Source organism: Muntiacus reevesi, chromosome 9, assembly GCF_963930625.1.
Source record: "Muntiacus reevesi chromosome 9, mMunRee1.1, whole genome shotgun sequence".
Taxonomy (NCBI): domain Eukaryota; kingdom Metazoa; phylum Chordata; class Mammalia; order Artiodactyla; family Cervidae; genus Muntiacus; species Muntiacus reevesi.
In genome coordinates, this window is record NC_089257.1 from 17,007,478 (window position 1) to 17,070,143 (window position 62,666).

The 62,666-nt window shown below is 48.5% G+C and overlaps 1 protein-coding gene across 1 annotated transcript; it reads left to right on the forward strand.

Annotated features, from left to right (window-relative positions):
* Window positions 1–16,412: 16,412 nt before the first annotated feature.
* SYT13 (synaptotagmin 13) lies at window positions 16,413–55,058 on the forward strand. The gene is made up of 6 exons (XM_065945618.1): window positions 16,413–16,595; window positions 43,623–43,848; window positions 46,556–46,690; window positions 48,151–48,452; window positions 52,766–52,895; window positions 54,754–55,058. Exons 1-6 carry the CDS (start codon window positions 16,413–16,415, stop codon window positions 55,056–55,058), a joined length of 1,281 nt encoding a protein of 426 aa, XP_065801690.1.
* The last annotated feature ends 7,608 nt before the right edge of the window (window positions 55,059–62,666 follow it).

Consider the following 62,666-nt stretch of genomic DNA (forward strand, 5'->3'; position numbering starts at 1 on the left):
GCTAACAAACACATGAAAAGATGCTCAACATCACTCATCATCAGAGAAATGCAAATCAAAACCACAATGAGGTACCATTACACGCCAGTCAGGATGGCTGCTATCCAAAAGTCTACAAGCAATAAATGCTGGAGAGGGTGTGGAGAAAAGGGAACCCTCTTGCACTGTTGGTGGGAATGCAAACTAGTACAGCCACTATGGAAAACAGTGTGGAGATTTCTTAAAAAAACTGGAAATAGAACTGCCATATGACCCAGCAATACCACTTCTAGGCATACACACTGAGGAATCCAGATCTGAAAGAGACACGTGCACCCCAATGTTCATTGCAGCACTGTTTATAATAGCCAGGACATGGAAGCAACCCAGATGCCCATCAGCAGATGAATGGATAAGGAAGCTGTGGTACATATACACCATGGAATATTACTCAGCCGTTAAAAAGAATTCATTTGAATCAGTTCTAATGAGATGGATGAAACTGGAGCCCATTATACAGAGTGAAGTAAGCCAGAAAGATAAAGATCATTACAGTATACTAACACATATATACGGAATTTAGATAGATGGTGGCGATAACCCTATATGCAAAACAGAAAAAGAGACACAGAAGTACAGAACAGACTTTTGAACTCTGGGGGAGAACGTGAGGGTGGGATGTTTTGAAAGAACAGCATGTATATTATCTATGGTGAAACGGACCACCAGCCCAGGTGGGATACATGAGTCAGGTGCTCGGGCCTGGTGCACTGGGAGGACCCTGAGGAGTCGGGTGGGGAGGGAGGTGGGAGGGGGGATCGGGATGGGGAATACGTGTAACTATATGGCTGATTCATGTCAATGTATGACAAAACCCACTGAAATGTTGTAAAGTGATTGGCCTCCAACTAATAAAATAATATTTAAAAAAAAAAAATAAAATAAAAATAAAAAAAATAAAAAAAAAAAAAAAAAAAAAAAGAAAGTGTTAGTCGCTCAGTCATGTCTGACTCTTTGTGACCCCTTGGACTGTAGCCTGCCAGGCTCCTCTACCGATGGAATTCTCCAGGCAAGAATGCTGGAGTGGGTTGCCATGCCCGTCTCCAGGGGATCTTCCCGACCCATGGGTCAAACCCAGGTCTCCAGCATTGCAGGCAGATTCTTTACCGTCTGTGCTAGGACATATGCGCGTTGACATTTTACCAGATGATTTTTTGTCGGGGAATGGGTACAGTCCTATGCCTTGTGAGGTGTTTCGCAACATTCTTATCCTTTACGCAGTAGCCACTCCCCTTTTCCCAACAGTGACCACCAAAAATGTCTCCAGACATTGCCAAGAGTCTCCGGGAAGGCAAAATTGCTCCCAGTTGGGAACCACTGAATTGGAGACGCATACACATGCACACACGCACACATGCACACACGCACACACATGCACACGCACACATGCACACGCGCACACATGCACACGCATACACACACACGCACATGCACATATGCACACACGCACACACATGCACACACACATAACACATGCACACACACATGCACACACATGCACACACGCACACATGCACACGCGCACACATGCACGCACACATGCACACACACATGCACACACACACGCACACACGCACACACACATGCACACACGCACACATGCACACACGCGCATACGCACACATGCACACACGCACACAAGCACACACGCACACACACACATGCACACACACGCACACACACACACATGCACACAAGCACACACGCACACATGCACACACGCACACACACACACACCCCTAACAATACATCTAACACAAGGTTCACCACAGAAAGGCTCTTAAACAGCTTCTAAATCCCGGGATTTGCCTTCAGGACACCAACTAGCCAGAGCTAACGCTGTTTTGTCGCCAGGCACTGTGGTGCAGTTACCTGACTCATTCCTTACAACACGACAGCTCCAATATGAACCATCCTCACCCCACATTACAGATGAGAAAATTGAGGCTTAAAAGAAGGGAAGCAACCCACCACAGCTATTAGTAGAGTAGCTGAGATGTGAGCCCAAGCCGTCTGACTCCGGACGTGGCCCTGCTAACCATACACACTCTGTAAACAGCAGTGCATTGGCCCAAACTGCAGCTCAGGGCGTCAAGGAGCTGCGGCCAGATCATGACAATAAAGCACAGGGCAAACTAGAGGGGGCGATGAGCAATTTAAAGGTGAGTGTTCCCCATTCCTGTGCTGGCCAGCAATGACAGAAGCCATAGAAGAAATCTGGAACTGATTTTTGTTTCATCTCCTGGGCTCATTTAAAACACATTATTTCAAGGCTAGTAAAAAGTCTATGGTGAATAAGAATGCAAAATCACATAATTTCTTAAGTTAAAACTATAGAGACTTCCAAGAAAGTCCACGTTTACTGCTATCTTAAGAGAAGCTCTGATTAATAATAATGACAACAACAGTACAAATAACTGGTATTCCCCAGATGCTTCAAATGCAATGACTGCTGTTTTAAGCCCTTTGCTTGCGTTAATTCATTTAACTTTACAAAGGCCCATTAAATATGTGTGGTTTTTAAATACCAATTATATCCTAGAAAACAATTTAAAAAAAAAGAAAGAAGGAAAATGAGGGCACTGTGAGCAGATACACATTTGTCATTACTGAGTAATCCTATTTATTTAACTATAAATATCACTTTTCTTTTTTAAAAATAAAGCCCTGTGGGTTTGATTAAGGCAATTAGGGGCTGAGCAAGGGAAGTGACTTTGCTGCCATTTCCTGCTGTGATAGCCACAGAGAGGGTGCCAGCTCACCCACGCTGGGTACCTCTCAGCCTCTGAGGTCAGCGGATGGAGCTCCCGAGGGGCAGGTGGCTATAGGTGGAGGGCACAGTGAGATGCCCAGAACCAAGCCACGGGCAGTAGCAGCAGCAGGCAGGGGAGTGGGCAAGGGTGAAGTTTCTGGCCAGAGTGTGTGAGGCGGGACCCCCAGGAGAGCAGAGAGAATCTGGTTCTCGATTCCTGAAAACAGGTGATTTTCCTTCAGGGCAGGTAGGAAACGGCTGGAGACAGACGCAGGCGGGGATAGAGGCAGCGCGCACTGATGGAGCTAGAGAGCTGGTTGAGCGTATGCGGGAAAGCAAGAAAGAAGAAGCCAGGGCCCTGCTCTGCTCCCCTCCCCAGGCACAGCCAGCACTCTGATGCTTCTCCAACTGTGGTCCGTGGACCACCCCCACCAACGCCCCCTGAGGAGTTCACTGGAAAACATGCATCACCCGTGTTAATTTAAATGACAGGCTATTTATTTATTGAAATAAGAAATCTACCAGAGTCACGGGCTTGTATTTCTGTCCCATTATATAAGTGGGAGAAGAAAGTCCAAGAGTCCTGTCCTGAATTGACAGAGCATCTTACAAGTGTTTATGCTCTTTATGAATACAGAGATGTCCATTGCAGCATTATCATCAGGAGAATGGTTGTGCCAAATTACAGGTTTCCCTTTGAAGATTATTTTCACAAGACCTGGAGAGAAAAGCTCTGAAGTCTCAGGAGGTTTTTTTAAAAATCTTTTTGTTTGAATTATACTTCTGCAGAAAGGTTTATGTCAACAGGAGACAGAATACACTGGCAGTAGGTTCACAAATATTGACATGTTCAGATTATCTATTGTGATGTGACAAAGAGTCCCAGATCTCAGAGGCCTGAAACGGTACTTTATAATTATCTCTCATGTCTCAGGGGTTGGTTGGACTCAGATGAGCAGATCTCACTTAGGGTCTTTCAGACAGTTGCGTTCATTCAGAACGTGGCTGGGGCTTCTGTCATCCGAAGGCCCAAATGAGCTGCACGTCCCACGTGGCTCACTCATCACAGCCTGTGTGAGCTGCGGGCTGGGAGCTCAGCTAGGCTGTTGACTGGAGCTCCTGTGTACTTGGCTTTCCCATGTACTTGGCCTTCCCGGAATTTGGAAGCTGGGCTCCTAGAGGGAGCATCTCTAGTGAGCATCCAAGAGGCCCCGGCAGAAGCCAGGAGGTTTCCGATGACTTGGTCTTAGAAGTCTCAGAGCATCACTTCTGTGGATTCCTTGTTCAGAAAATCACCAAGGTCAGCCCACATCAAAGGTGAGGGAAGCAGGTTCTCCATCTCCATACAGGGAAGCAAGGAGTTACAGAGAGGGAAGAAACTGATGGTCATCTTTGGAGATTATCAGTCACATTCACCAGTTGCCAGAGTACACAGAAACCAAGGCTGATATTTTCAAGAATGATCTTAACTTTACATTGTATCAAGTGAGATTATTTACAAAAGGAAGAGATGCCATTCTCACTGCACTTACAGAAAAGAGTGAATGTCACCTTCATTCATTCCTGAGATATATTTGCTAATTATGAACACTTCAAATTTTGAAGGTAAGGCATCTAATGTAATTAGTGATGTAAGCAATCAATAAATAACTCTCAATTCTGTGAGCAGAAGAGAATGAGGGATTTTCTTTATAAGCAGTGATGGAAGGTAGAGATCTCATTCATCTTTAACACAGGGAGACACCAGTGACCCTGGATCAGCCTCTCTGGTAGAAATGGGGCCCGGAAATTCTCATCTTGTTATTTTCATTTGTGGTGTTTTAATCACAGCATCAATTCCTCACCTAATTAGGATCCCTTCCAGGCCTATTGATTAATATAAAGTGTCATGATAACATTGATGATAATAAGTATCTTGTTTGTTTAGCACTCAGCCACCTTCAAAGTACTTTTCACTGGTGATTTGGTTTTGTTTCACAATAATTCCCTAAATCCCCTCTGGGGTTTTTCCCTTGACACCAGATTGACCCTGGCTTTGCCTACAGAGCTCCTCAAATTCACTTGACTTTGCCTCTGAGATTTCTTCTCCAATACAGTGTGAAGTCTTCTCCAAAATACTTCCACCTGGAAGCCCACCAAGATTTGAATGAGGGGAAAGGAGATCATTCTTTGAGAGGGCCCCTTAGGCCCTTCACGCATCACCCAAGAAACAAATCTGTGAATGGTCTGTGGGGTCAGCAGAGAGCCTGAGGGGGACACTGGATGTGGAGTCACAAGGTCTGGAGGCTCAGCCAACCTCAGTTACAAAGTCTGGCGACTCGAATGAGCCGCTTCTCTTCTCTGGACCTGGGTGTCCCCAGCTGTGAAATGAGGGTGTCAGCCAACATCAGTGGCTTCATGGGTGCCTTTGAACCACTTTGAAGCTCCTCAGAGGTGCTTCTGTGTGATGTGGGGGTGGGGGAACCCACACGATTCTTCTCTCTGCTCCTTCTTCTTCCAGAGCATCTTGTGTTTTGTGTACAAGTTGAATTTCTACATAAAGCTTCGTGCGGGGAAATGTTTTTCTTTCTTTTTAAAATGCATTTATTTGGGGCCGTGCTGGGGCTTTGTGGCTGCATGCGGTCCTTCTCTAGTGGCAGGAAGCAAGGGCTGCTCGCTGCTTGTGGAGTGCGGGCTTCTCACTGCTGTGGCTTCTCTTGTTGGGGAACTCGGGCTCCCGAGTGCAGGCTGAGTAGTTGCGGCGCCGGGCTCAGGTGCCCTGAGGCACGTGGAATCTTCCTGCAGTAGGGATCGAACCCGTGTCCCTGCATTGGCAGGGAGAGTTTTAACCACTGGGTAAATCCAGGAAATGTTTTTCAGTAACAATAAGCAGTGCTTCTCCTGAACCACATGACCTCTAGTTTTCCTTTTGGCCCTAGCATCTCAGCATGCTGCTGCTGCTTCTGCTGCTGCTAAGTCGCGTCAGTCATGCCCCACTCCTCGCGACCCCATGCACTGTAGCCTACCAGGCTCCTCCGTCCATGGGATTTTCCAGGCAAGAGTACTGGAGTGGGGTGCCATTGCCTTCTCCTATCTCAGTATGAGAGTCATAATTTCCAACAGTTTTATGCTAACCACGAACCAGGCTTGGGGCCAAGCACTTCCTACCCATTATATTACCTAATTCTCTCCATGTATAGATGTCAAAAACAGAGGCTCACCAAGATATGGCTCTAGGGGTAAAGAACCCGCTTACCAATGCAGGAGACACAAGAGACACAAGTTCGATCCTTGGTTTGGGAAGGTCTCCCTGGAGGAGGAAATGGTAACCCACTCCACTGTTCTTGCCTGGAGAATCCCATGAACAGAGGAACCGGGAGATAGGGTCGCAGAGTCGGATAGGACTGAAGCGATTTGGCACACACAAGATAAAGTGCTTTGCCACAGCCCGCTCAGCTGGTTCCCTGGTGGGACCAGAATCATTCTAGGGTAGCTGGTACCACCCTCTGACTTGACCACCACACAGTCCTACCTTCTAGTCTGACCACTGATCCAGACCATCACAGAGGACTGTCTGGCCACAGTTCCTCCCACAGGCAGTGAAGACGTGGAGGGAAGAGTCCATTTCCTCCTGTCTCCTCTAGGTGGCAGCATCCTCCCATCGGTGGACAGCACAGACACGCCCTCTTCCTAGGTCCAGCATGGTATTCCCCTGGAAACTTGTTCTCAGACTATGGGAACCGGGACTGCTATGTCCATCTAAAAATGCTGGTTAAAAATGGGAAATTTTAGACAACAATGCATAAAGAATTCCTGGGAGGTAAATATTGTTCTGTTTTTTGATCTGGGTACTAGATAGAACGCATGTGTCCATTTTGCAAGATGAACTAAATTATAATTATAATCTGTGCACTTCTTGCCCATAGGTTCAGTTCAGTTCAGTCGCTCGTTTGCATCTGACTCTTTGTGACCCCATGGACTGCAGCATGCCACGCTTCCCTGTCCATCAACAACTCCCGGAGTTTACTCAAACTCATGTCCATGGCGTCACGATGCCATCCAACCATCTAATCCTCTGTCGTCCCCTTCTCCTTCTGCCTTCAATATATCCCAGCATCAGGGTCTTTTCCAAAGAGTCGGTTTTTCGCATCAGGTGGCCAAAGTATTGGAGTTTCAGCTTCAGCATCAGTCCTTCCAATGAATATTCAGGATTGATTTCCTCTAGGATTGACTGATTGGATCTCCTTGCTGTCCAAGGGACTCTCAAGAGCCTTCTCCAACACCACAGTTCAAAAGCATCAATTCTTCGGCACGCAGCTTTCTTTATAGTCCAACTCTCACACTCATACATGACTACTGGAAAAACCATAGCTTTGACTAGATGGACCTTTGTTGGTAAATAATGTCTCTGCCTTTTAATATACTGTCTAGGTCTAGGTTGGTCATACCTTTTCTTCCAAGGTGCAAGCATCTTTTAATTTCATGGCTACAGTCACCATCTGCAGTGATTCTGGATCTCTAGTGATTTGATTACTATGAAGAAAGCTAATGGAGGTGATGAAATTCCAGTTGAGCTATTTCAAATCATAAAAAATGATGCTGTGAAAGTGCTACACTCAGTATTCCAACAAATCTGGAAAACTCAGCAGTGGCCACAGGACTAGAAAAGGTCAATTTTCATTCCAAGCCCATAGGTTATACTTCAATAAAAAGTTAAAAATGACACACATCCCTTAAGGATTCTGTTTTAGTGTAAATCATAGTTTTCATTATTTTTTGCATATCTTACTGATTAGAGCTTTGTGCCATCTTTCTTAAAGTTTCTGAAATGTGTTAGTACAGAAAAAATGCTCAGAGCCCTGCCTGACATACAGGAAGTACTTTATAAATGTTATCACTGTTTCCTTTTGTACATACCACAATGCATCGCCTGTGACATCTAGGCTCACTTTCTTTACAGCAGAGGAAGAGCTTAAATACACTTGCCTAACAATTTGATGGCAGAATCCTAGAATTTTATAATTTCCCTCAGCCCTTTGCAGGTAATTTGCTAGTACTTATTTTAATGGAAGTCCTGAAAGCAACTTATCTTTATGGGTCTTTTCAAAGTACTCACTTTTTATAGAACTCTCTTCATGCTTCTATCTCATTATTGTTTAGTCGCTAAGTCATTTCCAACTCTTTGTGACCCCATGGACTGTAGCCCATCAGGCTCCCCTGTCCATGGGATTTTTCCAGGCAAGAACACTGGAGTGGGTTGCCATTTTCTTCTCCAGGGGATCTTCCAGACCCAGGGATTGAACCCACATCTCCTGTGTCTCCTGCATTGGCAGGCAGATTCTTTACCAATGAGCCACCCGGAAAGCCCCTCTATCTCGTTAGCTGACACATTATATACATACATAGGAGAACAACTGGCATAAAAGGATTTGGAGATGAACACAGCAGTTGGACTGGAGATGCTGGACTAATCTGGAAAGTTGGTTCTGTGGAGGCTGGATCAGGAAGCTATTACCATTTTAAGTGTTAAGGTCCCCAGGATTGTTTTTTATATGATTTTAACGGCGAGTGCACTCACCAGGCATTACTGAAAGTTCTCGGTGAGGATGTCTTGGGGAGGAGGAATCATGATGGAAACCACTCGTGTGACTTCTGTGCACCAGGCTCTGAAGTAGGTACTGTCCATGCCCTCCCGGCCATTCTGTGAGTAGAGAAGATCATTTACACTTGAGGCTCTGGGTGTGTAGCAAGCTCCCCAAAAGTCAGTGGCTTAAACTGACTCAGAACCTCCCTTCAACTCTTAGTTCTGTGGGCTGGCACTTTGACTGGGCTCGGTTGGCTGGCTCTTCCAGCGTTAGCTGGGCCCCGCCATGTGTCTGTGATGAGCTGCCGGTCAGCGACACAGCTCAGCTTCCGGGTGGGCTGTGGTCATGCAGACCCCTGGGCCACTTGGTCTCTCGTCCTCCAACAGATCAGCCTGGGCGTCTTCACCTGCTGGCTGGTCAGGATCCTATGACAAAGAGCAGAAGCATGCAAGGTCTCCTTAGGCCTAGGCTCAGAATCGGCGCATGTTTCCACCAGTCTGTCAGTCAAATTAGGTCACAAGGCCAGCCCAGATGAAGAAGTGAGCCAAGAGACCTCCAGTTTTTGGAAAGCCATAACATTGCAAAGAATGATGAGCACAGGAAAGGGAATAATTGCAGCCACCTTTGCAAATATACCACACTCATTATACAAAAGAAAAAAAGTAAAGTTCAAGAAAGTTAAGCTCACTAATCTATCTAGGGTCTCTCAGCTCATAAGCAGCCAAGATAGAACAATACATACCTGTGTGACTTCAATAGCTACCCTTTCACTAAGCTAAGCTGCTTTATTGATAAAGGGTTTAGAGCAAATAGAATCATTTTAATTCTTAATATTCATTGAGTATCCTCTATTATTTATACAGCACTATGCTTTAGATCCTCATGACATCTTCATGAAGTGGAGAGGATTGTGCCCATTCTACAGATATGGAAATCAAGGCTCAGAAAGCTTGAAGTTTTAAAAACTATCTGCCATTGGATCACTGCTGTCTAGTGTCCATAAAGACAAAGGATTAGAATCTATTTCTTCTGATTTCAAGTCCACTATTTTTTCAGTCATACTAAAGATTCCTCTGGGGTTCTGGGGTCCATAAACTTTCAGAAGGTGTCACATGGATTTTGAACCATTTGGTGTTACATACAAAATTCGTATGCATTGCACTCAATCACTTTTCTGAAGAACAAAACAGCTTTTGTTTAATTCTGAATGGGATCTATGTCCCCTGCACAAGCTAAAGCACCACATTTCTGGGTAAGTGCTGATCTTCCTCCCAACCAGGCAGGAAAAGCCCTCTAGACAAAGCCCCATAATCTTCATTTATTCCAGAAGCCTAGGGAGAAGAGAAGCCGTTAGGCCAGCTTGAGAAATAGCATGGAGTTGAGGAGCTCTACCTCTGCGAACTGGAATTAAGCTGCCTCATCTTCTGCCGCGGTAGAATCAGAGGTTTAGAAGAGCACAGGGGTGTTGAAGGTGATCTGCCAGGGCAGGTGGCATCATTTCAGTTCAGTTCAGTCGCTCAGTCGTGTCCAACTCTTTGCGACCCTGTGGACTGCCACACGCCAGGCCTTCCTGTCCTTCACCAGCTCCCAGAACTTGCTCAAACTCATGTCCATCGAGTCGGTGATGCCATCCAACTGCCTCATCCTCTGCCGTCCCCTTTTGCTGACTTGGATCTCTGTATCAGGGCCCCCCCTACCCAACCCCTTTCTCCTTCCTGCTTTACGACCTGGCCCCAGAATTGCTCAGCTCCTGCAACAGGAGTCCTGGGAGTGGGCCTAGATGGAGCACCTGGCTCCAGAATTGCTCAGCTCCTGCAACAGGAGTCCTGGGAGTGGGCCTAGATGGAGCGCCTCACCTCCTGGCCCCTCTGCCCGTGTCTGGCCTCTGGGATATGCATGCATCACTCAGTTGGGGACCCGGGATCTCCACTCTCTCATCAGCTTCCTTCTGCACGTCCTGCCTTCAGTGGGGCCCAGGGCTTAGGGAACCTCCAGTTAGCAGTGGTCCAGCTTAGAGAACCACAAGGTCACCCAATGAGTGAGCTAACAACGCAGAACTGAAAAGTGGGGGCCGGCACAGAGGGAAAATGAAAGTGCCCCATCGCCGCCCCCTCCTTAGGCGATTGACAGTGCCAGCCCATCACATGAGTATACGTGTCATGACGGAAGCTTGGCAGCCCTCGCCTGCGTGCCCGCTGTGGCCCCGTCTCCAGTTCGCCAGCGTCCACTTTGTCCCCCTCCGGTCTGTTTGCAATACGGCGACCAGAGGAGCTTTCTTCAAGCACAGAGCGGACCATATCCTGCTGCCCCTGCCTGGGAACACGGAGTACCCCTCCGCCATGGCCCACAGCCCATGGGCCAGCCCCCGTCTCTCCCTCAGTCTCACCTCACACTGAGCTTCGGCCAGTTGTGTGCTGGAACCGCTCCTACTGGTGAACGCTCAGGAGTTTGTTGGCAGCTGGAGACTGACCATGATAGGAGTATTTACACCAGAGAAATCAACAAACGCGAAAAATCAGTTTTCCCCTCCCCCAGAGCTGGTTGACCAGCACACTGCTGACTCTCGCCCAGCATGTAGCTCCATCACAGGGTCCTTGGATGAGCTCTTTCTCTGCCCAGAACTCTCTTCTCCCTCCTTTGCTGCTCCCTCCTAGTCTTTTAGACCACTGCTTCCTCTGCTTAGCCACTCAGTCGTGTCCGACTCTTTGCATCCCCATGGACTGTAGCCCACCAGGTTCCTCTGGCCTTGGGGATTCTCCAGGCAAGAATACTGGAGTGGGTTGCCCTCCTCCAAGGTACCTTCCCAACTCAGGGATCGAACCCAGGTCTCCCGCATTGCAGGCGAATTCTTTACTGTCTGAGTCTGCTTCCTCTGGGAAGTTGTCACTGGTATCTCAGAATAAGTCAGATCTAGACCTTGAACCTTTCCGTCTTAGCTTGTATCACAGTTGTCATTTCACATGTACTTGTGTGAGGAATGATTACTGTCTGTCTTCCCTGGGGGAATGTAAACTCCATGGTGAGAAGGACCATGCCAAAATTAGGTTTTGCCCCCTAACTTTGCTCTTCCATGGGCTTCCCAGGTGGTGCTAGTGGTAAAGAATCTGCCTGCCAGTACAGGAGATGCAAGAGGCATGGGTCTGATACCTGGGCTGGGAAGATCCCCTGAATCTTCAAGCTGGCTTGAAACTCAATACTTAAAAAACTAACATCATGACATCTGGTCCCATCACTTTATGGCAAATAGAAGGGGGAAAAGCATGAACGGCGACACGTTTTATTTCCTTTGACTCCAAAATCACTGTGGATGGTGATTGCAGCCATGAAATTAAAAGACGCTTGTTCCTTGGAAGGAAAGCGTTGACAAATCTAGACACCATGTTAAAAAGCAGAGACATCATTTTGTCGACAAAGGTCCATATAGTCAAAGCTATGGTTTTTCCAGTAGTCATGTAAGGATATGAGATTTGGACTATAAAGAAGGCTGAGTGCCAAAAAATTAAATACTTTTGAATTACAGCGCTGGTTAAGACTCTTGAGAGTTCCTTGAACTGAAAGGAAATCAAACCAGTCAATCCTAGAGGAAATCAGTCCTGAATATTCATTGGAAGGACTGATGCTAAAACTGAAGCTCCGTACTTTGGCCACTTGATGCGAAGAGCCAGTTTATTGGAAAAAACTCTGATGCTGGAAAAGATTGAAGGCAAAAGGAGAAGGGGACGGCAGAGGATGAGATGGTTAAATTGCATCACCAACTCAATGGACGTGAGTTTGAGCAAACTCTGGGAGATAGTGAAGGTCAGGGAAGCCTGGCGTGCTGCAGTTCATGGGGTTGCAAAGAGTTGGACACAATTTAGCAACTAAACAGTGAAAATAGCTCTTTCACTGAGCACAGTGCCTGGCACGTGGTAGAAACTCAAAAGCTTTCTTGAGAGAATGAAAGTACTGGAGAGGAAGTCCTAAGCTCTGGCTCCTGTGGCAAAGACTACTTTTGTTTATGCTTCTCCTCTGTATTTCTCAATCTCCTCTATCATATTATGAGATGTCATGTAATCAAATTCTGACTAATCAATGGGGTGAAAGGTATATACTGTTTTCATCCATGGCCTCAGAAATGCCACAAATGGTCTTCAATCCCCTCTCTTTCCTCTGTCTCCATGGCTGAAAGCAAAGGAGTCTCAAGACAGAAAAAGCCCAGATTCCTGATTAGAGATGAGCTGCCCACCCAGGTTCTCTGACCCTCCTTGAACTATAATAGAAGCAAGATATACTTTTATTGAGTTAATCTCAAAGGTTTGAAGTTACTTGTTACTGCAGCAAAACTTTATTCTGATAGAAAACACCTTCCCATCTCTGCCGTTAACTCCTTCTAGCCTGCAGCCAGCCACAATCTCTCCAGTCTCCAGGCTTCCTCTTGGTAAAATAAAGGAATTCCACACAGCCATCTCTGAAATCCTTCTGATGCTAAAATTCAGTTGTTCTGCTTGTAAGTTTCCTCCCTCCTGCCAACCACTATAGGCAGACATCATAAATGCTTGCTAAATAAGAGTACCTCCTATATTTGAAATCCTTCCCCCAAGTTAAAAGCATTTTAATATCTTAAAAATTCAAAGCAGTTACTCAGAATACTTAAACAAAAAAATTCAACATCCAACTTGTAAAATATGCATCAGAATAGCAACAATGGCATTTCATCAAGAGGCTGGGGAATCTTCAGAGATCTACTCCTCAGCCTTCCAGAAGTACTCCCCCTCCCCCAGCACCGCTTCCAAACCCAAACATCCTGGTCTGTCTGCCCTTGGCATTCTGGTGGCCCCAGCAATCCAATTATTTGCAAACCTCATCCTCAGACTGTCTTAGTGTTCCACGCTGTCAACTGCCTTTCTCAATAGATGATCTCATTTTTCAAAGGATCCCACTAATACCTTTTCTTAGACAGTTGTCATTAAAGGCTGCTGCCTGGGTATCAGTAACCAAGAAGCAAAGTCACATCTTTGATGAGATGTAGCCACGGTGACCCAGGGCCCTAATGACTTAACTGGGTTTCAAATCTCCAGAGGTCTAGCCGAGCTCTACGATGGTTTCACTGTGTGTGAAAGAGGCAAAAGGCACTCTGTTCTTCTTGGACTGGAGTCCCTCTTCTTGCTAAAAGTGAAGGTCACTGCAGCTGCTAACATCTCAGTAACCATAGTAACAAGGGACCACATGACAGATGTCTGATCCCCATCAGAAAATGTCTGATAGTAAGTGCTCTTCATCCTTTTCCTCACCCCCACCCCAGATCTTGTTAGGTGGCATTGAGGGTCTCCCAGGGGAGCAGCTCAGGCATGGGAAATCCAGACTGACAGCATTAATTAAACCTCTTATTTCCCCAGGACATTTTGCATTGCCAGGCTTGGGAGCCAAGAAAGCCTCCCAGGGAAGCTCTTGTGAGAGAGAATGCTAAGTCTATCACCAGGGACTAAGGCACTTCAGCTCCACAGATGGCAGCAAATGAAGCTCTGTAGGAAAAAGCACCCAGGCATACAGCAGGCACAAAATAAATACTTACAGAAGAGTCCATTTAATCAAATGGACCTCATTTAGCAAATGGGATTCCTTTCAAGCCACTGGAAGTTCCACATGAGGTGAGGAACCATTCACCCTTTCAACAGTTACTGAGGGCCTCCTATACATACTCATGGGTGACAGTATGGAAGCCCTAAAGATACCCACTTGCTGACTGAATCCAATTGTCCCCGGGAGTGTCTGGGGCTCGAGGGAAGGTTGGGAAGTGTGTAGAGGACCGGGATCACATCACAAAGGGCTCTGGATTCAACCGGAGTCTCTCGGGTTTATTACTGGAGAAACTGTGAAAGCTTTTATATGTGCGAGTGACAAGATCAGCTTTCCATTTCAGAAACATCCCTTTTGATGCCCTGCAGAGAAATGAGATGGTTGGATGGCATCACTGACTCAATGGACATGAGTTTGAGTGAACTCCAGGCCTGGAGTGCTGCAGTCCATGGGGTCACAAAGAGTTGGACATGACTGAGTGACTGAACTGAACTGAGAGAAAGGATTAGAAGGAGACGATTGCTTTGACCAAAGAAATGATGTTCTAGGACTGATGAACGCAGGCCTTAAGAGAACTGGCAGCTTCTGCTTCTTTCCTCGGAACCTGGCTGCGGTGCTGTGAGAAGCTCTGGTCACATGAGGAAGAACCCAAGTGCTCCGTACACAGCCCAGGTGTGCTCTGAGCAATAGCCAGCACCAACCACTTGCCTTGAGGTATGCCATCTTGGATGTTCCAGCCCAGCTGACCATTGTCCCAGGAGATACCATGCTGAGCAGGAAAACTGCCCAGCTGAGCCCAGTCAACCCACAAACCACATGAGAAGTCACAAAAGAATTGTTCTAAGCCACTGCATGCTGAGTGGCTTCAGTCATGTCTGATTGTTTGTGACCCATGGGCTGTAGCTCACAAGAATCATGGGATTCTCCAAGCAAGAATAGTGGAGTGTGTTGCCATTTCCTTCTCCTTCCCAGTCCAGAAATTGAACTTATGTCTTCCACGTCTCCTGCATTGCAGGCAGATTCTTTACCCACTGAGCCACCTGGGAAGCCCTCTAATACACTAGGTTACGGGTTTATTATGCAGAAATGGATAACAAACACTGGGAGGTATCAGATGTTGGTCATATCTGCATCACGACAGAAAAGGTCTGGCTAGAATGAGCATAGATTTGGGAGTCATCAGCCTCATGGGAAGTTTAGAGCCCTGTTTGGAACAAAATCACCTCCACGCCTCACATGTGTCCAGCGTGCTTAGAGCACCGCCAACTCACAGCAAATGCTTGCTGAATTAAATGAAACATTCCACATAATGAAAATCACTGGAAAGCCCTGTTTGCGATCTGAGACAACCCTCCTCATGCCTGGAATTCTAATTTTCCCTCACTCTAAGCACACTAAATTTCTTTCTCTCTCTCTGGATCAAAGTGTGGACTCCCAGCTGCTGCATTTGATACTCTTTATCCCTCTAAGGTAAGTCCTTTCCTTTGGGCATGTGGACTTGAAACCTGCAAACTTGAGTTTGGATTTTTCAACCTGCCCCACGTCCCCTCTGAGTCTAGGCTTCCTCATCTGTAAATGGAGATGAGAATACATGCCAATCTCACTGCTAAGGAAGTGCAGGTGTGAAAAGAATCATTGCAATCATACTCTCCAGGACAAGATAGGTATAGTCTCAACCCCAGACATGCCATCAATGCCCTCTCCCTGGCTGCCAGTCCCTCTCCCTGGTGGTAAATACATGGCAATTTCGGGAGATAGGAAATCTTCAGCTGTTTGTGTTTGAAAAAGCTCTTGCAGGCCTCGATTTTCCAGCCTCCTTGGCCAGAGGGTGAACAAAGCTTTTTTGTTCAGTCCTTAAGTCGTATCAGACTCTGCAAACCCATGGACTGCAGCATACCAGGTTTCCCTGTCCTTCCCAATCTCCCAGATTTTGCTCAAATTCATGTCCATTGAGTTGATGATGCTATCTAACCGTGTCATCCGCTGCTGCCCCCTGCTCCTTTTGCCTTCAATCTTTCCCAGCAGCATCAGGGTCTTTTCCAAGAAGAGCGCTCTCTGCACCAGAGTTGGTAGTCTGATAAACGACCCCCTATCCAGACAGAGCCGCAGGCCAAGGTTTGAGCCCTGGTTTGCCGGTTAACCTAACGCACAGTGTGACCTTGGCGAGCTCCTGCTCTGCTTGAACCCAAGTGTCCTACGTAAAGCGTGAAGGATGGCTCGAGACGGGAGGATGATGAGCTCAGGTTGCTTCCACCTGAGCGGATCCGCCTTGGGCCGGGGTTGGGGGTCGGGTCCGTGCTGGGCTGACGCGGTGCCGAGTGCGGGCGCACCGGCCAGCTCCCGGTCCAGCCTCCCGCTCTGACGTCCTCAAGCCGCCCTCCCTCCCCGCCCCTCCGCCCCTCCGGCGGCGGCGGCGGCGGGAGAGCGGCGGGAGCGCCTGGATCCCAGGCCGGGGAGGCGCGCGGCGGCGGGACTGAGCCCGGTGCGGGGAAACAGGCACCATGGTGCTGTCGGTGCCGGTGATAGCGCTGGGCGCCACGCTGGGCACGGCCACCAGCATCCTCGCGCTCTGCGGGGTCACCTGCCTATGCCGGCACATGCACCCCAAGAAGGGAGTGTTGCAGCGAGACCTGGAGCCCGACCCGGAGAAGGCGAAGCCCAGCGTGCTCCGGTCCGCCCAACAGGTGAGCGGCGGCGGGCCTCGGCCTCCCGGGGCTCGGGTGGGGGTCTCCCGGGCGGCTGCGGCGGGGGGGAGTGGGTGGGAAGGAATGGTTGGCGTTCTTCTTTGCGCGACAGAGCCCGGCTGGGAGTGGGGACAGCGGACGTGTTTGGACAGCGGATGTGTTCAGAGACCCTGGGGCGGGTCCCAAAGGCCTGGGTCGGGGGGTGGGTGGCGGCGGCTAGGGTGCAGGAGGAAAGGGGACAGCAAGCCTCAAGGTGCGGGCATGGGAGTGAGTGGCAAAGGGGGCTTGGATAGGAGTCGGAGCTGGGAGGAGAGCTGGGGGCCGCGGGGGAGTAATAAGACAGGGGAGCTGTGAGGATTTGGGGAGGGGGGCTGCGAGGCTTAGGGGAGACGAAGAGGGCAATGACCGAGAAGGAGAAGCCCCAGGAACGGGGGAGAAGAGAAGGGGTGACGGGGAGCAGAGTGGGGCCGCTGTGCCGCTGGCGCAGGGGAACCCACTGACCGAGCTGAGAGGGGAGCATGGACATGGACAGAGGCCGCGGCAGCTGGGGGCTGCAGTGGGCGCGGGGGAGGGGGCGGTTGGGCTGGGGGTGCTGGGGTCTGGAGAGGCCGGTGAGTATGGAGGGCCTGGGCGACCCTCACACCCTCCCAGCGGCCCGCAGCTCCAGCCAGCCTGAGGGGGTAGCTCTGAGCCCCCCTCCCACCCCCACTCCCCAAGGATGTGGCTGCAGATGTCTCTGGAGACAGCAGGACTTTTATGGCCATATGAGCTGGTCCCCCCGGGGCTCTCTGGGCAGAAAATGGGTGGGGTCCCCATTGTACAGTGCAGCTGAAGGGGGTCTGAGAAAGGTTTGGGAGGACTGCCCTAGGTGGGCTGTGAACTCCAGGACGTATCCCCGAAGTGGCAGAGGTGAAATGTCCCCTGTAGACCCAGGAGGAAGGGTCTGGACGGAGAAACTGGAGGAAGGCAGGCACCCGGGGGAAGAGGGAGGTGACTTAACGACTTCCCTGGGCCCCCTCGGTTCCTTACCGGGCTGAGAGTTCAGGAGTGGCCCTACAGAGCCGTGCCTCCACCTTCCTTTTGCCAATCAATTATTCAAAAGCCCAGGCCCAGCTGCGGGGCCCTGTGTCAGTCACTGTGAGAGGGGAAGGAAATGGCTGCTGTCCTTGAGGCACTGAGGATCCCAGCAAAGTGACACTGATGCCGGCAGGATCCGGGGTCAGCTGGGCAGGGGCATGTGGGATCCAGAGCCGTCTGAAATGGGAGCAGCAGGCTCCCCACGGGGCCTGGGTGGGAGGCAAGGGCAGGGGGCTCTTGTACAAGCTCTTCTCCTAACACGGAGGCCTCAACCTCCTCTCCCCCTCGGCACACTTGAGGGACAGCCATTCTTCTGCCTTTCACCGTGGCAGCTCTTCAGGCATTGTCCCCTCTCCCCTTCCCAGAAAGAATCACTGGGGCCCCGGTTGGTGCAAATGACCTCGGGGATCACTTCCAGCCCTTTGTCTTCTTGAGGACCAGTAGCCCAAGCAGCAGCCAATGATCTGTTAAAGACAAACCAGATCCTGCATCTCCCGAGCTTAAAATCCTCCCCAGCTTCTCACGGAGCTTTGGAGCAGACCACAGCATACCTTAGCCTGGCACGTGCCCAGGGCCAGGCTCTGCCCTAAGTGCTTTACACTTAATGCATTTAGCCACTCAGTGACAGACCTAGGTGATGATCCCAACTTAAAGATGAAGCAGCTAAGGTTCAGAGAAGGCGAGTGATTTCCCCAAGGCCACACAGCCCGAGAAGCTTCCGAGCCTAATTCTAAGCTGGTCTGGTTCTGGAGTCCGTGCTGCGAGCCGCTCCACCGCATGGCCTTGCCCGTCTGATGTGGCCAGTGTTCACCTCTCCAGCCAAGCTCATGTGAGTGCCTTGCATCACGGGTGGTCTCAGCTCCCCTGGGTTTTTATCCTTCTTGAAGACACCAACCTCTCCCATTTTCCTCTGACTTTTCACAGAGATGGCTCCTCCTCATCCTGTGGGTCTCTTTCTGTTTGCAGTTTACCTCTTCAGGGAGAGGATTTTGACCATGGCCACATATAACAAAGCCCCTTTCCCCCATTATACCCTCCATACTATTCCTTCTTATTCTGTTTGTATCATTTGTGACAGTTGGATGTGATTTTTCATATCTGCTGACTTACAATATTCATTCCCAGCACCTTCTCAGTGTCTGAAACCTAGTAGGTGCCCAAGGAGAAATTATTGATTAATATTAAGGCATCCCCAGGCCCAGTCGTTGGGGATTATTGTCTGAGTTGTTTCTTCAAATGCAGATGTATTTTGCAACCAGTTTGCAACCCAGAGCTGGCTCATAGGGTCACAATAAATGCTTGTTGATATGTGCATGCTCAGTCACTCAATCATATCTGATTCTTTGTGACCCCATGGACAGGCGAATTCTGTCCATGGGATGGTTTAGGGAAGAATACTAGAGTGGGTTGCCATTTGTTTCTCCAGGGCATCTTCCCGACCCAGGGATGGAAACAGCGTCTCCTGCCTTGCAGGAGGATTCTTTGATACTGAGCCAACAGGGAAACCCCTGTTGATCCGTGAGACTCATCCATTCACATCCCTCACTTGGTTCCCTCAGTGACAAGGATTTGGGCACCTGGATGTGAATCTGTAGGTGTGAACGTGATGAAGTTGAGCTCTCTCAGTGTTTGGCTGTCATTGTGCTCAGACTGATTCAGCCGCTGACCCAGATAAAGTACGCAGAGAAAAAAGACAATGTGTTGACATTTCAAAAAAAGTCAAGGGAGGTGGTGTTAGGGCAGATGGCAGCAGGGCGATGGGCTTGGCACATTGACAAAGCGAAGGAGTCTGGTAAGGAAGGTTCTAGGAAGATGCTTCTTAAACAGAGAGGGCGTCGGGGCTGGGGAAGAGGGTTCTAGATTCCTGTAACCAGGAGAACTGGGGCGTCTGTGGGAGACAGAGTGACTGCTCATGTCTCTGTACGTTGCTGATTGTGGTTGCTGGAAAAATTCCTTGGATTTGTTAGCTGTGCCTGGGGAATCTAATTTCTGGCCATGAACAGTCAGCTGAAGTTAAAGTTTATAGTGATTTTGAAAAGAACTTGAAGTTTTCCTTGAGGGTTCTTCACCCGAGATCCACAGATCCCAACAAGGAGTCTGTAGCTAAAATGGAAGGGGTTCATGGTCTTGGAGAGGAAAAAACTCTCTCTTCATTTTCATGAACCTCTATGTGAAACTTAGCATTTTCTGTAAATAGGAGTATAAACAACACATCACCGGAGTATGAACAATATCTGTGACTTGGTCCTCAAGGGAAATCACAGGTAGTTAAAGAGTACCTCACAGCTGTGGCAGATGCTTTACAAGAGTGTTTATGCTCATCCCTAATTCTAAATTATGTACTTATTAAATCTCCCATGAGATCCTTTTATTTAACGAAAGAGTAAAGAGGCATATGTGTAGCTATTTTCCCGATTGATTTTATTAGGTTGTAGTCCTATGTCTTTTATTTGCTGCTTTTTCAAGCACTCGGAGGAGGTACCATAGGCTTCTCTAGACAACCGTAGGAATTCATCCAATGTCTCTGTCGAGTGGGAGGTGGCCAAGGTGCAAACCCTTACTGCTGTTCATGCCTCCAGCTGGCTTCAATCCATTCTTTTTCTTGGTTTTTCCGAAATGTACATTGTGGACCCTTTCATCCTGCCTCCTTACACAATCCCTCACCCCCTCTGCCCCCTTATGTGCATGCAGTCCTTGATGGAGGGGGAGAGGGATTCAGTCTCACTACGCCATCCTTGTGACCTGGTAGCATCACCTGGGACCTCACTCTCTGTTATCAGTCCAGCTTTCAAAGCTTGGTTATTATGCAGTGATGGCTGAATGCTTGAGCCATGAGACAGAGAGGAGGGTCAGACGTGGCATGTGTATGTGTGATCATTTTTAATTCACTGCTGCTGCTGAACCTATTAGTGACAGGCAGCAAGACCCATTGGTTCCATCCCCCAGAGTTTCCTTTTCATGCTTTTCTGCACAGGCTGCCACTCACTGCATTTCTGGATCCTTGCAGAGGAAGCCCTCCTTTTGGTGACCCTAAATACCTACTGAGTGAGCCGGGGAGCTGTCCTTCCCCAAGGCTCGGTGCCCCTGACACCTCAGTGTGCCTTGGGTCCTGTTTTCAGAAAGCTTTAGTTTCAGTGTCTGATTTTTCTTCCCATCTGGCGCTTCCTTTGTTGTCCCTTATGTGAATCTTCTCAGATGCATCTCAGAGGTTCCCAGGGTAACCCTGCTGCTGTCTGCTTAAAGCTAACATGTGGTCAAAGGCTTCCTCCGAGGGCCCCCCAGCAAGTGGTCCCCAGGTCTCTTCTATCCACATCTGCCCACTCCCACTGCTACCTACTACCAAATTCTAAAATCCTACCTTCCTTCCAGCAGCGTTGAGAAGCAAAGTGACTTTTGATGGAACACTGTGTTAGTTCATTCAGGTTATTGTAACAAAATACCACAGAGTGGGTAGCTTATAAACAAAAATTTGTTTCTTATGGAGTTAGAAGCTGGGAAGTCCAAGATCAAAGCTCTGGCCAACCCAGTATCTGGTGAGGACCTGCTTCCTAGACTTTTGACTGTAACCTCACCTGATTCCCCAGTAGCTCAGCTGGTAAAGAATCCATCTGCAATGCAGGACACCCCGGTTGGTTAGATTCCTGGGTCGGGAGGATCTGCTGGAGAAGGGAACTGCTACCCACTCCAGTATTCTTGGGCTTTCCTGATGGCTCAGCTGATAAAGAATCCACCTGCAATGCAGAAGACCTGGGTTTGATCCTTGGGTTGGGAAGACCCCCTGGAGAAGGGAGAACTGCTACCCACTCCAGAATTCTGGCGTGGAGAACTCCATGGACTGTATAGTCCATGGGGTCGCAATGAGTCAGACACGGCTAAGAGGCTTTCACTTTCACTTTTCATGGGGTAGGAGGGGCAGGAAGCTCTCTTCTGTCACTTCTATGGGGCACTAATCCCTCTTATGAAGGCTTCACCCTCACAGCTGCTCACCCCAAAGCCCCACCTCTTAGTAGCATCACCTTACAGGTTAGGTTTTAATGTACAAATTTTTAGGGGGGCCTAAACATTTTGACCAGAGCAAACACCTAATAGGTTCGAAGTTTTTAAGAAATAATTTAAATATGTGTTATATTTTTATCAAGTAACATATGTATAGTAGAGTCTTTCCCCTGCTCTGAAATTAAGTGTATTTCATTTTCCTTGTACCTCTGACAATATCCAGTAGATAATGGGCACATGACAGTCAATGTATATTTGAGTTAAATCGTCGTATCGGAACATGACACTGAAGAAGAGAGTAAAGGTACAAAGGAATGCACATGGTTAAGATTCCATTTCCACTAGATTTGAAATCAAGCCCGTTCATGTCTGAGGTTTCCACTGGGGATAGGTAATGCCTGGGGCAGAGTGGGGAAGCCTCTGTTTATAGAGCTTTTGTTTATAAGCTCTGCCTCTTGACATGGCACTGGTTACACAGCTGTGTCCACTTTATGAAAGAAGGCATATACAGCTCTACATTTATGATTTATATACTTTTCTGAATGGAGTTATAATTCAGTAAAGTTCTTCTCTGTCAAGTTGTGATATAATGTTTATGAATATTGTTTTAGTATCAAGCCAGTGTTTTTTAATAGGAGGATTTGGGGACTGTCATCAAGACATGGCCCTCCTTTTTGTGGTCTGTTATTCACCACCCCCCTGAGCCTGCCTGCTTTCTGCTGCTACTGCTGTGGCTGCCTCCTCCCTCAGACTAGGGCCTGGGGAACATCAATGTGTCCTGGTTAATGCTCCTGCCTGTTTTCCTTTTCCTTAGACCACTGGAGCAATGTCTTCTCAGAGCACTTGTCTGAATGTAGACTTGGCAGAGAGGGTGGATCAGAGCCCCACTGCTACATTTCAGCAGCTAATAAATTCACTCATTAAAGGTTAATGAACATATTCTAGGCACTGGGACATAGCAGTAAAAAGACAGGTGTATGCTCTTCCTTGTAAGTGAGGAAGCAGACAGTGAAGCCAGCAGTTGTCATTAAACATATTACAGGTGAGGTGCAGGGGGCCATAGGAAAGCCTTAGGATAGGCACCTCCAACCTTGCCCCAAAGTAGGGCTTGTCTCCAGTTCTTGTTGGCTGCCCTGACAAGATCTCCCAGTACTTCAGTGATCACAGGAGGCCAACATGAATTGCTAACCCCACTCCTGGAACTGATTTGACCCTGGACTGCTGAAAGGCCTGAACTCCTTGGATTCTCAATCCTTTTAAAGAATTGATTTCTCAGCTGGTAAACTCTCCTACTGATATAAACGAACAAAAAATATATCTGTTTCCGTAGAGTAATAAAGAATAGTGGTGTATAGCTAACGTTTATTGAGTTCTTCCTGTGTGCCAGGCACTGTTCTAAGCTCTTTAATCATATTAATTTTATCCCCACAATAGCCCTATGAAATATGCATAATTATTGCATCCATTTTACACATGGAGCTTACACTGTAGCAACTTATTCCGTAGCAGAACTGGGAATCAAATTTAGGAAGTCGGGCTCCAGAGTACACATCTTTGACTAGTAGGCTGGAGTTTGGCAGGAAGAAAATAGTCAAAATTTTACCTGAGCCACTGCATTTCCCCAGGTATGGCGTAAAAGTGTCTACAGTATAATGGATCTTTGCAGGTCAGCTTTGGAAACCTTTCCCAAAGCTTTGGCTGGCTTCTGTGCTTCTCGCATCCTTCATGCTTGGAGCACTGGGTGCAGCCCCAGGCCCTCCAGAGAAATTTACACAGTAAACATGTTTGGGCTGGTTGCTTAGTAACAGGGAAGACAGTATGAATTTTGCATCAAGAAATCAGCATGGATTATTTCAGGGAGATGAGCATATGCCCACTGGAAGCACTGGGCTCTTTGAAACATACTGCGGACCTTTGGTCTGCGTCCATTAGTCCTTCTCAGTGACAGGTCCCAGACCTCTCCCGTCTTATTCCCTCTCTAGTTTCTCCTCTGGTTCATCAGGTAGATAAATCAGGTTCATAGCTCCTTTCTTCATGTGATTGACAGCTCACTAGCACCTTTTGTTCACTCCAGCAGAAAATGCTGCTGCATCTTTCAACATTTTTAGATTTTCAGATACTGGCCCAGATTACTCTCATGTGCCTGCAGTACAGGAAGAGAAAGAGAGAGACCATCAGAGCACAATGGGAGAAACACCCGAACTGGAAATCAGAGGGGCTTAAGGGGAAGGCAGAAGGGAGGGGAGAGACCAGCAGGATGGAGAAGCAGCAGACCCAGAAGACAAAGAAAGGAGACAAGCTGAAAAGTGCCCGACCACCCCAGAATCAGAGGGAGAAATCAGAGCCTGAGTGGATGATCCCCGTGCGTGTTATCATCGTCACCTTCCTTATCCTTCCCCCCACCAAGGGTCTCAGTTTACTTCACCTAGGTTCCTGGGGGCTCTACAAAGTCAAGTCCAGTTGAGGTGGTATTTACTACTTCTCAGTGACATTTCTTCACGTTGGCATCACTGGGCCAATGTGATGCCAGGAGAAGGAGCCTTGATCGCTTACCATGTCTGTTCACTGCACAAAAATAGACCTTCCCACTGAGGAGTTCCCTAAGTGCTAATTAAGAAAAGGCTGTTTTAATTGATTCATATTATAGAACATTCCTAGGAGAGTTTTACATGGTGTTTAAGGGCGTTGCAATGATTTACAATGATATTTTGGGAACCTGACTGATGTTTGGGATGGACTCGGAATGCATTTTAATTTTTCCCATTTAAAACAGTGGAATGCAAGTGACTGCTCTCTGAAATTCACTAGCCTGGCAGGCTTGTTTCCATGAACAAATTAGAGTCAAATAATGAGGGGTGGTTGCATATATGAATATGTGCACACATGGATGTGAATATGTATACATGCATATACGAATATGAGAAAAGGGGAAGAGCATCCCATGGAAAATCTGTGAAACTGAGCCCTAACCCATCTGGCAGAGACCCTAGTGTACTTTGACATATTTCATTGACTCTGTCCACCCTCCTCTCATTAATCCAAGACAGACTTTTCTTTCTTGGGTGAAAAACTGAGCCGAATGGCAGAGAACAAGAGAAGTGAGGAGAAATATTGACTGACTGCGTGAGTCATTGGATGGATGGATAGATGAATGGGAAGGAGACTCATGGGGCCACCGCCTCTGCTTGCAGCCAACACAAAAATCACAAGCCCAGAAATGCAGGAGAAGGTGCTGAGCTTGTGGAAGAATCTCTGTGTTCACCTCCAGTGACAAGGCAGAGAATCAAAACAAGCCTGGAGGGCATGAAGTCTTCACTTTCTATTGGTTTCCTGCCCTTCAAGCACCCTTCACACAGCTGACATTGGAAACAGTTTAAAAAAATCTCCCATTGCAAAGACCAATGAGACAATGCTCTGGGAGAGCACGTTTTACTTGGAAAATCATTATAAACCACGCAGTTTTGAACTTGCTAAAAGTAGCCTGATAAAAGGGGTGTGAGTTACTGAGGCAGGATAGTGAAGACTTTGCTTTTCAAACAGAATTAAGAATGATGCTTTCGTGAGTTCCCTGGTGGTCTAATGGATAGGATTTGGTGCTTTTACTGCTGTGCCTGAGTTCAGTCCCTGGAGGGGGAACTGAGATCCTTCCCACAAGGTGAGGCCAAAAAAGAAAAAAAGAATGATGTTTTCAAAAGAACTGCATCTCAAGATGAAGAGAAGGTTGGGGAAGAGTGGTTTGGTTGGGCAACTAGACGACTTACTGGGAAACAGCTGCAGAATGAAGCTGAGAATAACTGCAGTGAGCTCTAAACTCCTTCTGTGTTGCATATCCGACCCCCCATCCTTTCTCACGGTGCACCCCCCAAGCACCTTAGGTTGTGTTTTTGTTTCCAGCACAGTTAATTCACAAAGAAAGGGCGAGGCTCCCAGAGAGACACATGGTGAAGGCAGCAATGGCACAAGAAGAGACGAAACTCCGTGGGGAAACATTAACATGGTCTCAGGGCTCTGGGCCATGTTCCCTGCAAATGCGTCATCTAATAAGTTGCTTACCTTGCGAGTGGGCTGGATCTTTTCAGTAGCAACATGACTATTGATCTTTGTGTAACAGCCTCATTGCCAAACTCAGAGAGACAAAGGATCAGAGGATGGAAAAGAGTGAACAAGAACTTAGGTATCTCGTCGGTAACAACTACATGGTAGACTTGTGTGTATTTGGATATTCACCAGAATGAGTTTAAGTAAGAACAATCTAGTCTTTGAGACCATGCACAAGAGGAAATTGCCTCTTAGAACAAAAATGTTCATTTCATGATCAAATCGCTGAGATGTAATAGGAAGCAAATTAGACTTAGACTCTAAACCTGAATTTCTTTTCTTTTTACAATTTTATTTATTTTATAGCTGCACTGAGTCTTCATTGCTGCACGTGGGCTTTCTCTAGTTGCAGCGAGCGGGGGCCACTCTCTAGTTGTGGTCCTTGGGCTTCTCCTCGCGATGGCTTCTCCTGTCGCAGGGCGCGCTGCATGGGCTCTAGGTGCCCAGGCTTCACTGCTCTGTGGCATGTGGGATCTTCCCGGATCAAACCAGTGTCCCTGCATTGCAAGGCAGACTTTTAACCACTGGACCATCAGGAAAGCCCCCAAACCTGAATTTGAATTCAATCTTCAGTGTTTTCCAGCCAAATGACCTTGGCCATTCTGAATCCTGCTTTCTTCCCCAACAAAATCAGAGGTGATAGCAATAAGGCTCTCCACGGTAATATTAAAGACTAAATGAGATGATACTTTTGAACACACCCAACACATTCAGCACCTGGTCTCTCTATTCAGTATATTTTAGGTATCTCTGAATCCTTGAGGATGTTTGTTTAGGTATGTCTGAATCCTTTGGATATAACTGAATCCTAGCATGTTCATTCATTCAAAAAATACTTCCTTACTCTGTAATAATGTAAATGGGAAGAGAATTTGAAAAAGAATAGATACATGAATGCGTATAACTGAATTACTTTGCTGTATGCCTAAAACTAACACGACATTGTTAGTTACCTGTTGTTGTTTAGTCGATAAGTCATGTCTGACTCTTTGTGACCCATGGGATTTCTCAGGCAAGAATACTGAAATGGCTTGCCATTTCTTTCTCCAGGGGATCTTCACAACCCAGAGATCAAACGTGTGTCTCCTGATTGGCAGGTGGATTCTTTACCACAGAGCCAACAGGGAAGCCCTAATCAACTGTGCTCCAACATATCAATAAAAATCAAGCACAGCAAATCAAAACAAAACAAAGAAAAGATTTATTAATCACCTATTATGTGCAAGACACTGGATTAACACTAGGGACACCAAAGTGACCAGGCAGACAACACCCTTGGCTTCCTGAAGCTCCTGTCCTCAGGGTAGAGAGCTTCACGGCACGGTCGTACAAATGGATATAAATCTGATGGTATTAGGTGTGGTAAGGTAGGTAAGAGTTCTCTCAACAAGTGATAACTCATTAGTGCTCTGATCTTAACATATTTGGAGACTGAGTAAAGAGTTTTGCGCATGCACCCATTACACATATATACTCAATTCTTTGCAAAGTGTATGTATGTTTATATGTTATGTGTACATATTGCTCTACTATTATATTATGTACATAATAAAACATGCACAAAATGAACCTTTTAAAGCAGTAATGTAAAAATAAATTATAAAATGAAATTTTGTCATTTTCTTCCCATACCCCAAATGAATGGTCTGGCACACCCCTATGGCATAAAGTTAGTGTCATTTACTAAGTCCTAGAGGTGAGGACTTGAAGGATTCTCGGTACAGGGTATGTGCAAAGGCCCTGTGGTGAGAAGAAATATCACTAAGGAGGGACTGAAAGAAGGCAAAAGTGGGTAGAGCTCCAAGGGTACAGGAGGGAATAACTGCAAGTGAGCAGGGCAAGTCTGGCCAGAGGGCATCACACAGGACCGCTGGGCCAACAAGAGTGTTGGGATATTTTCCCAAGAGCAATGGAAGCTACTGAAAGGTCTTAAGGGAGATGTCACATAGTTGGATTTAAGCTGCAAGAACATCATCTTGGATGGGGGAAGACTAGATGTGGGGAGACCAGGGAAGCTCTGGAGAGAGACCATGATGGCTTGGACCACCGTCATTGTGGCAATAGCTTGGAGAGGTGTTTAGGAAATAAATTGACTGGCTTTGCCTCTGAGTTGGCTGTAGGCTTCAGGAAGAGGGAGGAGTTGGGGATGAGAGCTAAGGGTTTCAATTAGGGTGGTGGTACCACCTAGTGAAACAAGGATGAGGCCATGGATTTAAGTCATGAGGTCACTTTTGTGCAGGGGGAGTGTGAGGAACCTTTGAGCTATCTCCATGAGGTGGTTCTGTAGGTCTGGAGCTCACCATCTGGCTGGGATGTATATTGGGGAGTAGAAAGCCCAGCCATGAGCATGGCTGAGACCACCTGGTTGGAAAGCTGAATGAGAGGGGTAAAGGCCCTGGGAACAAGTCCTGGGGGACGCCAATGTTTCATGAAACAAGGAGGGGTGGCCAGAGAGGAAGGAGAAAACCCGGAAAGTGTGATATCAAAATATGAATAATGACAAGAGGAAAACTTTTGAAGAAGAAGGGAGTCACTGAAAAGTCAAGTAAGATAAGGCTGAAAACATAGAATGAAACAATGAAGATCCTCAGTGACCTTGGAGGTCAAAAGTGACCTTCAGTGGCTGATGGGGCCTCTGGGAAAGGGTTGTAGTGGGGGCGGAAGGTGACGAAGGAGGACAGTACCAAATATAAACAGTTCTTTTGAGTTGCGTGGCTGCCAAGCGGTGGAGAGGGCTAGGGCCTGGCTGAGCGGAAGATAGAGGTCAAAAAATTACTGCACACCATTGAAAGCTGATTGGAAGGAGCCTGTTGAAAGAGTATAATGAATGTTAAAGAGAGAGGGAGAGAAACAGACTGAAAATAGCTAGGTAGGGTAAGGCTCTCATACGTGGGGATGGGGTGCAAGGCTGGGATGGAAGGACTGGTCCTGGAGAGAGGGAGAGAGGGGACACCTCCTGCAGTATCACAAGACACTGGATGGGCCACATCATCAGTCCGTAGAAGAGGGCATTTCCCTGTGTCTGTTAACAGGACGCTAAGGGTCCAACCAGCCCATCCTAAAGGAAATCAGTCCTGAGTATTCATTGGAAGGACTGATGCTGAAACTGAAGATCCAATACTTTGGCCACCTGATGCAAAGGACTGACTCATTGGAAAAGATCCTGATGCTGGGAAAGATTGAGGGCAGGAGGAGAAGCGGATGACAGAGGATGAGATAGTTGGATGGTGTCACTGACTTGATGGACACGAGTTTGAGTAAGCTCTGAGAGTCGGTGATGGACAGGGAAGCCTGGCGTGTTGCAGTCCATGGGGTCGCAAAGAGTCGGACGTGACTGAGCGACTGAACTGAACTGAACTGAAAGATCTTTCGTTCTCTTGGTTTCCTTTTTCCCCTGTGAAGGCAATCAGAGGAGAGAGAGAAATTCCAAAATGTGAGCTTGAGGGAATAGTTAAGGAAACAGCAAGATTTCTGGGAGGTACTAAGTCTAAGGTTGGTGACCATGACTCTATCAGGGAACCATCTGCCCTTTGAGTGACTCTCCCAGCTATTGGATACAGGCATCACTGTGCCGCAGAGCTCATCCAGTGCTTCCCCTCGTGCGATCAGGGAGAGAATGGGGAGGTGAGGGAGCCCTTTAGACTTTGAAAGGGTGCTGTTGACATCATGGCCTGGGTAACTGAATCGGGAAAGTTGCAAAATGGAGAAAGAGGAGAAAGAATAGAGGCCTCTGAGATCTGAAGATTCCTTGGGTTTGGAAGAACAGCTGAGAAGGGCTAGTCCCACAGCTGACCATGTGCACTCTGAGGTCACCCACCAGGGTCAAAGGTGCCAGAACCATCCCTTCCTTCCTTCACAAGGCCTATCGGGGGCAGGGGCAGGGCACAGAGTTCGAGTAAGTGATCAATGGACTTAAAGTTGTTTCAGCTGACTCGCTACATCCATGGATCTGAAAAGCTGACTCTTCTATGGCATTTTACATGAGGGACTCGCGCATCTGTGAGTTTGGTGTCTGAAGGGTTCCTGGAACCAATCCACCAGAAATTCTAAGGGATGGCTATATTCAGAAGGCCAGATGTGTCAGAAGCTGGGTCACATCAGTTCAGTTCAGTGACTCAGTCATGTCCAACTCTTTGCAACCCCATGGACTGCAGCAGGCCAGGCCACCCTGTTCATCACCAACTCCCGGAGATTGCTCAAACTCTTGTCCATGAGTTGGTGATGCCATCCAACCGTCTCATCTTCTGTCATCCCCTTCTCCTCCTGTCTTCAATTTTTCCCAGCATCAGGGTCTTTTCTAAGGAGTCAGTTCTTTGCATCAGGTGGCCAAAGTATTGGAGTCTCAGCTTCAATCTCAGACCTTCCAATGAATATCCAGGACCGATTTCTGTTAAGATGGACTGGTGTGATCTCCTTGCAGTCCAAGGGACTCTCAAGAGTCTTATCCAACACCACAGTTCAAAAGCATCAATTCTTCAGCACTCAGCTTTCTTTATGGTCCAACTCTCACATCCATACATGGCTACTGGAAAAACCATAGCTTTGACTAGACAGACATTTGTTGGCAAAGTCATGTCTCTGCTTTTTAATATGCTGTCTAAATTGGCTATAGCTTTTCTTCCAAGGAGCAGGTGTCTTTTAATTCCATGGCTACAGTCACCATCTGCAGTGATTTTGGAGCCCAAAAAATAAAGTCTGTCACTGTTTCCACTGTTTCCCCATCTATTTGCCATGAAGTGATGGGACTGGATGCCATGATATTAGTTTTTTGAATGTTGAGTTTTAAGCCAGCTTTTTCACTCTCCTCTTCAACTTTCATCAAGAGGCTCTTTAGTTCTTCTTTGCTTTCTGCCACAAGAGTGGTGTCATCTGCATATCTGAGGTTATTGATATTTCTCCCGGCAATCTTGATTCCAGCTTGTGCTTCATCCAGCCCAGAATTTCACATGATGTACTCTGCATATAAGTTGAATAAGCAGGGTGACAATATACAGCCTTGACGTACTCTTGTCCCAATTTTGAACCAGCCCATTGTAGCATGTCCGTTCTAGCAGTCACATGTCGTGTGGTGTTTCTGGAATTCTTTATTTTAGGAAAACAAGAGGTTCTAAAAGAAGGACTGCCTTGAACCTGTAGCCTCTGTAGCCCACAGGAGGACCAGGCAGGGCCCTGGCTCCCCTGAGCTGCGAGCCTGGCTGTCCCAGTGGCTTAGAGTCTGGAAAGCGGAGTCAGCACCACTCGTGTGCTTTCCTTCCCCTGGGCTGCGGCCCGAGGTCCGGGCAATATCAACTGCACGGACCGCCCCAGGGAGGCACGCCAGGGCCTCGGCTGCTCAGGAGCAGAGGAGAAGGGCTGGCTCTGGCTGACACCACCCCTGGAAAGAAATGGGGTTCCTGTGACTCCCGCGGATGGCCTTGGGAGGACGCACTAACCGCAACAGAGCGTGGAATGGTTAATGCATGAATAAATAGTATGAATAATTAAGTTGTCCTTATAATGATTCTTTTAAATGACTGAACTTCACATACAAGATGTGTGGAGGGGATGAAGCACTCGGGCTTTGGGTTTTGGTTCCAATCTGCCCCTCACTTGCTGTGTGATGGTGGGTTAGTGACTTAACCCTTCTGTTCCTCGATGTGACCATCTGTTAACTATGTCATTGACACTGGATTATCATGAGGATTCAGTCAGCTAATTCGGATAGGGCAGGTCCCAGAACATTAATGCTGCACTGGAAAGCATTCAGAACCACTTTCCGGATCCTTCTCCCTGCACCCCTGCCCCCAATCCCACCCAAATCTACCCCATTTTCTACTCCCTGACCCTCGTCTCAGAGGCCAGTTCTAGGCATGTGAACATTGCCCAGTTGCTCCTGGCCCCAGGATATTTCCAATGACTTGTTAGTTTCCTTAACCTCCCACACCTTTGTCAACATCTGCTTTATGAAATTCCCGTCAATTACCCACTTTGAATGTGCCATCTGCTCCTGCCACAACCCTGCGGATAAGGTGCTCAATCAACATTAGCTGCTGTTACCCACCTTAATAAATAATAAGAAAGGGGGAGTCAGCAAGTCAGGAAGAGTGTATACAAATTGGCAAAGGTCAGGGCCCACATGTTGAGCCCTCTGTTTGCCCACGGCTTGATTGTTTAGAAACTACTTTCATTTTCTGGTTTGATCCAGCATCTAGTATGATGCTTTACCACTGAGCCACCAGGGAAGCCCGTATAGAAAAAGAGAAAACAGTATGCATTCTTCTCTAGGGTTGTGTGAGGATCAAACGCAGTAAAGTCGGTTGCGTTTTGCAGAGCATTTGGTGCAGAGGAAGTGGTGGAGAGGTGGCAGCTATATTGTCCTGTCCAGTTTCGTGATGTGACGATGGAAGCAATGCAGACACCACCTACAAGGTTCTCTGGGCGGGATCTTGCCATTGTGTGGCAATCCGGTGGAATTATTATTTTAAAAATCAGTTTGAATTCTGTGTCCTCCGGAAGCATGGGGATAATGACAACACTCATTGTCCCTCCTCTTCTCATGGGGCTCTAAGCTTTGGTGGTACCCGTGGCTCTCTGAACACACTGCAGACTTTCAAGCTGCTGCCTTCACCCAAAAAGCCCTTTTACCACTTCTCCACTTGGCAGAATGCTACCTTGGATTTGGGGCTGGGGGTTGCAGAAACCAAAAGTCAGAGTGTCTGAATCGCCGTGAAATTGTTTTCACCCCTCCAACCCACCCTGTAACTCTTCCCCCAGGTAATGTTTGATGGGCTCCTGTGCACCCAATCTCATATTTAGCTAGTCTCCTCCCCTCAAATTTTAGCTCAGGAAGCCTTGCTTGATTTCAGATTCCTAGTGGACACAACCTCATCACCATCTGTCCCTGTCTTGAAAGGACCTCCTCTTACCTGAGATTGCTTTCTTGTGTCTACTGGTTTCTTGTTCCCACTCCACTGGAAATGCCCAAGCCACGAGAGAAGATTGGACAGTGTTATTCCTGAAGCTGATAAGTATCTGGGGATTTAGTAAATGTTGAACGAATGAATGAATGAATGAAAGTACAAAGTGAAAGTGTTGGCCACTCAGTTGTGTCCGACTCTTGTGTTACCGCACAGACTGTAGCCCATCAGGCTCCTCTGTCCATGGAACTCTCCAGGCAAGAATACTGGAGTAAGTAGCCATTCCCTTCTCCAGAGGATCTTCCCATCCCAAGGACTGAACCCAGATGTCCTGCATTGCAGGCAGATTTTTTACCACCTGAGCTATCAAGAAGGCCCTGGAAAATCACTAGCAGCAGAGAAAGGGTATTCTGTTATTCCCAGTTGTGGTTCATTCTTGCTGGTTTGGGCGAGGTGCATTTACCCAGCTGATAGATAAGCCTAGCTGGCAAGTATACCCCATCAATAAACCCCCCAGTGTGTTGCCTTAGATGCCAGCTATGGGGCAGGGAGTGTGCTAAGTCAATCACAGACTGGTCTTTTTAGAATTTAAAATAATCACAGGAGGGAAAGAGACCAGCAGGGGGTGAGTCTCAAGGGAAGGGGATTTAAGAAGGCCCAGATCTATAATAAACAGAAGAGGCAGCGTTGGAAGGGATAACAAAGATGTGTGCTGGCTGGGTTACCATGGCAACACTGCAAGGCGCCTGGACTGGAAGACAAGCTGCTTCTTCAAGGAGAATTTCAAATTTGCAGGTTGAACTAAACACTTCCGCCAGGACCTGACCCTGGGGATTCACCCATAAGTAGCCAAGAACTGGAGATCCTGGTACGAGCAGCTCCCCGGGAGCTGGAGATCGACCTGGCAAATAACTGTTTGTTGGAAGCCGAGAGGACTTGACTGAGAGGGAGGTCATGCTTGTGAGCAGCTCACCTTTTCTCTCGACCTTGCCGGGAATTCTCGGACCTCCCCCAGACCAGAGGGTTCCCATGTGAGCTTGAAGGACCACCTGCATCAGAATCACCTTAGGGGGATTCTTAGACACACGGATTCTTTAGGATCCACCTGGGACTTAGATAAAGCGGGGAAGGAACCTGGGCATCTGAATATTACATTCCCCCAGGTGACATTTCTGCACGTTGAAGTGTGGAACGGTGCTTCAACCCTCTGCCTCTGACTTAAAGCATGCATGGGTGGGGTAAAGGGTGGTGGGGTCAGGCAGTGGCCCAGACATCAGTCTAAGGGGCACAAGAACGTGGGTGGACAAAGGGTGATTCCAAATATGATGAGGTGGTAAAGGGCTGGAGGCACAGCAGAACAGAACAGAGGGCTCTCGGGGGAGCCAGCCTGAGTTTGACTCTCACTTTTACTGCTCACTAGCGGGCTGTGCGTCCTCACATGTAAGATGGGATTGGTCATAGCAGCACTTCGTGATAGGGTTATTATGAGGATTTGATGAGCTCATATCTGAATGGTACAGGGCACAGGTGGGCAGAACCACAAGATGGAAGGAGCTTGGAGGACTCTGAGTTTGGAGAAGGGCGAACAGATTCTTGAAGACTAGAGAAACCAGCTTTCATTGTGTTCAGCCACTGAGGTGAGGTTGGGTGTTGTTTGTTACAAAGCAGTTGGTCGTCCTTGACTAATACAAGGTCATGAACAAGTGGCCCAGAAGATACAATCAGTTGTAAGTGTGTGTAAGGATGCCCTACAGAGGGCATGGGCAAAAGGGATCAAACCTCTGGGTTGGTTAAGAGCTTCTACAGCCATACCCTGAATTCTCTCCAGGGAAGTTATCTATATGGTTGGAAGGAAAACTTGGATAGAGGGCCATTCACACAGATTGAGCTTCTAGGAGTTGTTCCTTCCCTGAAGACAAAATGACTGTTTCTCTCAGTTAACTTTCAGCTTGATTTATTGCATGTTGTCCAACATAGAGGAGAAGGCAATGGTACCCAACTCCAGTACTCTTGCCTGGAAAATCCCATGGATAGAGGAGCCTGGTAGGCTGCAGTCTATGGGGTCGCACAGAGTCGGACACGACTGAAGTGACTTAGCAGCAGCAGCAGTCCAACATAGAGAGAGGAGTCCTGCTTCTCCTCTAGGGCCTCTGTCTGTGTGTGTGTGTGTGTGTGTGTGTGTGTGTGTGTGTGTGTGTGTGTGTCTTGAGGAGCAGAGGGAATGTGGTACTAGCCAGTGTTATGGAAAATATTCTACATCACAAAATAAACAAGAAAATTTTTTCTGTCCTTTCTGGTGGTAATTCAAAATACTTTAATACTGAGACATTTATATGGAGTCAAATACAAAAAGTCACACGAACTTTAAGATAGAACTAGAGATTTCAATAAAGAGTTCCAGTTGTTCTAGAAGACTTCCCATTCCCTGGAGCATGTGTTACCTTTGTCTGCCTTTGGTTTTGCTTTGGAAGTGAAGTTTGAGAAACACTGATCCAGACACCAGAAAGCCTGATTCAGCAGGTGGGCTAGAGGTGTGTGTGTCTGTGTGTCTGTGTTTGTATCCATAAATTTTATTGAGATGCAGTTGTCATACAGTGAAATGCATGCATCCCAAGTCACTAGTTTATGAATATCAATTTTGACAAATATATATCCTCTAGGCTGTAACCCACACGTCTGCCATGCCTCTTACCACTCAATTTTTCCTAGAAGCAATCAGATCCACTGTTCTAAGTTTTACCATCCTGGATGAGTTTCACCTGTTCTAGATCTTCATTTCCATCAATGTTTCTCGACCTTGGCATTATTTACATTGGGGTGAGATAATTCTTTGTTGTGGGAGCTGTCCTGGGAGATGTAGGATGATAGCTAGCAGCTTTCTGGCCTCTTAACTGGTAACAACCTCCACCCCCAACTGTGACAAACAAAAAATGTCTCCAAACGTTGCAGATGTTCCCTGAGTTGCGAACCGTTGCTACAAACGAAATCACGTAGTATAGATGAATATGTATTATGACTTCTTTTGTTCATCATGTTTTTGTGATTTTTCCCTGTTGTTGAGTGTACTGACAATTCATTTCTTTACTTTTGAGGAATATTCCATTGTAAGAACATGCCGTAAGGCACCTGCCCATTGTCTTGTTGATGGCCACTTGCCTGATTTCTGGTTTTAGCTAGTATGATTCAAGTTACTGTCAGTATTCATGTGTAAGCCTTTTTGTCAACAAATATTTTTATCTTCCTTGGAAAAATATCTAGGAGTGGAACTGTTGGGTCAGAGGGTACATATGTGTTTAATTTAAGAAACCACTAGTCGTGTTCATAATAGCCAAGACATGGAAGCAACCTAAACGTCCAGCGACGGATGGATAAAGAGGATGTGGTACTATTCCTCCATAAAAAGAATGAAATAATGCCATTTGCAGCAAGATGGATGGACCTAGAGATGATCATACTAAGTGAAGTAAGTCAGAAAGAGAAAGACAAATACTATATGATATCACTTATATGCAAAATCTAAAATATGATAGAAATGAACATTTTTATAAAGCAGAAACAGACTCACAGACATAGAAAACAAGTTTATGGTTATCAAAGGGGAAAGGGGTTGGGGGAAGGATGAATTGAGAGTTTGGGGTTAGCAAGTACAAACTAGTGTATATAAAACATGCAGGGCAGTGAAAGAGACACAGGTGTAAAGAACAGACTTTTCGACTCTGGAAGAAGGTGAGGGTGGGATGATTTGAGAGAACAGCACCGAAACATGCATATTACCATATGTAAAATAGATGACCAGGGCAAGCCTGATGCATGAAGCAGGGCATCCAAAGCCAGTTCTCTGGGACAACTCAGAGGGGTGGGGTGGGGAGGGAGGTGGGAGGGAGTTCAGGATGGGGGGACACATGTATACCTGATTCATGTTGATGTATGGCAAAAACCGTCACGACATTGTAAAGCAATTATCCTCCAATTATAATTAATTAATTTAAAAAATAAGCTTCTACTGTACAGTACAGGAAACTAACACAGTCTTATAAATCAACTATACTGAATTTAATTAAAAAAACTGAACAACTAGTAAAATCGGATTTTTTGTAACCTAGTCTCAGAAGAGATATTCCATCCTGTTTGCAGATTTTGTTCATCAGAAGCAATTCACGAGGTTCAGCCAATAAAGGGGAGAACCCTGGGAGGGGAGGGTCCCTGGCAGCCGCTGTCCCACTTGCTCCAGCAGCCCTGGTGTGAGAAGCTTCATGGGGGCCAGAGCTTCTCAAGCCATCTGGGGGAGAGACCTGTTTTGTTTTTACACCTGCTTGTCTCATAACAAGGGCTTCCTTGATGGCTCAGACAGTAAAGAGTCTGCCTGCAATGCGAGAGACCTGGGTTCAATCCTTAGGTCAGGAATATCCTTGGAAAAGGGAATAGCTACCCACTCTGGTATCCTGGCCTGGAGAATTTCATGGACAGAGGAGCCTGGTGGGCTACATACAGTCCATGGGCTTGCAAAGAGTCGGACACAGCCGAGCAACTAACACACGCATATCTCATCACACATGGAGTTAAAAACACGTTGATGAACTGGTCCCAAGGCATGACTCCACGCTGCAGAGATGCCAGAGTCAAATAAGCATCTCCAGAGTTTCCAAGGGCTTGCCATGCCCGCTCATGTGCTAAGACCTCTACACCCGGCTGTCTTTCCTACTCCTCAATATAACCTCGGAGACAGATGTTACTGCTAACACCCTCACTTTACAGATAAGAAACCAGAGGCACAGACAGGCTAATTCATCAGATCCAAGATCACACAGTGAGTAACTGGCTGAGCCTGGAGCCCAACCATCTTGTTTTAGAGCATGAACTCTGATGACCAGGCTATATTCCAAACCCTTTTACACACGTTAGTATGCATCACTATCAGTATTAGAGCCCAGCATGACAGAGACTGTCAGGTCCCTGGCCTCTGACCCCGTTCCCCACTGAGGGGGGCTTGCTGTGCTGAGATGCAGACCCCAGCCACAGTGGCCCATGCTTGGCCTCATCTGAATACTCTATGTTCAACTCTCTCCTCTCTGCCGTCTCCTTCTTTAAAAGTTCAAATATAAAGGGCAAAGCCATCTGCCTCCATTTCCATCTGGGTCTGTTTCCCCCACTGGTAACTTCCTGATGCGTTAAGATGGATGTCCCAGCGCGAAAACCCGAATTAATAAACAGTCTTTAGGTGAACAAAATTAATCATGTCACGAAAGGGGTCACCTAACATCTCTAGTAAGGTTAAATGTTTGTTTACAGATCATTAACTTCATAATTAATTTCCTTTTTATTTTTTTTTCAACATAAGCCCCATAGGAGAGGACAGCATCTGTCTTGTTCACTTTTGTGTTCCTACCACTTAGCGGAGGACCTGGCCTGTCACAGGGGATCAATAAATATTTGTTCATTAAATGAAGGTTTGCCCCTCCTCGCCAGGCCATCTGTCTTAGCCTGGATGATGGGAAAGCTGAGCCTGCTGGAGGCCTCTGCTAATTAGCAAGTGCCGTCCAGGGATATAGGAGGGAGGTGGGGAGGGGCACACATAGGGAGTGTTACCAAGCCAGCCACCAGCCAGTCCCAAGGGCGACCGGATCTCCAGGTGTCACCTTCCGAAAGGCCGCTGGACACCGCTGGGAGGTGTAGCGAGGAGGAAGCCGGGAGCCCTCGGTGGTCGAGTTTCTCCATGGAGCTTTAATCCTTGACACATCAGGGTTGCCTGTGGGTGCACCCACTGTATCCCTGGGTGTCTCAGACCTCAGATGCCACAGAGAAGCCCAAGGTGGGTGGCAAGAGAAGTGTGGCATGGATGTGACATGAGGCACTTTGGGGCTATGCCCACGTGGAGCTGGTCAGTGACTATGCAGATTTCTGGCCACCTGGGGAGGAGTAAGTGGCCCACAGCTCCAGAGACAGGTGAGGAGGGAGAAGCCAAGGAGACACAACACAAGGGGCTGCTGCTCCCATGGGGGTGTCTCTCCCATCTCTGTACCTGCAATGCCGAGCACAGCGGGGCATTCCCTAGTTGTTGAACGCCTGCCTCCACTAGAAACCTTTCTAATTCACCCTGCCTCTCTATTTCCAAGCCCTCTTCTCTGGGATCAAGGGGTGCTTAGAAAGAGAACCTCACTTTGAAAGACTGCCCCGCCAGTATCCGAAGTGTAAGGCTTGAGCTCAGGTCCTTCTTTGGGGTCTGCTCCCCAGAGCACCTCCTTCATCCCAAACATTCTTGCCCTCCACCTCTAATCCTTTCCCAGGCTCCCTCCCTCAGCGCCCAAACCTCTTTTCTGCTTCCTGGACATTGATGTTTAAGCTATTTAAGTGGAAACAGATGCATTTGAAAGATGCGGTGGAACCAGAGTTTAGAAATGCAACAAATAAGATTGTACAAGGGAAGGAGATAGGTCATCAGCGGTTGCTTTCACCACTTGGAGAGGCTCATGGAGTGGTTGGCAGGCTCTGCTCTCTGTGAGGTCAAGAGCAATAATCATTCTTCACTAAAGGCAGCCATGGCTATGTAGGATCTTAGCAATGTTAGGCAAGAAGCAGCAGTTAGTGAGGATGCTTTGGCTGGACGCACAGGGGCTTGGGGAGAGGTTTGAGTTCAGGCAGTTTCTCTACATTAAGGTCATGATCTCCTGTGTTCCTCAATAAAAATGCATGGCATCCGCTCAAGATGCTTTTGGCCACAGTTCACAAAGACCTCAATCCAAAGGGGCTTCAACAAAAGAACAATATTGTTCATGTAACCGGAAGTGCAGCGGTAAGACAGCTTCCAGACTTGGTTGAGTTGGTGGCTTAGTGACACTGTCGTCAAAGATGCAGCTTCCTACTGTCTGTCCACCCTGCGGTCCACCTTGGCGGCTCTGTCCTAAGACTGGCTTCCTGTCCAGCAGGGGAGAGCATCTCTCCTGTTGCCGTGGAAAGCAAATCCTTTCATTCCGTCTGGGTGGTTTCCCCAGGACAGTCCCCAAGGTAATGCCAAGAACAAACAGAACCAGAGCAAACAGTGACCCCTCCCCACCCTTGCCCTGGAACCGGGGTGGGACCCAAAAAAGCCTGGTGATCTGGAGGGAAGTGGGAAGAAAGAGGGGATCAATGTTGATGGGCACCCAAGAAAAGCCCAGCCAGATACAGGCTCCTCAGGTTCTCAGGGGCCACATAAAGTGAGACCCACTCAGTAGGGAGGAATGCAAGCCCAGGCTCTGCAGGGACTTGAAGTGACAGACTGAACCTCACTCCGAACTGAGCCCAGTGATTATTTCCCCTCTTAAAAATGCAGAGTCAGCCTGATTTGATCAAGTTGGGAATTAAACAACATAACCCTTTTCTGAGGGGGGCATGGCAACCCACTCCAGTATTCTTGCCTGGAGAATCCGGTGGACAGAGGAGCCTGGCGGGCTACAGTCCACAGGGTCTCAAAGAGTCAGACTCGACCAAAGCAACTTGGCTTGCATGCACACAACCCTTTTCTAAAATGATTGAACTAAAGTGAAACAAAATATAAAATGTGAACGTGTTCCCTAGACCAGCCCAATAGCCTCAGTTCTGGCCCCAGCAAGTGACAGAAAAGGACAACTCTGAGAAGAGGATGTGGTCCAGTCCCTGTGGGCAGCTGTGGGAGGCTGCTGCAAGGAGGCAGTCCTGCAGCCCAAACCCCGGGATGCTGCAGTTGCCACTGAGAACCCAGCATCCAACACAAACAGGGATTTTTTTTTTTTTTTTTTTTTGATAAGCAGCTGTGAGGCAGTGGAAATGACGCAAACTTGAAGTGAAAATATCTGGAGGCTTGATAGCATACCACTCTTCAGTTGTATGACCTTGAATTTCCTCCATCCTCCCTTTCCTTATTGTGAAATAGAATAATTAGCGTAACTCAGACTTGGATGCAATATGAGAGGTGGGCACGACTTTGTGGAGGACAGAAAGACGTGGGGACATCAGTCATTGCTCTGCGTGTCTCCTCCCGGGGCCTGGCCTTCCTCCCCACTCCTCCTTCCACCTTCCAGACACCCTCTCCCTTCAGGTCTAGCCCACGCCCTGGCCCCCAGGACGGCTCTGCTTGCCCCTCCGAAGGTGTCACCTGCTCTCCCCATCTGTTACTTACACAGACTGTCTGCTGCCTGCCTCTGTCCTTCTGATGGTCTCCCCAACTCATCTGCGAATAAAGAACCGTGTCTCCCACCTCTTTGTTGCTCAGCATGTAGGAGTGAAACAAGCCTTGAAATCACCTCTTCCTTGAGTGATAACTGAGAGGTGAAATGATCTGCTGAAAGTTGCTCAACTCAGTTAGCTCAGCACTAGAAGCCAGGTCCCTGGATGCCCAGTGGCACTCTCAATGGGGTGAAGGTGCAACCCTGACTTTGCAAAGCATACAACTCCTCCCAGGGTGATTCGTCAAAATGTGTGATCATGACAACCGTCTCTGATGGGTGGGTGGGTCAGTCAGTCAGTTCAGTTGCTCAGTCGTGTCCGACTCTATGCGACCCCATGAGCTGCAGCATGCCAGGCCTCCCTGTCCAACACCAACTCCCGGAGCTTACCCAAACTCATGTCCATTGAGTTGGTGATGCCATCTCATCCTCTGTCATCTTTGATGACACAGTCCCCTTTTCTTGATCACCATCTCATCTTCTATCGTTCCTTTCTCCTCCTGCCTTCAGCCTTTCCCAGCATCAGGGTCTTTCCAAATGAGTCAACTCTTCACATCAGGTGGCCAAAGTATTGGAGTTTCAGCTTCAACATCAGACCTTCCAATGAACAGCCAGGACTGATTTCCCTTAGGATTGACTGGTTGGATCTCCTTGCAGTCCAAGGGACTGTCAAGAGTCTTCTCCAACACCACAGTTCAAAACCATCAATTCTTCGGCCCTCAGCTTTCTTTATATTCCAACTCTCGCATCCATACATGACTACTGGAAAAACCATAGCCTTGACTAGACAGACCTTTGTTGGCAAAGCAATGTCTCTGCTTTTTAATATGCTGTCTAGGTTGGTCATAAGTGTCTTTTAATTTCATGGCTGCCTGGTAAAGGCTTGAAGGCAGAAAAAAAGGTTGGGAGCCACTGAGGCAGTGGGCTTTGGGTCCAGGTTGGTCTAGGTTCAAGTCTGTCACTGCCCCCACTATCTGGACCTGGGTAACCTTGGTCCATGGAAGTCAGGAAGTGCTTCTTCAGCTCATGCATGTTAGATGCACTTAGCAGAGATCAGGGTAGATGTGTTTGGGCTGTATTACAGCCTATTGGGCAGTGTTCCCAAGGGAGGATGAGGAGTTTTATCCCCTCTGAGCCCCTTAGGGAGTTCTGATGGATGTATAATGCAGTGCGGGGACAGCAGCCCTCAGGCATCTGCAGGAAGTGGGTGTTGCCTCTTGTCTCTTTAGCACCTTCTCCTGGACTGCGTCCATTGGCCAATCAATGTGGATGGTTAGGAATGCCCCCCATCATCAAGTTCCAGTCTCCCCCAGGAATATCTGGGGACAGGCTTTCAACCAGGTCAGAGTGTCCAGGAGTTGTCCTGGGGTAATGAAATGTACAGAGGGCAAACACTAAACATGAGCTTTGAAACAGTGTAACCTCCGTGTCCCTCCAGGACTGCACAGACTTCCCAATCTCGAGTCACTCCTGCCCCTGGGCAGAGCCACCTTGACCCTTGGCCAGCACTTCCAACAGCCACAGAGAGCGGAGGGGCAGGAGGACACCCTGGGGGGCAGGCAGCTGCTTGGGGGTTCTGCTGAGGGTTGGGACCCACCTCAGTGTGAGGGCTGTTCTGTGGGCAGCCCCCCCAGCGTGCCAGCATTTCAAGCTCTAGATATGGTTATCATTTCCTATTTCCTGGGGACTGGGCAGGTCCCCAGTATTGCTGCATGTTATATAACTTTGAATTTGTCAAATAAGAGAAACCTCAGTCCCCTGTGGAGGCAAATGTAGAAGATTCCACTCCTATATGAGGGAGCTTTGACAAGCAGGTGGGTAAAGGAAAGATGCCCTTTCCTCCAGGTGGAACTAAGCCCTACCCCAGGGCACATAGCCAGGCAAGTGGAGCACAAATCACATTTTGGTCCTTGTCTGGGCATCTTTGCATAGTGCACAAGTCACACAGCTGAACACGGGAGCCCTAGCCACAGGTATGTATTGCGTGCTCCCCGTGAGCAGACGCTGCAGGAGCAGGACAAGACATAATCCCTGTGCTTATGGAGACTGTACACTAATGGGAGAGACTGAACGAAACAGGCCAGGCAAGGACCGAAACAGTGCAGGGTGAAAGCCACGCTCTAAAGCAAGGTGCAGGATGAGGCGGTAGGAAGGGACGGACTTGGAGGAGGGACTTAACTGAGAGCCTGTGGAGGTGGAGGTGGGTGGTTTTGGGGGGAAGAGTTGGGGGCCAGAAGCCAGACCCAGGAAGAGTTCAGCCTGTTTGACAAGCAGGTTGCTCAGTGGTTACAGAGGGGTTTGGAGGTGATGTCAGAAAGGTGAACACAGCCAGGCTGGGGCAGGGAATTTAGATTTGGTTCTAAGTGTGGTGGGACCACATTCATTTCATTTCTGAAGGGGAGGGGGAGAAGGAATAAGAGAGGAAGACAAGGAAAAGAGAAAACAAAGGCAGGTGTGCAGATGAGAGCGGTGGGGGGAGGGTAGCCACGACAGGCCTGGGGAACGCCTGTGGACACAGCAGTGGGGCACCCGGGCCACGGATGCCCAGGGGCTGGATTGACAGGGCTGACATCTCGGCGGGCCCCAGCGTGATTCATGATGGTAGAGATTCTGCTGCACTTGGTGATGATATTTTGCCTACCCAGGTCATGTTCCTTGGAGCAGAAAGGAACTCCTTCCTCTGCCTCCCCTGAAAGCTCAGGTCATCTCTTCTCCCTTCTGTGGGTAGAAACAGGCAGGGGGACCTCTTGTGGACTAATCAGAGTGATTTGTGTTTGCAGTTTAACGTCAAAAAGTCCACAGAGCCCGTCCAGCCCCGAGCCCTCCTGAAGTTCCCAGACATCTATGGACCCAGGCCAGCCGTGACGGCCCCGGAGGTCATCAACTATGCCGACTACACACTGAAGACCACAGCAGAGCCCGCTGCGCCGGCCAGCCCCCAGGCCCCGAGTGACAGCCGCCTCAAGAGGCAGGTCACGGAGGAGCTGTTCGTCCTTCCCCAGAACGGTAGGGCTCTCCTGCCCCTCACCCTTCTGTGGACAATACCCAGCAGGATTTGAAAGCATCTCTAGCTGGTCGGCGTGGCCAGCCCGTGTCCACGGCATTGGTCAAGCAGTGGACACCAGGCTTTGGAATTGCACTCCATTATTCCCCGCGTGTTCCCACATTGTGTCTTCCCGAGGCCTCCAGCTTTCCACTGGGAAATGGAGAGTCCCTTCCAAGCTGTGTGTACAACTATAGAGAGGGGAGAAAAAGTTGTGGTTAAACTATGGGCTTTATTCAGAGTCATGGGTTTCATTCTCTCCCCTTTATGTACGCATTGTGTGACCCTGGTCATATCGATCATCTTTCTGGGCCTCAGTTTCCCTGGGTATAAAATAAGACGACACGATCACCTGCCCAGTAAGGTTGTTGTAAAATGTAAATATAACAATGCATATGAAGTGTTTAGATCAGAGCCTGGCACAAGGATCTAATCAAAGCATCGTTATTATTATTATTTCTCTTCTCCTTCTCATCAACATCAAGAATAGAACACCTTTTCATGTAAGGCACTTTGCTGGGCCCTGGGGGCAGAGATGGAAACAGAGACAGTCCCTAACCCAAAGGAGCAGAGCTCACAGACTTTTATAAGGAGACAAAAAACAATCGAGCCAGGAGAATGGATTGTTAGGTGGTTTGGGGTTTTGTTCTGTGTGGTTAGGGAGGGAGATGGTGGGGACAGAGCAGCATAACGGGCTCTGACACCCACCCGGCTGCCGAGGCAGCTCTTGGTCAGGGGCCAGCACCCACGCGCCGGCCAGCGGACAGCCGGCCCCTCCTCCAACCCGGCCCAGGACCACAGTGATTACCCCGGCATTTCTTCAAGAACAAATTCAGGTAGAACCTGAGGCAGGAAGGAATCCTGGTTGGCTTTTAACCTCCAGGTTTGCCAGCCCACATTTTAAATTAAAATAGACCCACTGAGGACTTGAGAGCTAAGCTGAGCTCTCAAAGTGGGTGGGGAACAATTTGCAGGAGGACCCTTGGGAGTGGTTATCAGAATCAGACTCACAGGACGGCTCCGTTGTCTTGGGAGCCCCAGGGTTCCTGCCTGGAGAATCCCGCGGACAGAGGACCTGGCAGGCTGCAGTCCATGGGCTCGCAAAGAGTCGGACGTGCTGAGCGACTAACACACACAAAGCAGATTTCTCAAAGCTGGACGAAGCCAGGCGTGGGCACTGCCTACCGAGGACAGCAGCTGAGCTCTTCAGAGTCTGAAACCGAAGGATTCAGAGCACGTTTGTCTTCCCTTTCAGGTTCCTCATTCCTTTCTCCACTGCAGAAGGCAACAACCAAGTTCTGACTCCACTGATTCCAATCAGTGGAATTTCAATTCCAATTCTGATTCCAATCTAGCAAGAGCCAGTTGGCTCAGCAAGTACTGACCAGAAGCGAGGGGGTGCAAGGGAGGAGAACGCTGGATCAGTCCAGCGTTCACTGGATCATGCCCTGCATTCGCTGGATCATGTCCCCATGATGTGCCGAGTTCAGTCTGCTCCCACAAGCAAAGATCCCTTCACTGGCCCTTTGTCGGGCTCAGGGTCCTGATTCTTGAAGTTGCATCCACTCCCGCATTTCCCAAGGTGCTGGCTTTGGTTTGGTCTTGGTTTGGTTTGGATTTTGAAGGCTGAGGCAGTCTGAGAGCTGACAGCTCAGGGTGCCAGGCAAGCTCCATCTGGCACTGACCCCACTGCAGTTATCCAAGCCACCTGGGTCCTGAGTGCTTGTATGTCTGGCTTTCCACTTGGCTGTTCACATCCTGGTCAATCTATTCCTTGCTTAGACACACCAGGGAGGAGATTCTTCACTACTTGCAGGAACCCGATAATGAACCATTTTGGAAATTAAATACTCCTCTGTGTTTCTACCCTTTAAATTCATTCTGAAAATTAAAAAAAAATTAATTTCAATTTATTTCAAGTGAAGTCTGCTGCAGCTGCTGAATCCTTTTATACTTGAATTATGCCTGACTAATGAGAATCTTCCAGATGTTTGGCTGCAGTCCAAGTGAGGGGAAGAGTGAGTGATAACTATAGTTTTAGTAACTGAATTAAAGATAAGGTCATTCATTTATTTAGCAAGGAATCACTGAACATGCACTAAAGTCCACTCTACTCTCCCTAACCTTGACTCATTGTTTGACATTTATTTCCAGCCATGAACTCCTGGGGAGCATGGATTAGACTCTGTAGAGAGTTGGAGCTGGAGATCGGCTGGGGAAAGATTTGCCTGACACAGGCTGACTAGAGCCACACATGAGGTGACAGTTTCCCGTGCTGAAAACTCACCAGGGGCCAGGCCCTGGGCTAAGTGCTTTTCTCACTTTATTTCTTTTAATGCTCACAGTACTTCCAGGAAGAAGGAACTGCTGTCACTCCCATTCTAAAGATGAGGAAACTGAGGTTCAAAGAAGCCAAGTAACTTGTCCAGGGTCACATAACTGTTATGTAGCAGCTCAGGGCTGACCCCAGAACCCAGGTCTTGCCCACTGGGCTGTGATGGTCTCTTGAAAGGTGATGCCCAGGACCACAGGGGGTGCCACCATGTTTTTGCACCCAGATAGGAAGCTTTTGGTTTGGGTTCATGGCCTAGCTGGCAGAGATGGAAAAGTCATGGGCTGGAAAACAGGATCCCAGTGTGGGTAGCAGTAATGACTTTACCTTCTTGACAGGTGTGGTGGAGGATGTCTGTGTAATGGAGACCTGGAACCCCGAGAAGGCCGCCAGTTGGAACCAGGCTCCCAAACTTCACTACTGCCTGGACTATGACAGGCAGAAGGCTGAACTATTTGTGACTCGTCTGGAAGGTATGATCTTAGCTGACTTTCACGGCCTTCTGTGTTTCTGTCTGCCTGAGCATCTGTGGCTGGGGGGAGCACTGGGGGCTAGATGAGCACTCTGCAACAAACAAGACCCTGAGACGTATGATCCTCAGATACACAGGGGTTTTGCCTCTCTCTCGTATACCAGTCCAAACTGGGGGTTCCTGCTTGGCGGCCATCCTTCCTCCAAATAGTGATTCAGGGACCAGACCCCTCCTCTCTGAGGCCTCCTTGTGGCCTGTGCCTAGCAGGTGGAAAGATGGGGAGAATAGGGAGAGGGCACAGCTGTCCCTTAGAAACTGTGACCTACACATGCTTACTTCCCGTTGGCTGAAACTAAGTCACAGGACCGCTGACTGTAAAGAAGACTGGGAAATGTGGCTTACCAGGTCCCCAGTTAAAACAATGGGATTTTTTTTGTTTTGGTGAATAGTAATCATCTCTGTTATAGATGTTTTTAACATTGAACAGGGCTTTGTGCTGGACACAGAGGGTGTTCTGAACGGTCAGCAAAGCTTCTGTAGTCCTAGAACCAAGCAGTCTTTCCTATGGGATCAGATTGTGCCTGGTCTCCCTACCCTGATAATTCATTTTACCATCGGCAAACAAAGCTAAGACTTTGCAAAGGACATGGGGCTAAAAATGGGCTCCTCTGTGTTGCTTGGAAACTAGAAGCTGGGAAGGAAAAGCTGGAGTTTTGTGTTTAATTTTGCTTTTTTGAGGGATATTTATCCTTTTAGCTTTCTTTTATTTATTTTTTTTTTTTAGTGTTTCATAGACTTTCTTACATTTGGTATTAACAATAGTCCCATTTTACAGGTTTGAAAACTAAAGTCTAGCAACATCAAGTGACTTGTCTAAGATCACTCCGGCTATTTGGTGCCAGAGTCGGGATGAGGCCAGTTCCCCTGAAGCTCTCAGTTCAGGTTTCTTTCTTTTAGGACACATGGCCTCCGTTCTTTATCTTCTCCTTCCTGGGTAACAAGAGATACCACTTTGCACATTGTCAATGAGGAGCCAGGTGCAAACTGGAAAGGTCCAGTGGGAAAGCATTAAGAACACCGAGGTTCAGAACGTAAAGCAACACTCATGACGCTGTGGCCCAGCGATTCACATCACAAGTGGTTATGTGATAAATATTTAAAATGGAGAACAAATGAATTACGGTATCCACAGCAACCCTAATGAAAATCATCAGCAGTTTGTGGGCCCTGGTGCCTTGGGGAGGTGTCAGAACAATGAGAAGGATCTCCTATTTCCAAAGGCTTCCCGAAAGGCGGTCTCACAAAGCCAGGGTGGTCAGCCAGCCCCGGTGGGGTCTCTTTGAGACCCCCAGGGTCATGGCCGCTAACGCAGCTCCTGCAGCTCGCAGCAGGGCCATTCTTCTTGCCTCCCCTTGTCGCTGACGAGCCCTCGCGTCTGTGCCGGTTTCTCCCTGGCTGCAGCTGTGACCAGCGACCACGATGGAGGCTGTGACTGCTACATCCAGGCCAGCGTGGCCAACAGCATGGGCTCGGTGGAGGCCCAGACGGCCCTCAAGAAGCGCGAGCTGCGCACCGCGTGGGAGGAGGGCCTGGCGCTCCCCCTGGCGGAGGAGGAGCTCCCTGCAGCCACCCTGACGCTGACCCTGAGGACCTGCGACCGCTTCTCCCGGCACAGTGTGGTCGGGGAGCTGCGCCTCGGCCTGGATGGGGTGTCCGTGCCCCTGGGGGCCGCCCAGTGGGGCGAGCTGAGGACCTCAGTGAAGGTAAGGTCGCCTCTCCCGGGGGTGGCAGGGCAGGACTGGGCCAGTGCTCATGAAACGAGCTTGGAGACCTTCCCAGCCTGGGGATGGGAGTCTGGGCAGGGAGGCGGGGTGGAAAAGTAAGGTGGAGTCTTGAATAGGGTGGGAGGGGGTTGGTTAGAGGAGACCGGTAGCCCAGGCTTTGGGGACTCCTGGGGTCTAGTCTTGCTTCTAGCTTGCCAGGCACAGACACCCCTACCCCTGGCCTCACCATCACGGAAAGCATCACACTGTGAGCGCCCTGACTCTGGTGCTGACGATGTTTGTCCCCATCTAGAACCATTCATGTTCCCTGTTGCATCCACAGCGTGCCAGGCACTGCAGGGGAGAGGGGCACCTCACCTCGCAGAGAGTACAAGCCAGAGGGAGAAACCGGAGCAAATGACGATGGTGGTGGCAGTGGCGTGATACTGATGATATCTGACTTAAGACACCCAAGAGGGGCCTAACTGAAGTGCTCTGGGACAGAGAGTCCTAGAAGGCCTGGTGTGCAGTGGCGTTTGTGCTGGACTTTGAAGGAGTGACCACGGCTGGGGGCCCAGGTTGGGTCCCCCCACCCCTCCCCAGCTGCCGAAGCCGTGAGTGGAAAACAAGCGTCTGCTGAGATGTCGCGCTGCTCAGAGAGGTTCCTTGGAGAGCCAACCACCAATCCCCACAGGCCAGGGCAGCGAGTGGGTCAAGGAGGGTCAGACTGTGGTGATTTAGGCCCTCATCCAAGGGCCTGCCATGATGGTGCCTAGAGGGACCCTTCTGGATGGCCAGGCTCTCAACCAGCTGGCCAGTGCCTTCTCTGGAGGCTACATAGCCTGCATAGCCTAAAATAGTTACTATCTGGCCCTTTATAGAAAAAGTTTGCTGACTGCCATGAGTAATAAAATTGGGAAGAAAAGTAGTAATTTTTGAGCACTTACCATCTATCAGTTGCTATGCTTAGAACTTTACCTGAATTCTGGCCCTAATGAACAAAGCAGGACTGATGACAGGAGTATTGATAGGCAAGAGAAGTGTGGCTTAGAGAAGCTCAGTAACCAGCGTGGGGTTGCCCAGCTGGGACCTGGCACGCTCGGCCTTGAGGCCAGGTCAGTCTGCTTGTAAAGCCCGCGTTGTCCTGCCGCCGCCATGGGACATAAGTGCCCGGTAGTACAGGAGCCGTGGTCAGCAGGCGCCTTTCCTGATGGACACCGCGGGAGGAGAGAGTGCGCTTTCACTCCCCACCTACTACAATCTCTTCTTGGCCTCATTTTCCTCTCTTTCCCCGGCTCAGAAAATTGATAAACATTGACAGCCACCCTCAGCTGGAACCAGGCTGTTCCCCAGCACACTTTCTAGTGTGCGATTTGGGACTTGTGTGGAATTATAGCCGAGGCCCCTGGGGAGAGGCGCCCAACACGTGGGTTTATTCAGCTGGTAATCCAGCTTCCTCGGGAGATGGAGGGGCTCCCCCTCCAGGCCTTTGGAGTGTTTGGCGCTGCCCACAAAGGGTGGCAGTCCAACAGGTAGAAGTCTCAGGCACCTAACCTGCTTCTACCCTCTCCCCTAGAAGAAAACTTACTCATTCATTCCACAAAGGTCTTGTCCGGTTTCCACCATGTGCCAGGCAGTGTGCCCGAAGCCGAGGGCACAAGAGATGAGGACACAGTCCTGCCCTCGTGACTCACTCACCCTAATCATCGCGCTCATTGTAGCCGTAGCCGTCACTGTCCCACAAGGACACTCCCGCATCCACTTGGACCCCTGGCCTGTTTGCCACGGATAAGAACAATGTCAGAGGGCAGCGTGGAGTCAGAAGTCAGAGGCGGTGCTCTCGGTGAAAGTGGTAAGGGAGAGCCCCAAGCCCGGGCTAGCGAGCCCCGCTGCCTGACCCGCCAGAGCGGATCCCGCGGGCTGATTTGAACAAAGTGGGTGGAGCCATCAGCTGCTGTAGCCCATGTGTTTGTCTTCTCCTGGTCGGAATGGGTTAAAGGAAGTGCTGGCCATGCCCCAGTTCTCACCGGAAGATGGTCAGCCAAAAATGGCATGTGCATCCCCGGGGACCACAGAGTGACCCACTCCAAGGACAGCTGGAGTGATTCCCTGAGAGCCCGAGAGAAAGACGGGGAGCAGGAAAAGACAGGGAGAGGATGGCCAAAGAAAGAGAGCCAAGGGGCGGATGGCTGTGGTGTTGCCAGCTGGGCTGGTCTGGGGCTTTGGGCACTCTTCACAGAGCCGAGGAGCCCTTCACGGGCTGCCAGGTCCAGGTTCCTCTCACTTGGGCACCATGTGGCCAAACCTCAGGCCAACACCTGTGGGTGGACCTGCAAGAAGTGCCGCTGAAGCAGAAGACTTGTGCCCGTCCCGGCTCAGCCAACACCCCGCTGGGCGCCTGGACAGGTGTCTGAGCTCATTTCCTTCACCGTGAAAGGACAGGTCTGTCCGTCGAGGATGCTGGAGGACTTGGGCTTTGCTTTTAGACCAGACCCCCATTCGAGGCTCAGTTTCACTACTGAACAGCCTACATGGGGCTTCCTGGTGGCTTAGACCATTAAGAATCTGCCTGCAGTGCAGGAGATGTGGGTTCACTCTGTGGGTCGGGAAGATCCCCTGGAGAAGGCCATGGCTACCCACTCCAGTACTCTTGCCTGGAGAATTCCAAGGATAGAAGAGGCTGGTGGGCCACAGTCCATGGGGTCCCAAAGAGTCAGACACGACTGAGTGACTAAAACATGTCCACACACACACACACACACACACACACACACACACACTGGTTACATGAGCTCAGGCAGTGAAGTTCACTCTCTGAGCATCAGGGACTCAGGCTTAAAACGGGAGCCAGGTCAGTATCCCTCTTACCCTTGTCGTCAAGATTAAGCAGGATGTCTCACCCTTCCTTCTCACAATATGTATTACATGTCAGCTGTGTACCGGGTGCTGGGAATAGCTTTGTGAGGATGACAGCCTCAGTGGATAGATATTATAACTGCTCCTAGCACAGAGTGTGTTGTGTTACCTGCTACGCTTAATGCCATCACCAAAGTTCCTGGCAACTCCCGGAAACATTCCATCACACGACTAGCCACTTAGGGCTAGTTGAATTGTTGCAGTTGTATTGAAGACATGTTTCCTGAATGAAAGGTGTGACCCAATCAGAGGGCTGGCCAGCTCCTCCATCCAGCTTTACTCCCCAAACCCTGTCTCCCCTTCACCCAGAAACAATGTTCCCAATTAATATTCTCAAGAAGTAGTGATTATCCTTTCTTGATAACTAATGATAATCATCAAACCAAGTGTAAAGATGCTGTCGTGTGCACCAGGCGTGGTTTTAAGCCATTAAATAATTCCTCATTTAATGTTTACCACCCTATTGGGTGGAGATATTATGGTTCCCATCTTACAGATGAGGAAATGAAGGTTTGGGAAAGTGAAATAACTTGCCCAAGATCATGTGGCTAGTAAATGGTGAGATCGGAACTGAGACCCAGATGGTCAGATTCTAGAGTCCATACACTTCTCTCTACCCGTAGACTGTGACCTGCCTCCTGTGGGGACTCTCGCTCATCTTTGTCCCTCATTGGATTTGTTGAAATTCCAAACAAACTCTTGCAGGAATCTCAACGGAGAGGCTCTGTAAAGCCGCAGACGGGGGGATAGACATGCTGGATGCTTCTTGAAGGCATCAGCAAAACGCACTTCCTGTAAGTGTCTTTGGTGCGTTAGCTCCCATCGTATGCCTGGCCTTTGTTGACATGGCTGGTCATTCTGTAGGCCAAGCCAAGCCCTGCTCAGCATTAGTGCATCACATTATCAACTATCTCAGCCCTGCAGGGGCTGGAAGGGATTCTTTTTCCAAGCAGAGTAATGCCTTGCAACATCCCGCTGCTCCAGGAACCTGATCAGTCAATGCAGTGATTTTCAAACTAGAACCCACGGGTTCTGTGCAAAGATGCCTGAGGGGGGCACAGGTGATAAAGTGAGAGGAAGTCCTGGCCCTCTGTCCCGGCTGCATCCTGAATGGCATCTCTTTGATCTGTTTGGTATGTTGGGTTTGAATATGAGCTGTTTGGAAAATCACGTTTGTGGCGAATGAAACAAACTCATATTGAAACACAGGCTGGCATAGGATCCCTCTGTGCCCTCCTCCCTTCTGCAGGCCTGGAGAAAGCAGCCCTGATGGGTAAGCGATTTCTAGGATGCCTCCTGGATACAGCTCCAGGGCGACCCCAGCCTCAGCAATAGTGACGGGGCCAGAGGGCATCCCTAAATGAGGCTCCCCTCCTGCATCCCTTCTTCTGTTTCAGGAGCCATCTGCGGGGACGGGAGAGGTCCTGCTCTCCATCAGCTACCTCCCGGCTGCCAACCGCCTCCTAGTCGTGCTGATTAAGGCCAAGAACCTCCACTCTAACCAGTCCAAGGAGCTCCTGGGGAAAGGTGAGTGGGGTGTGAGAGGGGAGGCAGGGCCCCTCTAGGTATGTGCACAGACAGAGGTGGCACCTGGGAGGCAGTGGGGACGGGTGAGCAGGGACCTGGAACGTGAGTACATTTGTAGAGTCAACCTGAGCTGTGTCCTCCACCCCAAGCTCACAAACCAGTTCTGAAGGACACACTCACTTCCCTAAAGTCATGTCCATTAACTCTCGGGCCAGTCCTACCCATTAGCGCCCAGGTGTCAACTTCCTAGGGCTCCCACCTTGCAGATCCATCATGAGAACAGCTTGATCCCTGGATCACAGGAAGCCTAGGATCAGACTGTAACCAGGGAGTGGAGAATCTGGGCTATAGGGGAAGCTTGGCCCCACCTTTGTCACCCAGACCTGGCTGGATGCGTCTTCTGGGCAGGTGGTGGGTTTTCCCTTCTCCAGTCTTAGCTAGCCACCACTCTGCTCCCCACACCCACCCTAGACTCCTCTCTCTTCCCAGCCTTTGTCGACCTGCCATCCCCACACTAGCTGGGTGTGGGTGACAGCAGAAGGCGTGTGGGCGCTCAGGCAGAGGAGGCGTCTCTGCCCCATATACCCAAATAAACATCTCCTCAATGCCCTGGAAGCCTTGGCTATTCCCTTGGGATACCCCAGCACAGACCCCAAGGCTGAAGGACCAAACAGCCTCTCTGGTCAGAGCAGGAAAGAAACCAGCACTGGTCAGCTGTGAGACACCTGGACCGGGAGCCAAGTGCTCAGAGCAGGATATAAATACATCAATATTTATAGCAGGAAGCAAGTAAAGAGCTGCCTCTGCAGTCAGGGCCTTTGGGCAAGAGATTTTTGACGAATGAAAAATCACCCGAGTTGGTCTGGCTGACAGATCCTTGAGCCAGAGGTCAGAACTCAATGCCTTTGCCTCATGCCCTCTGGGCAATTCTTTGCCTCATCCCCTCTAGACAATTCTTTGCCTCCTGCTTTTTTTTTTTTTTTTAATTTTTATAGTTCCTGTCAGGACAATTACAGCTCAACACTTTATCTCTCAAATATCTCTGTCGAAATAACAAACTAACCACCTGGGGGTGATAATTATAGCAATAAATACAGAGTAACAATTATTCTCACATTAGCTTTGGAAACCTTGACTGATGAAGACACAATCCCAGTCCAGAGCCTCCAGATGCTATGTGAAAGCTTGTCTAGTAACCTGCTGCCTGATTTCCAGGGTCGGGGTTTGGGAGCCAGGCAGCTCTACTGGGGTCAAGGCAGGCTGCCCTCACCCTCCATGTGGGGTGGGATCCTCCAGTAAAACTTGCAAAAGAACAGAAGAGAAAAACTCAGTCAACCAGCAGGAGACCTGCTATCTTAGGAAGAGACAAAAATGCTTAGATGGAGAACTTGAGGGGATGAAGACATAGGGATGGCATAGTGTTCCTGGTCTGAGTTTAAAATCAAGCTGCAGGACATCTGAACCTCATGCTGGGCCTGGTTTGATATGGGACATGAAGGCATCCAGAGGGGCTCTTGAGAAAGGTTTGCTAGCGGTGCTTCAGTGTGACCCTGTCATGGGCCATGTGACCCATGTACTGTGCTCTGATCTGTTTTCCATACTCCAGGCAGGAGCTTTTGCTTATCCCCATGTTCAGACTGACACCTGCCATAAGGTGGGCATTGAATTACTGTTGAATAAATACATGGCCATGAGGTGGGGGAAGGGATGGTGGAGCAGAAGCCTCAGTGAGGATCTAGAGCCAGAGACCCTGTCTCTCCATCCCCAAGAGGCAGCATCACCCCAGCTCCCCCCGCCCCAGACCCTAGAAGCTCACTCTGGGTCCCTTCCTCTGTCTCTGTCCCCCATCCCTCCCCAGATGTCTCTGTCAAGGTGACCTTAAAGCACCAGGCTCGGAAGCTGAAGAAGAAGCAGACAAAACGAGCCAAGCACAAGATCAACCCCGTGTGGAACGAGATGATCATGTTCGAGCTGCCGGATGACCTGCTGCGGGCCTCCAGCGTGGAGCTGGACGTGCTGGGCCTGGGCGCCGAGGGGCAGAGCTGTGTGCTCGGCCACTGCAGCCTGGGCCTGCACGCCTCCGGCTCCGAGCGCAGCCACTGGGAGGAGATGCTGAAGAACCCGCGCCGGCAGATCGCCATGTGGCATCAGCTGCACCTCTAGGCAGCCACCCGAGCCGCTGCCCTCTGGGGGCACAGTCTCCCTCCCCCCACCCCACTGCCCTCTGCCCCCTCCTCTTGTGCCCCATCCGCATTCTGACACCAGAAGACAGACGTGTGTGCAGAGACCAGGACCCTCTTCCTCTCCCATCACACTCCTGTTTCTTAAGAACGAGCAAGGTTGGAGAGAGGACATGTGGGTCAGAAGGAACATGCTTTGCTGATCTGTGTTATTGAAAGAGGCTCTTCTCAAACACACTCTGTGTGCAGGTTTTGCAGTGGGTGCCAGGCCAGATGCAGAGAAAGCTGAATTGGGGAAATCACGGATGCAAAGAATGTGGCTTTTTAAAAATAAGTTTGTCAAAAAAGGATGACGGAAATGCTGTATCCTGGATCATCTCAAAAGAATTAGAGATGATCAGGGCGGGATGGAAACTCAGCCAGCATGAAATCGTTCTATTGACCCAAGACACTAACCCAGCAGTTCCCAAACAGTGTGTGAAGAATCACCAGCAGATTCCCGAACCCTGCTTTAGACATTCCAAATCCATCATCCTGGCTGGACCCCAGCAGCTTGCATTTTTAACAAGCACACAGTGGTTTGGATGAAGAGGCTGGAGCACTGCACTTGGAGAAATCCCTTTCACAAAATCCCCAACTCAGTTCCACAGTCCTCGTCGGGCCCCCAACTCCCTGGGGCAGACAGTGCCATTGTGGGACATTTCAACCATGGTGTGAAATTTAGAAGCCTCTGTTTTTAATTTTAGTCATTTGAATTCTTAATGTTCTCGTTTGTGCTTTTTGGGATCCTGCTCTTGGACTGAATTTTGTGCTTTCTATTGAATAACTGTATTGTTTCATCTCAAAATCAGTGTATATTATACTTGGGGAGCCCTTCCCTGACCAGGAGTAGGTGGGATTCCCCCATTAGTTATTGGGCATTAGTTGTCATGTCCACCAGCGTCACCAAAGTGACCCTCTGAGTCGGACTCCTTCCTTCTCAGCCTACCAGCCACGTGAGGATGAATTCCATCTGGGGCACACATTAATTTAGTCCGGGTCTGTGGAGGGGGAGGCGGCTATGATATCTTTTCAAGTGTGCCTCTGTCGCTGTGTTTAGGATCTATCACTTTAATTAGTAAATAATCAACAGCTAGGTTTCACATCGCTACCTGATTATTCCAAATAGCTGTCCACATCATTAATTATAATATTACGAGCCTTGCTCAAGTGGATGTAATATTTGCCTGGGTACCAGTATTTCTGGGTTCTGTTGCTGACCATCCGTAAAAGCAGCCTAATGATGTGGCAGCTTGGTCTCTGTGAATGATGCAATAGATGGAATTGTGCTCCCATGCCACAGGCACCTCTCGCTAGTAACAAACTCCGAGGCCACCAGCAGATCATTTTTAAGCTTCATGTTGGCAGCTGACCATCCCCGGCAAGTGCCAGACATTTCGAGAACCACGGACTCCGCCTCTGGACTTTTTAATACTGACAGCTAAACTCTGGGCCTTTAGAGGTCACCCTGGGTCCCTGATCTAGAAAAGAATTCCTCTCCTTCAGTCCTGTAACAAGTCAAGTCATTCTTGGTCTCTGCCTGAGAATTTGAGCAGAGACGTGTCATCTTTTGTCATCATTTTTCCTTTCTGGGCAGCAGTAGGAAAGCATTTAGAGATAACTTCTGCCAACCTCCCGAAAAAACAGAAACAATATCTCATCCCTCATAAATGAGAAGATCTTTCACATAATTGGACATTTCTCCCATTAAGTCTGGCCACCTCCTGCCAAGTTTTTTTAGGCAAGGCATGTGTCACTGACTTCCCACAGCACGTCTTTGAGAGCCCTCTCACCACCCTGGTCTCCCTTTTTTGGTTGGCATGCCGAAACAGCAAAGTTTCCCCTGCACAAGCTGACCAGTGCTCAGTTCTTGGTGACAACTGCTTCTCTAATCCAGAAGAGTCTGGATCCTAGACTTAAAATCAGGAAAGGTGGGTTCCACTTCCTTCTAAGTCCATGCACCTGCCATACAGTCACACCAAAGGATGTTTGCAGTGAGCTCTCGGGGCCCCTGATGCCAGAATATCAGCTCCACCCACAGCCATCTATCATGAGGCATTCATTTCTTTGGCGTCAAAGGTTTCATTTTCCAAAATCCAAACGAAAAATGTGTCCTTAAAAGGAGTCAAATGTCTCTGCTTGACATCTTAGGTGTCAGCCTTCATCTCACTGAACAGAAATGAGACAGATTTTGCAGGTGATTTTGCCTGTTGTGTGCACTGGTGTATTTCAAGTACCTAGAATAGAGTTGACTCATCGACCCTTAATAAAAATGTGTTGAATGAATTAGTGAATGAAGGATGGGTAGAGGAGTAGGAAGAAGAATATACATTTTTATCTAACTTGAATGCAAATCAGAGTCCTAGTTGAGTTCTTAATGGTAAGTTCATCAGAAACCTCAGCAGCTGGCCTAGAAATTCATAATGTTGAGTATTACCATTCACCTAATGACAACTTATAGCTCACTCTGTAAATAATTGGGCTTCCCTGGTGGCTCAGATGGTAAAGAATTTGCCTGCAGTGACGGAGACCAGGTTCAATCCCTGGGTCAGGAAGATCCCCTGGAGAAGGGAATGGCAATCCACTCCAGTATTCTTGACTGGAGAATCCCATGGACAGTGGAACCTGGTGGGCTGCAGTCCATGGGGCTGCAAAGAGTCAGACACGGCTGAGTGATTTTCCCTTTACTTTTACTTCATGTAAATAATTAACACAGTGAGCTATAAGGATGAGGATATATCGATGAGAACATAAAAGCTGTGTTTCCCACCAAAACACCATCTCAGTGAATTTTAAATTACCCAGGGATATCAGACTGGCAGATGAAAAAACTTCAGTAATCTTTGCATCCACTTACCTTGTACCAGATACTTTTGCAATTGACTACCAGATTAGAGTAATTGGGTCTGTGCGAATACATCCGATCTTTTCTTTAAAAGAAACGCTTGGTCCTTTGCTAGGGAGCGTTTTCTAAGTGCATGAAGCAGAGGTGAAAATAAAGGGAGAAACCATCTCCAATTGGGCTGTTGCCCACGAGGTGACCTGGCTTTGTCACAGATACGGCGATGGGGATGGAAAACTGGGAGTCTAATCTCGTTCATCTTGCGACTCACTTCTTACATCAAGTCCGAATATGTTTGTTGAGTGCCTATTGATCAAGACCTTGCACACGTCTGCACATTTCAATCTGAGATATGACTCTTGGTGTAGATCGAGTGATGAATCTTCCCCAGTCGATGCTGTGTAGGGAGAGTTAGGTGGGAGAGCAGTCCTTCGGGGCAGCTCCTTTGGGATATAAAGGAGTCCTGGGCAGCCGGAGACTGCAGCCTACACCAAACGGAGGTGAGGACCTTCAGAAAAAAAGACCTAGTCCTTGTGATTTGTTTTTGCTGCCTGTGTTTCCTGTTGTCAATGCTGTGTCTATTTTGCAGTCATGAACCGAAGCACAAAAAGACGCATGGGATATTGTACTCATATGTCTGGTGTCATACTTTGGAGCAAAAACTTTGCAGTGGTAAATAAATAACTTCTAACAGGGTCAGCTGCTGTGTGTGTGTGTGTATGTGTGTGTGTTTAAGTTCCTGTTTCTTAATACTTTGGACATGGATTTCCCTGGTAGTCCAGTGGTTATGAATCTACTTCCTAATGACCCCACACACCACAACTACTGAAGCCCTCACACCTAGAACCCGTGCTCCACAACAAGAGAAGTCAGCACAGTGAGAAGCCCCTGCAGAGCGGTGAGAATCCACGCAACTAGAGAAAGCCTGTGCATAGCAGTGAGGACCCAGTGCAGCCATAAGTGAGCAAATATTTTTTTAAAAGATTAAGCATAAAAAACAAACAAAAAAAAAACTTTAGACATAGGCAACGCAGAAAAATAATCTGATAAACACACGTGAACTCCTGCCAAGTTTTATAAAACTTGACAAATACAGTTGAAATCCCCTTAGCATCTCACTCAGGACACCACCATCCTGAACTTGGGGTTTCTCACCCCAAACCTTTCTTTCTGTTTTTACTACATGTATGTGTAAACCTCATAGAGTATTTTGTGTTTTTAATTTTATATTGTATCACATTATTTTTGCTCCACATTAAAATTTTGAGTTTTATCCATGCAGATTTATGTAGCTCTAGTTCCTTTATTTTTTGCTGCTGTGTTATTTTCCATTGCATGGATATGCCACAATCCCATTCCCCTACTGACGTATGTTTAGATATTTCTCTCTCTTTTTTTATGTTGGAGGAACTGCTGCTGTGAACGTTCTCAGGCAAGGCCTCTTGGGGCTTGAACTTTATTCTTGAGAAGGAAAGATGGAAACTGTGTCTCTAACATGCCCCAAAGAAATACCCCCGTCACTGAAGAGTCAGGGCAGTGGCTGAGTGCTCACCTGTGCTCCGGGAGGCGAGCAGGGACAAGGGGCCTTACAGAGTCCTGTCATCTCAGGGCCTCCTCGTGGCCGCTGCGGCCCTGCCTCCCGGAGGAACAGGCTCAGGCCTTAAGCCAGGGGGAGGGCCTGAATTTTCAGGTCAGTAGGAAATCAGGCAGGTTATGTGGAATTAAAACCAAAGGCTCTGAAAAAGGATGCCGCTGCTTAATCACTCGGTCGTGTCCGACTCTCTGTGGCCCCATAGACTGGAGTCTGCCAGGCTCCTCCGACCATGGAATTTTCCAGGCAAGAGTACTGAAACAGGTTGCCATTTTCTACTCCAGGGGATCTTCCTGGCCCAGGGATCGAATCCATGTCTCTTGCATCTCCGGCATTGGCAGGCATATTCTTTACCACTAGCGCCTCCTGGGAAGCCCTCTTAAAAAGGATAAATGAGCCATAAAGAAAGGCTTCACTTCCCAAGTCTGTACATGTAATTCCTTATTTTATATTATATATATTTGTTGTATTTTAATGACAGCCAGGATTTTTATTTCCATGTTAAAATAGGAAAAGTGGCTCTCATCCCATGCAGCCAGATATTGTGTAGACTGTGTTTCACAGGTAACTGTGAATATGGTCCCTGATGTGCTCAGTCGCTCAGTCCTGTGTGACTCTTTGCAACCCCATGGATTGTAGCCCCCCAGGCTCCTCTGTCCATGGAATTTTCCAGGCGAGAATACTGGAGTGGGTTGCCATTTCTTTCTCCAGGGAATCTTCCCAACCCAGGGATTGAACCCAAATGGTCTCTGAAGCCCAAAACTAAGATTTGAGAATCTGGATATACCAAAAACAAAAATGGAAGGGGCAAGAAGAGTTTACGAATGATTTTATACTGGGCTTTCCACTGAACCACCTTAAACAAAAAACTCTGCTCCAGCCTATGGAATAACTAAAGTTTAGAGCACTGCATTTAAGAACTGGGCAACCCAGCTGGTCTCTGTCAGTACGGCCTTCATGGCTCTGGATAAGTCACTTGCCTCTGGGCTCATGCCTGCATCTATAAAATAAATTTGGACAAAATGATAACTCTTCAAGATTTAATGTTTTGTGATTTGATAATTAAGACTTCTCATGTGTATCCTTGGCCTCCAATCTCATGTGTAAAATGAACTAAGCCCACATGAACGGGTACCTGTCTTCCCTGCCCTGGGCCAGGTTTCCTGACAGCCCTTTGCTCTTCCAGTCAGAATGTGATGTTACCTGAGGCTCTGAGTCATACTCTTCTCATTTGCTTAATTGCTAATGGAGCCGGTGGTGATTTTCCCACCCAAGGGTTTCTATTTTTTAGAGTCACTTGGAAGCAACACCATTTCAAGAGCTCAGAACCCTAGCAACTGTTCCCTCTCCAAGCCTGGGCGGATGCCTGGCAAGGGTAGAGCCATAGGATGTGGCTGTGGATGGATTTAGGGGATGGGGCTTTTCTTGGTACCAGCATTGGAGAACTGCCCCCTGCACCCATCCCTCATCTACGGAGGAGGAGCCAGCACAGGCAGTCCCTGGCAGGGCCCTCAGCATCATCCCGAAGCCAGAGATGGAGGCAGGTGCCTACCTGGGAGGAGGTGGGAAGAAGCCAGACTTAGGATTGGAAGTCAGACGTTGCCATAGAAAGTATTCTAGTAGTGGCTTGTCCTCAACCGGGTGAAGTATCTTCTCAAGGCAGACGAGGCTGGAGCCTGGCTTCCCATCCCAATTTCCCAATGTTCTCCCTTGGTGTCTCAGGACAAGTGGATGATGGAAGAAATCCTGTTTTAGAAACACAGGGATTCAAGCCAGGAACAAGCCAGCAGAAGCCTGGTTTTCCCACCAAAAACAAACCAACCCTCTTTGCGGTCTCTTTGCCCTCAAGGGTCAGGTGAATTGAGCTGTCGACCAGAAGAGGGTGCCCTGAAGCTCTCTCTCCAGATGAGAAGGAAAAGAGGGTTGAGGCAGAGGTTGCCACTCCAGTTGTGAGATAGGTATTGGTGGCTCTGTATTAAAAAGTAGCAGGCAATCCCTCACCCACGGGAAGCCCCGGGATTCTAGGTGAAAAAAGGGAAACCTAGGCTGCCTAGCATCTACTTCATCCTGATGTGAGAGGTAACAGTGATGATGACAATGACCCGGGTCATCGTGTTGTAAGTCTCGGCTCTATGCTGAGCCCAGAAGATGCAGACTCAGATAAGTGACATGTCCTAGGTCTTGCAGCTTGTAAGAGGCAGAGGGGGAACTTTGAAGCTGGTACTGCTCAAATCTATGACAATCCCAGACAGCATATTAAAAAGCAGAGACATCACTTTGCCAACAAATTTCCATATAGTCAAAGCTATATTTTTTTCTGTAGTCAGGTATGGATGTGACAGTTGGACCATAACGAAGGCTGAAGGCTAAAGAACTGCAGCTTTTGAATTATGGTGTCGATGACTCTTGAGAGTTCGTTGAACTGCAAGGAGATCAAACAAGTCCATCCTAAAGGAAATCAACCCTGAATATTCATTGGAAGGACTGATGCTGAAGTTGAAGCTCCAATCCTTTGGCCATCTAATGCAAAGATCCAGCTCATTGGAAAAGACCTTGATGCTGGGAAAGATTGAGGGCAAGAAGAGAAGGGGGCGACAGAGGATAAGATTGTTGGGTAGCATCACTGACTCAATAGAAATGAAGTTGAACAAACTCTGGGAGACTGCAAAGGACAGGGAAGCCTGACGTGCTGCAGTCCAAGGGGTCGCAAAGAATCAGACATGACTTAGCAACTGAGCAACAACACTGCTCTAACCCTAAAGTCCAGGCTATGGTTTAGAGCCGGTGACCAGAGTCTTTATTGGAAAGGTAACAGATGCATAGGCAGTCGTTTAAAAATGCTATCTGAAACCACGAACTCAGACAATTGCCATGCTGGAAGGAACTGGAAAGATTCTCTTCCCTGAGAAAACCTGGGAGCACCTGCCTGAGGGGGGTGGGACATTATCCAAAGGACAAGTGCAAGTTGGAATGGAAGGGAACTCAAGTAAGCACCTCGGGCACCACCTCAGCTTTGTAGAGAAAGGGCTGGGTCGGGGCCAGATGTTGCCAGGGGTCAGGTGCAGGGGTCCCCTAGTCAAGCGAAGAAACTGAGACAGAGGCAGGCAAAGTGGAAGCAT

What these genes read in the sequence shown, in the direction of transcription:
- SYT13 (XM_065945618.1), top strand. Translation starts at nt 16,413, where the DNA reads ATGGTGCTGTCGGTGCCGGTGATAGCGCTGGGCGCCACGCTGGGCACG. An exon ending in AGCTGAGGACCTCAGTGAAG is followed by an intron (nt 48,453 to 52,765) that starts GTAAGGTCGCCT and finishes CTTCTGTTTCAG; the next exon opens with GAGCCATCTGCGGGGACGGG. An exon ending in CAAGGAGCTCCTGGGGAAAG is followed by an intron (nt 52,896 to 54,753) that starts GTGAGTGGGGTG and finishes ATCCCTCCCCAG; the next exon opens with ATGTCTCTGTCAAGGTGACC.